General features: G+C 44.0%; 2 protein-coding genes across 8 annotated transcripts in view; both read left to right on the top strand.

Annotated features, from left to right (window-relative positions):
- The window catches only part of LOC119658295 (thioredoxin reductase 1, mitochondrial-like), a 19,743-nt gene extending 9,829 nt beyond the window's left edge, over window positions 1-9,914 (top strand). For both annotated transcript variants that reach the window (XM_038065593.1, XM_038065592.1), the window contains exons 2-6: window positions 8,017-8,234; window positions 8,297-8,424; window positions 8,486-8,715; window positions 8,776-9,538; window positions 9,604-9,914. In XM_038065593.1, coding sequence (XP_037921521.1) covers window positions 8,017-8,234; window positions 8,297-8,424; window positions 8,486-8,715; window positions 8,776-9,538; window positions 9,604-9,733 — 1,469 coding nt within the window. In that variant the 3' untranslated portion in view covers window positions 9,734-9,914. The remainder of the gene's footprint in view (window positions 1-8,016; window positions 8,235-8,296; window positions 8,425-8,485; window positions 8,716-8,775; window positions 9,539-9,603) is intronic.
- An 11,621-nt stretch (window positions 9,915-21,535) lies between these two features.
- On the top strand, window positions 21,536-60,503 carry LOC119656646 (amyloid-beta A4 precursor protein-binding family A member 1). Of its 6 annotated transcripts, none has more exons than XM_038063107.1 (11): window positions 21,536-21,726; window positions 31,823-32,725; window positions 32,787-32,897; window positions 32,998-33,460; window positions 33,514-33,857; window positions 43,532-43,856; window positions 44,251-44,372; window positions 49,519-49,524; window positions 49,615-50,382; window positions 59,576-59,716; window positions 59,788-60,503. In XM_038063107.1, exons 2-11 carry the CDS (start codon window positions 31,931-31,933, stop codon window positions 59,860-59,862), a joined length of 3,150 nt encoding a protein of 1,049 aa, XP_037919035.1. In that variant the 5' UTR covers window positions 21,536-21,726; window positions 31,823-31,930; the 3' UTR covers window positions 59,863-60,503. The 6 variants fall into 6 exon arrangements, with proteins under 6 accessions (XP_037919035.1, XP_037919032.1, XP_037919031.1 ...); XM_038063104.1 differs by having other exon boundaries at window positions 44,233-44,372; window positions 59,791-60,503; XM_038063103.1 differs by having other exon boundaries at window positions 44,233-44,372.
- The last annotated feature ends 921 nt before the right edge of the window (window positions 60,504-61,424 follow it).

Below are 61,424 nucleotides of genomic sequence, written 5' to 3'. Positions count from 1 at the left end.
GTTTTCCTTTCTTATTTCAATTCTATCATGTGTGGTACCTCCTTCCAAATTTTGTCCCCTTATCTTTAATAATAAGTCTAATTTAAAACTTTCTGCAGAATCCTGTAGGTCGCTTAGTATTTTGTGGAAATTATTTACACTTTTAGGATTTTTTTTTAGTAAAATGCAATTTAGGTTTCCACTTAAACGCTCCGTTGTATTGTTATTATATTTTCATGAAGCTATTTAAAGCGAGCAATCATATTAGGATTGTTGTTTGGCGAATTAAAATTCGCCTTCCAAATTTGTTTCTATTGTCTGAGTTGACCTTGGGGAGAATGCCGCATTGTAGTGTGTAGAGAGCACAATACGATGAACGCACCTTGCCTAAATTGAGTGAATCAAGAATGAAATAGGATTTTTATTCTCCTTCATCCGCAATTGGGAACAGACCAAATTGGCCCTTGGCATCCAGAAGGTAACGATTAACTTTTGATTATTTCGGAGGGTTCTTTCATTAGAGACTTCGTGTTAACTCCACCTCTCGAAAATAGCTTGTATGATCTGTATCTATATCGAATTCTTGCATTACATCATAGCGAGAAGTAAATTGATGCGAAACTGATGTGCACCCGAGCCGCTATTTGGTATTCATTACGTTTAGCTTGAAATTAATATATTCTCTCTCCATTCATTCACTGTGTAATAACTTGAAAATCTAGTTTTCTTCCAGAAACTGACGATCCCTATAGCTTGAATGTTGGTGTTGTTATGAGCTGAGGCTTTATCGGTTGAAAACTATTAATACTCAATAATTATCTATTTATTTTCAAGGGTTTGCATATGAATAAAAGACTTTATAACAGAATGTGATAAAGCAGATTAAAATAAAGTTGGCTTGAACCTTCTAAAACCCTTACTCGCTTGGTAGTCCCCTCAAATTACATTCTCTTTAGTGTAGAAATAGTTTATACCACAAATCCATGCTTTGAATTTCCGCATTACAGACCATACTTGTTGATTGATATCTATCTTCAAGCCCCTTACTTTAGTTGACCCTGGATTTAGGCATTCAATACTTAATGCACATAAGATTGGTATTGACATTTTTGAAATTGCCCCAACCTACTTCCAATTTGTTGCTAGGTTATAACAAGTACTTCATATTTTATTGCTAAGCTACGTACTTGTGATTAGCAGATAAGCGGTCCACATATAAAACCCGATTCTCTGTAATTATATGACGAGCGAATAAGCAATCAACACGATTGGAGAAAATGCTCCAATTAACCATAGTGGCCAAGTATGTTTCGGGTTAAACAAATGGAAGATGTATGTATGATGTACTAACGTGATAATGGCAACATTGCAACTTTTCAATTAGATGCAACCTGGTACAGTGATGCCTTTCATCGACGCGTATACTAAGCGTTTAGATAAGGCGGATAACGTACGCAATAATCAACATGACTGCAAAATATACACTTTCATTCCGTATTGTTGACGTCATGTATTATATTTGTGTAAGCCATGTTTCGATTCAATGCCTGGAACGTGATAAAAAACACTTAGCGTTATTGTAGGGCGTACATTTCGTCGTAATAATTTCCATTGTGGTTTATTACGGAATCTTGTCAATTATTTATTGCAACTAGTAATTATTTTATTCTATTATCCATCGGTTCACATTAGCGTCTAACTGTCTATGTATATATGTTGCAGTTAGCCAAGGCCTGAATAACATAGGGGGATATGAATTTGTAGAGCTGTAGGCGAGTCTTTGTATGGCTTTAAGCTGACTGAAGGTTAACCATATCCTGATTGAATTAATATCTTTTATGGGGAAACAGCTGACCGATTCAGAAGGGTTGATGCTTTTTGTAATTATCCTAATTTTCTCATGTCGATTCAGTAGGCAGTTGACCCATCGTTAGATGGTGTGAAATTTAACATAATCCTTTTTAAGCTTTTCTGTAAAACCAAACTTTTCCGGTTTACGGTCCGTCTGTCTGTTGCAAACAGTTTTCTCCAAAACGGCTGCATTGATTTAAACGAGATTTACTGTACATATGGGAACTATGGAGTACCACGAATTCAGTGCATTTTAAAGAGCGGCTCCCCATACATGCAAAGGGGGGACGTAAACATTTTTTTTCATCTAGGGATACATTATCTGTGTATGATAGGATGTTCAATGAAAGGTATCAATTAGTGTTTTCACAAGCTGATTCTAGTTTCGACATAAATTGCAAAATGGGCGAGTAAAGGGTCAAAATGGAGGTAAATTACATCGTTTTTCATTAAGTTTAAGGGGATAGTTTTGATAGTTCACATTCTTCTCCACGTATTTCCGTTCGGTGTTGCTGTTATGGGGGATAGCAACATCAATTATATATGCGGAGCGACCCGTCTTGACAACTAACAGTACGTCAGGCTTGTTATGTGGTGTATGGCGATCAGTCAGAACTTGCAAGCAGAAGTATCAAGGACTGCTTGCGGCTCATAGCGGTAAACCGGATATGTTCACGTGATCAGCCTGTATGCAAGGTTTTCATGGATAACCTTTCATACAGCATTATGCCTGGTGATGTATTGCACCGGTGCCACAACAGTACAGCCAGAAATGAGATGGTCCAACGTCTCTAACGCCGAACCACATATTCTGCACTGGTCGTTCTCCACCCGTTCTTTCATGATTTGTGTAAACACAAAACCTTATTAAAATCGGTTTACTGTCTGTCTGTCTGTCTGTCTGTCCGTCACACGCATTTTTCTCGGAGACGGTTATAGCGATTGACACCAAATTTGCTAGAAAGGTGGGAACTGTGAACGCTCACGCATACAGTGAATTACATCCTTTTATGTCGAATTTAAGGGGGGTCCCCATACATGCAAAAGGGGGGTGTAAAATTTTTTTTCATCAAATATAGTCATGTGGGGTATCAAATTAAAGGTCTCGATTAGTACTTTATCTTAGTTTTGACATTCGTTGGAAGGGTGGGGAGCACGGGGGGTTGAAAGTGATCACTTCTTTAAGGGGGCCATTCTCAGAAACTACCAAACCGAAAAATCTGAAAAAAATCAGGAGGCTGCCACTATATGGTGCCTGGGCTCCGAAATACCTTCCATGCCGATATCTGTTTAAATAAAGTTAATAATAGTATATTACTACAATTTTTTGTAACTGGTTGGAAACCCCCCTTAAGTTCATCCTAGTACCATGAAATTTTGCAGTGATATAGGCTATAATATAGAGCGTGATCCTACAAAGTTTGGTGGAAATCGCGCTATTACTAACAAAGTTATAATACCTCAAATTTGTTGCTTCTTTGAAAATTGAAGACTATGAATGTCAATATCACCCGAAAGTGGATACTCTCACATAATATATGGATATATTACGTGCTACGTACTAAGAAATACACAAAACCTTTCGTACCTGAAGCGTCCAGCTTCCGGTTTCCCGACTTGTTATAAGTTTGGGTGGCGACTATGCGGTCCTGAATGGCACACATGAACCCCTCCGTCTCACCAAAGAGCTCCCCAGCACACAGCCATCTGTTCGATAAATGCAAATCGACAAATGGCTGTCAAAGACAATTCACGTGTTTACAGTGCATTGACTTCGACTTCCATTCATTGATCCGCCCTTGAACCGACTTCATCCCACTCAGAGGATTGAAAGATCGATCCTTCAACTTAAGTGGAGTTCGCCCACAGTCTGCCTTAAGGAACTCGCATGCTCTTTGCTGTAAAAATAAGCGCGCAGCGAGTCGACTTGGCGATGATGTTGTGCCGTCACGTCAACCACGCCCCTAACCCCGAAGTCACGGGTTCATCCACTCCACGGCAGAGTTTGGATGATGCATTCGGAATTTGGACATAGGTGTCCGTATCCGCCGCATTTTCCAGATCGGTCTTCGTTCACGGCAATATTCCGAATGCATAAGCCTGTGAAGGGATAGCGAATATATTCACGGGACTTATTTTATTCTTCCCCGAGAGATGCGATTTCAGTACCAGCTTTACACGTCGCAAGAATTCGAACAGCAGAGTATCCTTCAGATCACCAACTCGAGAATGGGTTCCTTGCAGACTTCTTAGGTACTTGTAGAAGTATGTCTCGGTCATAGCTTCGATGTGGATGCCCTTTTCGGATGGCTTGGATTCGACACTTGTCTAATCCAAACTCCATCCGAATATCACGGCTGAACATGTGTATTATTCGTAACAGACTTCTAAGATGGTCGTCAGTTCCAGCATACAACTTGATGTCATCTAAGTACATCAAATGTGTCAATTCCCACTTAGCACGTAGGCCATATTTAATTGCAAAACCATGCCCTCTACCATCATTCAGTAGCCATGAAAGGGGTTCAGTATAATGCAAAACCAAAGGGGACTCAACGAATCCCCTTGGAAGATGCTCCTCTGTATACGGATGGGCTCTGAGGTATTAGCACCCTCAGATGTATGCACTGATAAGGTGGTATGCCACCCTTCCATGGCTGTCGCCAAAAACTTTATTAGTTTCGGATCTAAAATTTACCGCAATGTCGTCCGTCCAGTCGCTCTCTATGGTTCTGAGTGTTGGCCGACCATAAAAGACAATGAACGGCGTCTTGCGGTAATGGAGACGAAGATGTTACGTTGGACTAGTGGCGTGACACGTTTAGATCACATCCGAAATGAGGATATCCGCGATCGTTATGGTGGGTGGCTTGATACGCTGGATGGGGATTTGAAAGCCTCGAGATTGCACCCAGATCAGGCATTCGATAGAGCCAAATGGCGAAGCCGATCACGACGAGCCGACCCCGCTTGTGAACGGGACAAAGGCTGAAGAAAAAGAAGAATGCGATACAGATGTAGGATATCGATTAGCCAGGTATACGGGACGCTACCAAAAGCCTTGGCATAATCGATATAGCAACTAAAGAGGTTTCTTTGGCCTCTAGTTGCTTGTCCTACAACTACCGAGTCGATAATGAGTTGCTCTTTACAACCCCTTGACCCAACTCGGCAGCCCTTCTGCTCCTCGGAGAGAATGTTGTTGGTCTCGAGTTGCGCATTGATCCTTCCACTAATAATGGACGGTATAAATTTATAGAGGGTTGGTAAGCAAGTAATGGGTCTTGTTTCTGCGGGGTCCTACACCATGTCCATCTTAAGGTAGTTAATTCCCGCAGTGAGGAAAGGTGGAAATTCCTCCGGCCGACTCATGACCTCATTTATACTGTGTGCCAACCGACTGTGTACGCTGGTAAATGTCTTATACCTGGGACTGGGAATTTTGTTTTTGTTGGTGTTATCTTCAGTTTCAAATTCCGAGCCATATGGCCAAGGTCCATGACATGGTGAAAGAGCAAACACATGTCATTAACAGTTGAGTTGTACGAGGAAAGATGTCATAGTCCAATGAATTCTTTCACACCCTCCGCACAATAATAATAATAACGATAACGATGCCCTACGTCTGTACCGCATTGATCCGAAACTAATAAAATTTTTGGCGACAGTCCTGGAAGGGTGGCATACCACCTTATTATCAGTACGTTTATCTGACGGTGCCAATACTTCAGAGTCTATCCATATACGAAGAGGCATCTTCCAGGGGGATTCGTTGAGTCCCCTCTGATTTTACATGGCACTGAACCACCTTTCATAGCTACTGAATGATGCTAAAGGCATGGTTTTGCAATTAAATATGGCCTACGTGGTAAGTGCGAGCTGACATACTGGATGTACTTAAATGACCTCGAGCTGTGTGCTGGTGCTGATGACCACCATAGAAGTCTGTTGCGAATAATGAACATCTTCAGCACAAGAATAAACTAAGAGCACTGAATGTATTTGCGCTACCTTGACTGGCGTGTGCATTCGGAATATTTTGAACGAAACTCGATTTGGAAAACGTCCAGCGGGGGATACGGACTATTATGCCCAAACTACGAATGCATCATCCAAACTCTGCCGTGGAACGGATGAACTTGCTTCGTGACATCGGAGGTAGGGATGTGGTGGATGTGGCGGCACAAAATCACCGCCAAGTCGATTCGCTGTGCGCTTATTTTTACAGCAAAGTGTAGGCAAGTTCCTTGCATGCGGTTATTTGTAAGGCAGACTGTGTGCTGACTCTCCTTGACTTAGGATCTTTCAGTCCTCTGAGTAGGGTGAAGTCAGACCAAGGGCGGATTTATGAACGGAATGAATGCACGGTAAAAGCGTGAATTGTCTTTGGCAGCCATTTGTCGAACAGATGGCTGTGTGCTGGGGAGCTCTTTGGTGAAACAGAGGAATTTATATGTGCTATTTAGGATGTGTCCGGAGTGTCCGGATAGCTGAGTGGTTAGAGCACAAGGCTGTCGTACGGAAGGTCGCGGTTCAAATCTCACTGGTGGCAGTGGAATTTGTATCGTGATTTGACGTCGGATACCAGTCGACTCAGCTGTGAATGAGTACCTGAGTTAAATCAGGGTAATAATCTCGGGCGAGCGCAATGCTGACCACATTGCCTCCTAGTGTACCGTTACGGTCTTGAATGAAGTGCTCTAACACACTTCAAGGCCCTGATCCAACATGGATTGTTGCGCCAACGATTATTATTATTATTATTATTTTTGTCGATCAAGTATTCGAGATGTTTTTTTATGCGCTCCAGGATTATTTTAGATATTATTTCTGTAACGCCAGAGAGCACGCAGATACCCCTTCAATTGGCACACTCCAAAGGGGTGCCCTTCTTTGGAATCTTAACGATCGTCCTCTTATACCACTCTCTGGGCAAGGTCTCGGATTCCCAAAATTTTCGTATGACGGGATCTCCAGACCGTCGCCTAGCGACTTTACGTTTGAATGCATTGATGGCCGAATTGATTTCTCTTTGGAGGAAAATTCCGTATCCGTATTTTACGGTGACGAGCCATTTCATTCACAAGACGGGGAGCTTCACCGGATGTGATACAGTTAAGAATCGTGCTGAAGTTTTCCTTCCATTTCTTCAGTTGCTCGTGATATTGGATCATTCACAGGACCATTGAAAAGTTTGTGACCATATGTAAGTTCTTTTGTGATGCTATTTACTCTTCTGAAATCATTGCGTTCTGCGGCATCGTCCGCTTCCTTGATTGACGCAATAGCAGATTCCTTTTTGTTACGGTTTTGGAGTTCGAACGCGACACGCCCTCCATTGCTCGTAGCGGTCAATAGAACCTTAAATCTCTTCCACGATTCTGCAGTCAGCTGGGTCTTATGCCGCTCCTTCGGGATGTGGTTAACAAACCGCGTAGTACCCGAGAAAAGAGCATTTTTATGGCGGCACAAGACTCATCGATATTCTCAAGCGGGTTACTTCGTGTATCTGCCATTTGATCAGTAAGATAGTTCTCAGAGTATCAAGCGACAGCTTGAGGTTGCAGCTCTCCAACCGTCTGAAGTTTCGGACGCAACTTGCAAACGAAGGTAACCGACCATCAAATGATCCTTTTCGAGGCCGAAAAGGAGGAGGTGTCAACGTCTCTCTTGTTACGCACATTCAGAAGACAACTCCTAAATCTACTGCTCGTACAGTGTCGGTCAACTGACCTTATGATAAGCTCTGTGTTCGAACAATGTGCCACCAGTGTCAAGGCGGTGGAAGCAGCAGAAATCAGCAAACCTCTCACCATTATCGTTACGACCGCCAAGCTTAGATTCTCCCATCACATGCCGGAGCAAGGTGTTTTCAGAGCCCATCTTGGCATTCAGATCATCTATAACGATCACAATGTCACTTTTAGGAAGCCTCTCTTGAACTACGTGCAATTGCTCGTAGAAATCATCCTTCTCCAAAATACCAGGAGTCCTCATTAACCTGGATCGAAATCTTACAGCCAAAAACCTGTCAGAATCCGACGCCCCGGCCAAAAGAAACAAACAGTACAAAAGCACTTTGACGCAGGAGGGAGCGGTGTACTTTCCAAAGTCCCGCTATCTTACTTCGCTTAGAGGCACAATTTTCAGCTTATATCATTGGAATTTTTGCCATTGTCTTTTCAGAAGGATACGATTACGACTTAGTCGTTCTTGGTGGTGGATCGGGTGGCTTAGCTTGTGCCAAAGAAGCGGTACAACATGGTGCAAAAGTGGCTGTTTTAGATTTCGTGAAACCTACACCCATCGGAACATCATGGGGACTTGGTGGAACTTGCGTGAATGTAGGTTGTATACCAAAGAAACTCATGCACCAAGCCGCGTTGTTAGGTGAAGCCATTCATGTAAGTCAACAGAAAGCGTATTTTACCATAACTTGTTACTAATTAACCGTGAACCCTTGCAGGAATCTTCATCATATGGGTGGAAACTTAATGCGCAGGAAGTCAAACCCGATTGGAACGAACTGACCCAGGCCGTTCAAAATCACGTTAAGTCGGTGAATTGGGTGACCCGCGTTGATCTTAGGGATAAGTAATAAAATTCATGTTATTTTCAATGAATTAGTGTAAACTCATGTTACCACATTTTCTAGGAAAGTTGAATATATAAACGGTTTAGGTTCATTCAAGGATCCCCATACGATCATCGCAACAATGAAAAATAAATCGGAACGCGAGCTAAAAACGAAAAATGTTGTCATCGCTGTCGGCGGACGTCCACGCTACCCTAATATTCCTGGTGCTGTAGAATATGGTATAACTAGTGATGATATCTTCAGTTTAGACAAGGAGCCTGGCAAGACCCTTATCGTTGGTGCTGGATGTAAGTAGATGCTGAATTGTGGCTAAATTTATGTGCATATTGATGATCGCTCTTCATTAGACATTGGATTGGAGTGCGCTGGCTTCCTCAATGGATTAGGTTACGAAGCAACTGTGATGGTCCGCTCTGTTCCGTTACGAGGTTTCGATCAACAAATGGCCAACCTAGTGAAGATGGCGATGGAAGAGAAAGGAATTCGATTCCTTAATCAATGCATCCCGAAATCCGTTGAAAAATTGGAAAGTGGAAAATATCTTGTGAAATACATGCAAACTGAAGGTACCGATCAGTTGTGCGAAGAGTTTGATACCGTTTTGTGGGCGATCGGTCGTGATGGTTTGGTTGATGATTTAAAGCTTGAAAATGCTGGAGTTCAGAAACATGATGAAGAGAAAAAAATCATCGTGGACGATCACGAGCGAACCAATATTCCACATATCTACGCTGTTGGTGATATTATTCACGGAAGGCCCGAGTTGACACCGGTGGCAATTCTCGCTGGACGATTGCTCGCCCGTAGAATCTTTACAAACTCAACACAAATCATGGATTATATGGATGTGGCCACCACTGTATTCAGCCCTCTGGAATATGCGTGTGTTGGACTTAGCGAGGAGGCAGCCATTGCTAAATTCGGTGAAGAAAACGTCGAAGTCTACCACGCTTACTACAAGCCAACTGAGTTCTTCATCCCGCAGAAGAGTGTTAAACACTGTTACTTAAAAGCTGTAGCCGAGCGAGCAGGTGATCAAAGAATTGTAGGGTTGCATTATGTGGGTCCAGTAGCTGGTGAGGTAATACAGGGATTTGCCGTAGCTATGAAGTGAGTATAGGATCACTTAGCATTGGTGTTAATTGTGCTAAATTTACATTTTTACTTTGACTCAGGTCTGGCGTAACGATAAAGATTTTACTAAATACCGTCGGTATTCACCCAACAACGGCCGAGGAGTTTACACGACTGAATATCACTAAGCGATCGGGCTTGGATCCTACACCAGCCACTTGCTGCAGTTAAATCATTACCAGCTACATATTAGGTTTTAATTTGTTTATCGATAACACTATTAATTTTCAGGAGCAACTAAATTGTACTCACTTTAAATTGGTACCGTTTACTTATTATTAGCAATTCTTTTAGAAAAATATTCATGTTTTCCCATATTTTAGATACTTAATAAATGCTGTTGAAAGACAAATGTGTGTTTTCATCTAAAATCTAAATAGATTTTTAAATTTTGTTACATCCAAAGATAATGGCTCCCCATCCCATGAGTTTCTTCCTGATGTGTGACTTGCGGGCATTGTCAGAGATCGTAAAATAATTGGAAAGCTACTTTCCACCATCATCAACGGTGTGAATGCTGAGCCTGCACTCGGTATAAACCAGGACCGCTGTGCTTGCATGGCGGGGCTCTGATTGTGGTCCCAAAATCAATCCGTGTCCGAAGAGGACGGTGGGATTATGCCTACACGGCAGGTACTCACGTTAAACCCCCAGGACTTTCATCATCAACGGCGCAAAAACCAGTATCCGGTCTTCTTTAATAAGGAACTATAGATATCCTATTTTTGCACCGACGTCCACCACTTCGATATCCCCGACAACTATCTGGCCCCCTGGGCTACGCCGTCGTTTCATCTGAGTTATGGTCTATCACGTCTTCTGTTACTACCGTAGATATTGCGCTTTCCGGACTGAATCATCCACACCCATACGGATTAAGTGATCTGCTAATCGCAACCCATTGAGCTCGGCTTTTCTGGGATTGTGGATTCTATTTCTTGATATAGCCAGTAATGAAGTTGCGCCTTTTCGTACAGCGCGACCTATTCATTTTCACTTCCGCCTATTCTTTAATACGTATACTGACACCCAGCCCGTATACTAACGTAGTTAGTTCGATTGATGACACAATGGAGATTTTGAGTAACAGTTCCGTGCAGTTTCCATGTGCTGCTCCGATATAACAGCACAGAGAGATGTTGGTGTTATTGCATTTCCATATTTTAGACAAAACAGCCATGAGGAATCGAGCGCTCAGGACTTGGTTTTATTGGTGTTTTCGAGGGCCGGGTGGAAAGTTTCTGATCTGATTAAGATATAGTACATTATCAACAGCGCAACAACCGGTATCTGGTCTAGGCTTGCCTTTATAACGGACTCCAGACATCCCGGTTTTGCGCCGAAGTCCATCAATTCAATATCCCTAAAAACTGCCTTGTCTCCTGGCCTATGTCATCGTTCCATCTCATCCCTTACCGACTTTTTGGGCTGGATCATCCTCATCCATACGGATTAAGTGAGCCATCGGTCTACCCTTAACTGACTTTTTTATCATTCTAGATCTATTTTGTCTACTTTTGCTTCGTCAGGCAGTTTACAAGCGAAATCGTATCGAATTTTTAAGTAGATTTATAACTATGGATAAAACTTGTGGTTATTATTACACACCTGAAAGCAAACAACTGCCAAAACAATTGGATTGGATTGGTGAACCAACTTCAAAGAAGGTAAAACTAATATCGTCGTGGAATAAGGCTGTGGTGGATGTTTTTAAAGACCCGAAAGGAATTATCTTCATTAATTACCTTCTGAACTGGCGGTCAATGGGTAGTATAAATCAAAGCGCGAAACGTGGATTAGTACCCACGATGGAATAAAATCTGGAAAACGCCTCCTGAACCTACACCAACAGCTCTACTACCAAATCCTATCTCCACCTCCACGTGGTGATTGCTGGGAGTTCTTTCTTAATGAAAAACTGCAGATGGGACAAATTCTACCAATTGGTGCTCCAGGTTGGGGGTTGGGTTCGGTTGACAACCCTACACGGAAAACCAACGTTACGAAGCCACAGAAGGAGCCTCGAACAGCATCGACTTTACAACGACAACAGAATAGAAATTTGCGCATTTTCTCATGGAACGTGCTGTCCCTGTACAAACCGTATGTTGCTCACCAGCTAGCCAATATTAGGCTGATGTAACATCGGTGCAAGAGATGCGCTCGATAGGGACAGGTTTCCTGGAGAAGAGCCACTACATCATATATTATAGCGGGCATCTAGTAAACCATGTGCTCGAAGCAGGTTTCTTAGTCAGCCAGAAGATGAAACCTGCTGTTATCGGCTTTGAAAATATAAGCGAAAGGCACTGCGTTTGTGGGGCAAATTTAGAAATATAAGCCTCATTAACGTCCACGCCCCTACAGAGGAGACTGTAGAGTCGGAGAAGGATACCTTCAACGAGGCAGTTGAGCAGACTCTCGAAGCCTGTTCCAAGTATGATATCAAAACTTGGAGATTTCAACAGTCAAGTAGCGACGGAACCCGTATTTAGGCGATACGTCGGCTCTCATAGCTTACATAGGGATACCAATGATAATAGACTGCGGATTATTCAGTTAGCAGTATCGCACGAAATGGTTGTTGGAAGTACCTGGTTTGGGCGGAGCGCGGTCCGCAAACATACATGGGCATCTCCAGACAGGACCACATTCAACCAAATTGACCACATGCTGATCGAACGCCGCCACCTCTCAGCCTTGATGAAGGTAAGAGCAGGTTGGCATAGTGCTCCGAGCTCAAATTACGACAACACCTAAAATCCTCTCTGACAATCAGATGAGAGTGAATACTGAAGCCATTCACAACACAGCCCTCCGTAACACCTATAAGGGCGAAATGGATGCCACATACTGAGTAATGTTGCATTTCTAAAGAACGCGGGCATGCGCAGAGATTTATCATGAACTCCGTCAAGCGGAGAAGCGACTTCACAGACGGAAAAAGGAAGCCTGTGAAGTCTGTGAACTAGCGCAAGTTTTATCAACAAGTCAGCAGAATGAAGCCTTATACACCTCGATGCTCATCCTGCCGAGCCAAAGACGGAAATATGATTTCCAAAAGAATGGGCATATTGGAGTGATGGGTTGAGTATTTTGATGAACTTGTGGCGCGGCAGGATTCGCAGCATTCGAAATTTATTTCGAATGTTGCGAGTGCGAGCAATATAGATGGCGCGGATCTATCCACTTTGCGTAGCACGCCAAGGGAGTGGAAGATCGCAGTAATTATGTTTTTCAGACCTGTCACTGATTTTTAATATTAAGTTTGGAATTGAAAAAAAAAGAACACTGAAGTTTTTTTGATTTGGAAAATAGAATTGGAGTTGAGTTCGCTGACTAGAATTGATGTTGAGTTCGCTGATTAGAATTAGGACTAATAATATGTAAAACCATTAATATTAAATGTTCGCTTAAATATTTTAATAAAAATATAAGTAATGTTAATTACTTAATTGGTGACCCCGGAACTCGCACCAACAGCATCAACAACTAAGATCCCGAATTCCCAGAACCTGCAAAATTGAAAAACTCAAGCACATCATCATCCCCATCAACAAATCGCAGTCTGCGCAAGCACAATCGCTCAGCAGGCAGCCGCAACAACCGATTGGAGATAAGTAAGAGTTCCGCAGCCGCAGCCGCCATCGCTGCCGCAGCCACTTTCGCCGCCGCACTCAACTCCACCATCACCGCTGCAACCATCGCTATCGCAGCAGGAGCCGAAGGCTCCGCCACCATCGCCGCCTCCTCAGCAGGTGCCGCCGTTTTAGTTGTTATAAGTTAATTGTATTTCACTCTAAGTCAATATTAAAAGTGAATAATTGTCCACCATCGCCGACATTGGTGAAGTTCTATTAACGACAAAAATTCGTCCGAGCAACACGGCAGAAATAGAACTTCCAAAGACTGAGAAATCCTTCCAAAACATCAGTAGACCGTACGGCAAGCGATTTTCACGCGTTCGCATCTACAGTTGAGTGTGGAGTGATGTGGTAAACATCACGAAAACGTGTCGCATCTTCACATCCCGAGTCGGAGCAGAGGCAAGAAAAAACGTGAGAAAACCTTCTCTACACAGTGTACTGCGCGACACACGTCGGACCCTCTCCAGAAGTAGATTTTTACGCGACTTCCCGTACGCACGCCCTCCTGCACAACACCTTTCACGCACCGGACTAGTCATCATTGCCACAACGATCAACAACAGCAACAAACGGACGTCCCCAGCACCGCCAACGCCGCAGCTGCAGCCGACAAACTCGACCAGCGCCGCCGTCAAGGAGTTATACTTAAGTGAAATTATTATTCATTTATATATAATATTTATTTATTTATTCAGTTAAAAAAAAATAGTAATAAAAAAATTGAAATCGCTGCAAGAGACGGCGTGCAGGTATTTAGCATTGCGAGTCCTCCATTCTCATTGGTGGTGTTTTTGGTCTGCGCTGGATAGCGTCCGCTTCGTTTTTTTCTCGTTTCGTGCGTGCATTTGTGGGTGCGGCCTGCCGTGTCGGTGTAAAGTTCACCGTGATTCAGTATAAACTCACCGCGTCTACATCTCGTACTTAAGAAAAATGTCGTTTGACAATAAAGACGCGCCAGGCCCATCGGACCCACAAGTGACCGCCCTCGCCGTACGCGTTCCTCCGTTTTGGCGGCGGAACCCCGAGCTGTGGTTCGTGCATTTGGAAGCACAATTCCAAATGTCCGGCATCACATCGGACGCGACCCGCTTCAACTACGCGGTGGTCGGCCTGGACGAAGAGTCCATACTTCTGGTGTCCGACGTGGTGAAGTCGACATCGTACGTGCAGCTCAAGAGCGAGTTGATCAAGCGCCTGTCGGCAAGCGAGTCGGCAAAATTAGACCACTTGCTGGCGGGTTTAACGTTGGGTGATCGAACTCCCAGCCAATTGCTTCGTGAAATGAGGCAATTGGGTGGGAGCAAGATCGGCGACGACCTCATCAAGTCGCTCTGGCTGCGTCGGCTCCCGGAGGGCACCCAGGCGATCCTCGCTTGCGTCTCCGGTTCCTTGGAGGAACTGGCAGCGACGGCCGACCAGGTCCAGGAGGTGTACGTACGCCCAACCTTGGCGGCCGTTCAACCACCGTCGGATGAGGTGGGTGAATTGAGGCGCGAGATTGCTGCGTTAACAGCCAGCATGGCCGAGATGCGGGCGACGTTGGACGCTCAGCGTTCGGGCGCCAGATCGCGAGCACGCTCACGGACTGCCACCCGAAAAGGGCGATCAGGTAGCAGGTCGTCAAGACAGTCCACGGACCCAGGGATTTGCTGGTACCACCGCAGATTCGGGGATAAAGCGACAAGATGTACGCTACCGTGTAGATTCTCTCCTACCGCAAAAAACTAGGTCCGCGGGGGGTCTTAGCGGCGGCCACCCAGAACGCAGCGCCACGTCGCCTAACTATTTTCGACCCTCTCAGCGGGCGCAACTACCTCGTCGACACGGGTGCGGAGGTTTCGGTCCTTCCCGTACCCCAGCATCATCAACTTTTCCCTCAACCGCTCAAACTTGCGGCAGCAAATTCCTCCCGCATAAACACGTACGGGTATAGGCAAGTGGACGTAAGTCTTGGCTTGCGTAGGACGTTTTCGTGGCGTTTCATCCTGGCGGATGTCAGCTTCCCCATACTAGGCGCAGACTTCCTGTGTCACTATGGATTGCTGGTGGACTTGCAAAACAAGTCTCTTATAGATTCCACGACCAACCTTAATTCGTCGGGACATATGGTATCTCACCCAGGCAATAATCTTTCCGTTCTTTTAGAAGACATTACCGACTCTCGTGTTCGGGCACTTCTCCAAAAGTTCAGCCAGATTACTACCAACTGTGGTCTCTCCAAACCAGTGAAGCACAATGTGCAGCACCACATTATCACTACTGGTTCCCCGATCTTCTCGAAGGTGCGTCCTCTACCATCTCAGAAACTGGCAATTGCACGGAAAGAGTTTGAACAACTCGTTCAACAGGGTATCTGCAGGCCCTCAAACAGCTGTTGGTCTTCCCCACTGCATATGGTCCCTAAGCCAAACGGCGAATGGCGCCCATGTGGGGATTACAGAAGGCTAAATGCACAGACTGTTCCTGACCGATATCCAATTCCACTCATCCACGACTTTGCGCATCACCTCGCAAATTGCCGCATCTTTTCGACCTTGGACTTAACCAAGGCTTATCACCAAATTCCAGTAGCTCCTGAAGACATTCCAAAGACGGCAATATGCACACCCTTTGGACTCTTCGAGTTCACCCGAATGACTTTCGGATTGTGCAATGCGGCGCAAACCTTTCAAAGGTTCATTCACTCAGTCCTGCGAAACCTCGAGTTCTGTTTCGTATATTTGGATGATGTTTTGGTCGCTTCTTCCACTGAGTCTGAGCACTTAGCCCATCTCGAGTGCATTTTTCAACGTCTCCTTGAGGCCGGTTTAGTCCTAAACGTTGAGAAATGCAAATTCCTTCAACAACAGGTGAGATTCCTCGGCCATTTCATTTCCCCTGAAGGAATACAGCCCGACCCAGACAAGGTGCAAGCGATAACAAGCTTCCCGCGTCCAAAGACAGTGAGGGAGTTGAGGAGGTTCTTGGGCATGCTAAACTTCTACCGTCGTTTCCTGCCCAAGGCCGCCCATCTCCAGTCCATTTTGAACGCGTACTTGTCTGGCCCCAAAACTAAGGACACACGAGAGATCGTGTGGTCTGAAGAGGCTATCTGCGCGTTTGACAAATCTCGTCAACAACTGGCTGACGCTACGCTCTTGGCATTCCCTCTGCAAGATGCACCCCTAGCCGTTTTTGTTGATGCCTCTGACATCGCAGTAGGTGCTGCCCTTCACCAAAAGGTGGACCAAGTTTGGCAGCCGTTGAGCTTCTTCTCGAAGCAGTTGAATCCCGCTCAACGGAACTACAGCACCTACGATCGCGAACTGCTCGCCGCATACCTGTCCATCAAATACTTCCGTTTCTCCCTAGAGGGCCGGCCGTTCACAGTGTTCACGGACCATAAGCCTCTCACGTTCGCTTTGAAACAGAAGCCCGACAAAGCGTCCCCTCGTCAGCTTCGACACCTGAGCTTCATAAGCCAGTTTACGTCGGACATCCAGCACGTGTCCGGGAAGGACAACATTGTTGCTGACGCTTTGTCTCGTGTCTCCGAAGTTAACATCCCCGCCTCACTCGATTTCTCGGCTATTGCCAAGGCGCAAGTGGATGACGCAGCACTTCAGAGCCTCAAGCCCAACCCCAAATACAAATTTCGGGAGTTGCCCATCTTCGGCTCAAACCTCTCGCTCTGCTGCGAAGACTCGGAAAAGGGACCTCGGCCATACATTCCGGCCACATTTCGCAAGGAAGTGTTCCACGCAGTTCACGACTTGGCGCACCCCGGCATCAGGACAACAAACCGGTTAGTCACCGGAAAATACTTCTGGCCCTCCATGAACAAGGATATTAATTCCTGGGCCAGAGAGTGCATCGCATGCCAAAAGTGTAAAGTCTCCAGGCATGTTAGGAAAGAAGTGGGCTCATTCCCCCGCACTACCAAGCGTTTCCACACCATACACCTCGACATAATAGGGCCTTTGCGAGACTCGCACAGTTATAAGTATTGCCTCACAATCATCGACAGGTTCACGCGGTGGCCTGAGGCAATACCTCTGAAAGACATTACGGCGCAATCATGTGCTGAAGCCCTCTGTCGAGAGTGGATACCTCGCTTTGGCGTCCCTGCAGTGGTCATCACTGACCAGGGAATGCAATTTGAGTCCACCCTTTTCTCCGAGTTAGGCAAACTCCTTGGTTTTAAACGCCAGCGGACTACGGCATACCACCCACAATCCAATGGGATGTTGGAACGTTGGCACCGCACGCTGAAAGCCGCCATTATGGCACGCGACGACCCGTCCTGGACGCAAGTCTTGCCTCTCGTCCTACTCGGCCTTCGTACAACCCGCCGAGAGGAATTTGCTGCCAGCCCCGCGGAGCTGGTTTACGGGGAGAACCCAAGACTCCCAAGCGATCCGGTCTTCGACAAGAGATCGGGTCTCACGGAGTCGGGGTTGGTGCGTCTGCTGAGGGACAATCTCCGGCGCATCAAGGCGCCACCACCCACTCGACACTCGTCCATACCTGCTTGTTCGCACAAGGAACTGGACACATGCACGCATGTGCTGATCAGAACGGATGCCGTCCGGAAGCCGCTGCAGCCTCCATATGAGGGCCCGTACCGCGTTCTCGAGCGGGGAGAACATTTCTTCCAGCTCGAGATCGGTGGTCACAAAAAGGCGGTCTCTTTGTCCAGGCTGAAACCCGCGTGCGCCCCGAAGCAACGTCGTGTCCGCTTTGCGGATTAACGGCGAACGAAGTTCGGGGATCAGTCGCTGAAACCCCTAGGTTTCATCTGGGGGCGGAGTGATGTGGCGCGGCAGGATTCGCAGCATTCGAAATTTATTTCGAATGTTGCGAGTGCGAGCAATATAGATGGCGCGGATCTATCCACTTTGCGTAGCACGCCAAGGGAGTGGAAGATCGCAGTAATTATGTTTTTCAGACCTGTCACTGATTTTTAATATTAAGTTTGGAATTGAAAAAAAAAGAACACTGAAGTTTTTTTGATTTGGAAAATAGAATTGGAGTTGAGTTCGCTGACTAGAATTGATGTTGAGTTCGCTGATTAGAATTAGGACTAATAATATGTAAAACCATTAATATTAAATGTTTGCTTAAATATTTTAATAAAAATATAAGTAATGTCAATTACTTAAAACTGTTCAACAACCAAAATATTGGCGGGTTGAAGTTCCCGCCAACTGAAGACGATGGACAAATGCTGTCACCACCAAGCATAGAAGAAACAGTCCGTGCAATTGGCTTTAAAAACGATAAGCTGCCAGGAGCTGATGGAATTGCAACCGAAGTGGTTTAATATGGAGGTGACCAACAACACCAAGCGGTTCATCGACTGATGTTCAAGGTGTGGGACAGGGAATCAATGCTTGACGACTGGCAAAGAGACATTGTCTGTCCCATATATAAAAAGTGCAGTGCAGCAATTATAGAGGTGTCACATTGCTAAGTACCATCTATAAGATATTCTCCGTTATCTTGCTAGGCCGGTTAGCCTCATACGTCCAGAACATCATTGGCCCATACCAAAGAGGTGTGAGGCCAGATAAAAGCAGCAGGATCGCTCTCGAGACCGTTCAACATCAACAACGGTCTAAAATAAGGGGATGCCCTACCATGCGTTCTCTTTAACCTGACTCTGGAAAAAGTGGTTCGTAATGATGAGGTGAATGCGGAGGGAACGATCCTCTCGCCTAATTCGTAGGGATGAGAATGATCCAGCCCGGAAAGTCTATAAGGGCAATATTTACAGTAGAAAAAAAAGACGAGGCAGACCCTGCCTGAGATGGAACGATGACGTAGGTCAGGACGCCAGACAGCTTTTAGGGATATCGAATTGGTGGACCTCGGCGCAAAACCGGGATGTCTGGAGTTCCTTACTAAGGCAGGCCTAGACCGGATACCGGTCGTTGCGTCATTGATGATGATGATGAAAAAGAATTATCTTTATTGATTACCTTTAAAAGTAATAGTAATGACTATTATGCAACGTTTGAAGGACGAAGTGAAAAAAATACCACATATGGTGTTTTTGTTTGACCATGATTGTGTACCCGCCCATCGTTGCAATGGCTACAATCAACGAGCTCAAATTCGAATTGTTCTCCCATTCAGCATATTCACCAATGTCAGTCCCTAGCGATCTTTTTTCCCCTAACCTCAAAAAATGGTTCGGAGGTAGACAATTTGGGGACTATGTAGGAAGTTATCAATTCTTATTTCGAAGAACTTGGTTCACACCATAAAAATGGGCAAATGGCAAGTTTCATGCGGATTGCGTTGAAAAATAAAATGAAAAAAAAAAACCCACAATAAATGTTTTTCTCTAACAGGCAGGGAGCTTTTCAGCCCGACATATCTTGAGTCTTGCTTGTGTCCTTGAAATCCAAAGCCCATGACTCTGTGAGGTGTTTGAGGAAAAATGTCATAGTTCTTTGGCCGGTAAGGGCGACGGGCCGGACGACAGTGCAGTAAATTTTGGATTTGAGACGTTTATTGATGCGTGCACAGTTAGATACTAGACAGCTACCTCACTCCCCCTTGCCCCTCAAGGGGGGAAATCAGTGCGAGTACGTACGATTTCAAATTGTTTTGCTTTTGAGCATGAGCGAAATGTAACGAAAATCCGATCAGCTGTGTTTGACATACCGCTCGGACTTGCCAATGTATTGGTCAGATTGGCAAGTTTTTGCTTATGGGTAAGTGAATACGTGAAACAACTTTTTGCTATATGGGTGAGCACGCCGTAGTACCAGAATAGCAAAAGCTCACCGATCTCTCTCTTACCAATACGATTTGATGAAGATTATGCCTTTTCCTTGTTTAGCGTCTCTGATGTGTACAGATAGGCTTCTGCAAGCACATTCGCAAGTGGGGTCATTTTTGTAAGGGTACTGCCTATAGTAGATCTACTGTGGATGCGTGAATGCGGAGTGGCGGAAGGGCGTTTCTTTGATGAACACCGACAGAGCCACGAAGCGGGTTTGATATACCTGCCACTTTTCTAATTTTACTGTTTGGATGGAGGTACAGGAGTTCAAAACAGTGCACGGGTTGTTCACGAGTTAACTGTTGTTGCAAAGCATACCAGATGAGTTTGTGTGGCTGTTTTGCAATTCTTGATAAATCTGTCCTAGTTCACAGTTATTTGAACGATGTCGATGGTATTGAATCACGGATCGGATGGTAATTTGAACATTCTGCTGGACTGAATTTCCTTTTCCATATTGAAATAGTCGTGGTTCCTTGTCAATCAGCTGGGGTTCTGTCTTCTAAGTTGATTGAAGAATTCATTGAATCAAAATCTCGGCTTAAATATTATAATAATGATAAATATTATCAGCCTGGCCGAGGTTTACCACTCTTACACTCTAAGGCGGTTAGGTGTTGCACGGGCTTTCAGACATCAGTGGTTTTAACCTCTTCCCATATCAAACCGTCTGCGATCATTCGCTCCAATAATTTGGAGCTCTTCTCTAGTGGCAGGATATGATTATTTCCCTCTAACATGGCACTGTACGCTGTCTCTCTTGAACCTTAAGAGGTCTAGGTTGGGATCGTCCAGTCACTGCTCCTCAATAGGCAGCATTTTCATCTTCCCGCTCGCTCTAGCTCCCGGGCCTAAAAACTCTTCACGATTTCTTTTTCTCAGTTCATTTTTCTTCCGATTTGTCTTCTTCGAGGTATATTTCTTCTGATTTTCTATTTGAGATCTAACGACTGAAGCGATATTGGGGCAAATTTGTTCCAAACGCTGTAATGTTTCTGATTTACTGAGAAATATAACAGAAAATGAAATGGAGAGTGAGTTCTGAAACTTTACATGGAAAAAGCTTTGAGAGTGAATAGCAATCTAGTAAACGTTACATCGCGATTCAAATTTCCCTGGTTTCAGAAGGTTTGTTATAGTGACTGGATAGCGGATACCAGTTGACCCAGTTGTGAATGAGTACCTGAATCAAATCAGAGTAATTATAATATCTCGGGTGAGCGCAATGCTGACCAGTGTCGATAGTGTACCGTTACGGTCGTGAATGAAGTGCTCTTACACACTTCAAGGCCCTGATCCAATATGGATTGTTGCGCCAACGATTATTCTTATTATTATTATTAAACGTTACATCAATTATGATCTTCGGTACTCGTAACGAATTTCGAGTAGTTGACGTCAATGGATGGACGTACGTCGCTTCTAAACTCAGCCGGGAATCAATTTGACACACTACGAGGGTTGCCCGAGCGACTTTCGGCGAATTCGCCGGGTAGATTTCCGATACCATGCGCAACTCGGCTCCTTGTGTCAAATTGCATGGTTTTTGTTGTTGCCAGTGGAGTGTTTTGGAGTGTGAGGTGGTCGTTTGACAGAAAGCTCGTCACTTTGCGGAAAAAGTCGGAAAAGTGTTTTTCCTCCTGCGTGCAATCGTCGTTGAACTCGACTTTCATGGCGACTTTTGACCAGGCAGCGGTAGAAAAGTGTCCCCGTGGAATTCGACGATGAACGGATCTAATCGTTTGGTGAGTGCAACTTGTGGATTTCATTGGTCAAATTAAAAGTGATAATGTCGCAGTGCCGAGACAATTGCTGTGGAGTTGTGTGACGATTGTGCAAAAATCAGTCCCTCCTGCCTGGGGTATTGATTTTTCCGCACCAGCTAAGTTCCGTACAAAGGATTGTTTGAAAGTTGTGTCTTGAGTCGGAGTGTCCCGCGGGTGTTTGTTTTCGGTTGAGATTTCGGCTCCGCAGCAGCCAACGGGTTTGTTTGATTTTGTTTATCAGAATATATAAATCAGCAGGCGTGACACTGTCTTGCGGTGGGAAGCTTATCATTCCTTGGCTCGGTAAATATTTTCCTATGTGGAACTGCAACTATCAGTTGGACTGAGATGGACGGATCAGTTGGTTGCTGATTACGTTGCACTTTCGTGTGAGGTCATCGGCTGCGATTATGAGCCTTTGTTACATGGGTGCATGGCCCGCACTTCCATATGCCCATGCAGACCAACTTGATCACTTTACGCTTCATTACATTTTGAGTTTATTGAATGCTCACCGAAGAAGACCAGCCCGAGAAATAGCTGGAATTGGGGAAAGGCCAGATTAAGACTGTCTTTGCGCGGCTGCATTACGTGCTTACACGATTTCCAATAACTCGATCAATGGTTGTTACTCTCATTACATTACACAATTACGATGATAAAACTGAACTTTCAAAGTGAAAATTCTACCCTGCTTCCTCCTTTTGTTTCCAATCATCCTTGATTCGCTCTGATATGAGCACAATTACGTTGCAATGGGCCTAAAACTCGAATGGGTCGCGTATGTCTATTGAAAATGTTTTAAAATTTGTGACGAAAACCTTGCCCTTAGCCCAGTGGAAATTCCAATGATTTAAAATCGGATTTTGTCTGGGGGAGAGTCACAGTGTTGTAGCAGCTTGACAAGCAAGCAACTGTTGAATTGAAACCATTTCAATTGTCCTAATGAAAACATGCGCAAGAGATATACAAGATACAAACAAGAAATGCAGAGGAGAGTTGCCTTCAGAAGATGCTTCTGTCGAGCCATAACTAACAATTGCGAAAGGGTCTCAAATTGCCTCATGGCATAGGAAATTTTACAAACATTACAACGAGCTACGAAGGGATATGGTTCCATACTATTTTCACTAAAATAGTCCATTTCTTTGCAAACCACAATTTTTAGGTACACCGGAACATAGACTAGGTTTTTACAATCAATACTCGATAGATGTAATAATTAGGATTTATTAATTTTAATGAATCAGTAAGAGCAAACGACTATTTACACGTTAGAGGCAGAAGAGAATGATCTCGCTTCATGTGTTTCTTTCTGCTCCTAACTCATGGCACACTTTCCTCGCTAGTCTTCCACTCCCGTGGCGAGCTCTACAAAGTGGATAGTTCCGCGCCATCTATTTGTTCGCATTCGCAACATTCGAAATAAATTTCGAATGCTGCGAATCCTGCCGCGCCACACTAGCAACGAACTACGAAGGGATATATTTCCGTACTATAATCGCCTGATATTGTTACATATATTTCTATGCGCATGGCTTAGAGTCTCTTCTGAGGGTGGTAAGGGGGAGCATAGCACTGGGTTACATACCAAGGGCATGGAGACGAGCAAAAGTGGTCTTTATTCCGAAAGCGGGTAAAAAGGATCCTTTTCACCCTAAATCTTTCAGACCAATCTGCCTAACATCGTTCGTACTCAAAACGGTGGAGAAGGTCATAGACAACTATATTAGAACTAACGTTCTAAAGCGTAATCCCCTACATCACTGTCAACACGCTTACCGGGCAGGACGGTCAACTGAAACTGCTCTGTATCAGCTGACAGAGGTACTACGGGACGCCATAGAAACAAAAGAAATTGCACTGTGCGCGTTTTTGGATATCGAAGGAGCATTCGACAACACATCGCACACAGAGATACAGGATGCCCTGAGCCGCAAAGGAGTGGGAAACACCCTGGCACTCTGGATGGGCAAAATGCTAGAAAGCAGACAAATAAAGGTACCGACAGGCACAAATTCTATTATCATGAACACCACTCAAGGCTGTCCACAGGGTGGAGTACTATCGCCGCTGATGTGGAGTATGGTAGTGGATGAACTCCTGGACGTGTTAACTAATACTGGAATACAAGTCCAGGGCTACGCGGACGACATTGTTTTAATCTGTAGGGGCAAATATGAAGATACCCTATGTGATAGAATCCAAACTGGATTAAGGGTTACTAGTGCCTGGTGCAGGAAGGTGGGACTGCGGATCAACCCAAACAAAACCACCATAGTACCATTCACTAGGAGGCATAAGCTGGATCACCTGAAAGCCATAACATTACATGATATGGAGGTGAAACGAGAAACAGAGGTCAAATATTTGGGAATCACGCTAGACCAAAAATTAATTAAATGCCATAATTGACAATGCAGGAGATTGGACTTGCTACTGAGGTATTTGTATTGAGTATTGGACTTGCTACTGAGGTATTTGCATTGAGTATTGACGACCAAATTATCAATAAATTTGCGAATTTTCGAAAAATCAATTGTTGTTATTATTTAACAGTGACCACGCTTTTATGTAACAGATTGTACAGGGGGCAGAACATAACTATTCTCACCAGCCAAGCAGCGATCAAGGCACTTAGGTCCAACCAGGTGAACTATAAACTGGCATGGGAATGCCTTGAGAGACTCAATACACTCGGTTCATCCAACAAGGTCTGGATACTTTGGGTTCCAGGCCATGCTGGGTTGGAAGGCAACGAGGCAGCGGACGAACTAGGGAAGAAGGGAGCAGTAACGCCTTTACACGGGCCAGAACCCTTCTGTGGAATCGGAAACGGTTTCATGGCTATGAATCTAAGAAATGAAGAGAAATGGTTGAGGGAACTATATTGGGCAGGCCTACCAGGGATGGAGCAGTCCCGGGTGCTTATTGTGGGATACGAATCCATGCGCACAAAGGATTGCTTAAACCTCACCAAAAAGAACCTCCGAATCATAGTGGGAATTCTCACTGGTCATTGTCGGCTGAACTATCACCTAGGGAAGCTAGGGATATCTACGGACACTGCCTGCAGGTTTTGTGAGGAGGAGGACGAAACCTCTATACATGTCCTGGGACAGTGTCCGGCATTTGTGCAAAGTAGGTCGAGGCATCTGGGAGAACACTTAATACCAGATACAAAGCTGAAAGATCTGGAATTAGGGAACATACTAAAGTTCCTAACGGTTACAGGCCTGCTTGAGATACTATGATCAATAGGACACTATAACCAGTAAAAGGGGCACAATAGTTCTTCAAGGACGCAGTGTGACTTTCCCTTAACAGAATAATAATAATAATAAGGGTTTGCTTGAAACAGAATCTTATTAAAATCGATTCCTTGTCTCTCTGTCTGTCTTTTTATTTAAGGAGGTGGACATTTTCAAAGGATACTGGACCACTAAAACCCCCCTGACTCCACCTACTCCGTGGAACCATCCTAAGGCACTATATTACGTAGTGGAGTTAACTCACTGTAGCTTGGTCTTCCTTCTTCTAGATGAAGTTCTTGTAACCTCCTCTGCCTATCGAAGTTTGATCTGATCATGGAGTTGGTCGCATTCCAATCCTGTTACCATTCTCCGAACCGAAATTTCTTCTAGATTCCTCCTTTCTTCCATGAATCTGGACAATTGTGCGAGTCCCACTATTATCACTTTTTTTTTCAATGAAATTTTTTTAGTGGGCCCCAAAAATACCCTTTCGTTAGGGCTGTTTACAGGCATTGATATCTTCCTTGTTGTTTTTTGTTGGTAGGAAGGTGAAATGTATTTACGTACACAATGCTAGACTTCTGTCTCCGACAGACTACCAGGTAAAACGCGCCGCGAGAGCGTCCAAGATTCGCACCCGGAACCATTTGACACATTACCTCAGGCCAGGCCTATTCAGTATGGGAGCAAAACTCCGTGGATTCAGGAAGCCTTAGCTACTCTGGCATCATTCCTATTCATCTCCCTTTTTTCGTCTTAAGAATGCCTTGAGTGTAACGTGCCACTCGGCTCCATGTGTATTCACTCTGCAGCATGGATTCAATTACGATTTCCGGGGACCGAAGACAAGAAAAAGGTGCAGCAGGTATCATCCATGACGCCCTTGTAATAAATGCAGTCTGGCGACTGCGATTTCTCGATTTTGTGCAGGTAAATTGAAAATTCGTGTCCGCTGAGCAGCTGGGTCTACCTCACCGTGCTTTCAATGGAACCACATTTCCACCTCCCGATTCTCTTTCCCAAGATTGCTGCCATGCGAAAAGTATACGGGGCTCATCTTCACAAGCGACAGCTTCCTTACTTCCCTGGCCTTTCGTGAGGTATATAAGCCTTCGCTCGGTAGCACGGAGAGCGATCGGAATCACTCCCGCTGTCACCATTGCAGCTAGTTCCGACACGGTACGATAGGAGGACGCAACTCGCAGAGCCTCCCGCTTTTCTACTTGGGCTAACCGCTTACGGTGCATTTCCTTACTGAAGGAGTCAGCTCATATTTCGGAACCGTACAAGAGAATGGACTGAACCATGCTCATCAGCCAGCGACGCCTCCTGGATAAGGGATCTTCGATGCTGATCGTAGCCGCAGCCTTGTCTGCGATGTTGAGAATCTGCTCCAAGGAGCTCATCTTCGTGTCCATCATGATGACCAGATATTTTACCGCTGTCTTCAATAAAACCATGGTTTCACAAATCTGAATAGGGAGGACTGTGGGAACCCTGTCCTTGTTCGGCACAACGACTTCAGTTTTTTTGAAAGCTAGGGAGTGGGCTGAAAAAAGTGCCTGCACGATTTCTTCCATCTTCGCTGCTTCCATAGAACAGAGTGATCGATGGGCACCGAGCGATGGTTTGCTTCATATCTAGTTCTTTAAGGACGCGGTGCGACTTTCCCTTAACAGAATAATAATAATAATAAAATGCGCATGTCAGGGCCTCTGCACTCGAACTGATTATCGTGAAACCTTGAGACTTCCAAAGCCCCCTTTAAGCGGAACCTCGCCACTTGCGTAGTCGGATTTCTTACACGTAATGTTTCACTCACTCGCACGAGCAATTACACACACTATTCCTGTGGATATGCATAATTGGTTCGACTGCGTAGCGTTCACCAAAAAACCAAAATTTTTATAGAATCGTTTTATTCCAACCTTTAATTTTATTGGAATTGTGCTTATAACCGATGCGTATCCTTCTAACTCTAGAATTGGACTCCCTCTGTGGGCTAACATTCGAATTTAAACCATTCATTTATGCAGTGTCTTACAATGTAAACATATTATTTAATATGTGGCGGCAGCGCGGAGACGTGAACCACCGATTGCATCGCCGGCAGCGTGATCGCCTTCGCCGATGCACCGAATTATCTATTTTTGAATAAATTTGGATTCTAGCCCATGACAGAAGGGTCCATGGGTCATCAAGTCCAGGGCGGACTCAGGATTCATTCACACACTTAAATACGAATTTCGAAGATCTAAACTCAGCTTTTGCGACTATTAATTATAATTGGGTTCTCATCCTCATTTCCTTAACATGCAACCAAGCCCTCGACTCTATCAAACCTGCTTTATTGTTATGATCCTTCCTCTTCCAAGTCATGACTGAGGTTAATAAAAAACCTCATCTGAAATTCCCCCCTGTTTTCCGGGAAGCGCTCTGATTTATCTCATTTTAAAGTACCACGGACATAAGGAAAGTCCTTGACAACTAAGTGTAGATGGAAATATTGGGTTGGGGAAAAAGAAATGTGGTATTTGTGATCGAAATTTGGTGCTTTATTTAACATACTTGGAATTATTCGATTTAAGTCAAATATGCGCCGTTTTGTTCGCAAACTTGTTGCCATTTAGAAGGCAACTTCATTATCCTCCCTCCTTATTTGCAAAAAACTCAGACAGCCAGTTTTCGCAAGTCTCTTTTGAGGCCAACTTAGTAGCACCAAGAACGTTTTGCATGGACGGGAAGAGATGGTAATCACTTGGTGTCAGGTCCGGACTATACGGTGGGTGCGATAGGACATCCCATCTGAGCTCCCGTAGCTTCTGGCGGGTCATCAAAGATGTGTGAGGCCGAGCGTTCTTCGGGTGGAACACAACATCATTCCTATTGACCAATTCTGGTCAACCGCTTGCTTCAAACGGTCGGGTTGCTCACAGTAGACGACCGAATTGTGAGTCTGGCCGTAGTTAAGCAGCTCATAGTGGATGATTCCCTTCCAATCCCACCAAACACAGCAAAACCTTCTTGGCCGTCAATCCCGGCTTAGCGATGGTTTGGGTCGGCTCGCCGTGCTCCGGCCACGATCTTTTTCGCTTGAGGTTATCGCACGTGATCCGCTTTTCATCACCAGTCATCATCCGCTTCAAAAATGGGTCGAATTCGTTCCGTTTCAGTAGTGCATCGGAGGCGTTGATTCGGTCCAAGAGATTTTTTTCCGTCAACTCGGGTGACACCCAAACATCCACCTTTTTTTGGAATCCAATCTTTTGCAAATGGTACCAACCGGTTTTATGGTCTATACCCAGTTCCTGGCCAATCGAGCGAATGCTCACATGTCGGTCTACTTGGATGATTTCGACGATTTTATCGGTTTCTAAGACGATTGGCCTACCAGTACGGGGTGTATCCTCGACATCCACTACACCAGAACGAAATCGATCGAACCAACGCCGTACTGTGCGAATCGTTACAGTATCGGGTCCATAAACTTCACAAATTTTTTTGGCCGCCTTCGTTGCATTTTTACCTCTCAGGTAGTAAAAACGTAAAATATGACGAATTTCTTCCTTGGTGGACTCTATCTTTGACGCGCTATAACTTGAGACTGAAACGTACGATCACAACACTGTCAAAGAGGCACTTGTCGCACAGATTGTCGTCTTCAAATTGCCGTATAGAATGACCCGATGCGATAAGTACAACACAAGATATGTTTAAGTGTCGCCATCTATTGACAAAATACGACATTTCCTTTTCCCCAACCCAATATTTGGCCAGTATCGAGGCTGCATTGTATAGTTGCCACAAATCTTATCCAGGGAGTAGCCCATTAATCGCACCTACCCCCTTTTGTCTGTTCCTGGCAATGTGCTTCAATTCACACCACGATTTTTGAGAAGCTTGTACTTCGCTTCGACTGTTCTACACTACGTAGTTGTAAGCCAGCCCCTCGTTGCCTACGAACTTTTTCGTGATGCGTGATGTATGGTGATGAGATAGTTTCTATGTGCAGCAACTTATGTTTCCTTCAGGACAAACTATGTTGCACTTTTCGTACTTTTTGACGTTAATGGAGGCGTAGTGCGTCGCGCTTATCTTTGCTTGCAGTCACTATTAGCTCCATACGATCATTCATCCGGCTCTACACTGCTACAGTCAGCCAGCTTTTACATTCTCTCTTGAGATAGTTCTTACATTGATACCAGCAACCCTGTTCACCTCTCTCGCTCCTACGCGGACTATCAATAATTTTCCTTACCGTGTAACCTTCCTTCCCTCCTTCTCTTCCTCGACCGAGTGTAGCCTGTATCGCAACTTGTTCAACATTTTCCCTTGTCCTTCTTTCTAACTTTTATACACGATTCCTGTTAAGATATTTGAGTCTGCTCTTTTCTCAGAGTTAGGCAAGCGCCTGGGTTTCAAACGCCACAAGACCACTTCATATCATCCGCAGTCCAATGGGATGTGGACGCTAAAGGCAAAAGGCAGCCTTAATGGGTCGTCATCCACCGTGGTCGCAATTCTTGTCTTTCGTCCTCCTCGGCATTCGCATAGCCCATCGAGAGGAGTTTATGGCCAGCCCCGCGAAGATCGTATACGAGCAGAATCTGCGGTAAAGCTGTGCTGAATATCAGAGTAGGGTTAAACATGCTCGCAGGTCCCACCATATAAGGACTCCTTTAAAGTCCTGGAGCGACGGGAGCACTCCTTCAAGCTCGACGTCCAGGGCTGAAAGCTTTCGTCGAATCAGGCGATGCTCCAAAAATGTTAAGTTAAATAGAAGTAAAACAATGAATAGCAGGACACATCTCCGCCTTGTCTGACTCCGCTGTGACATCGAAAAACAATTTTCGTTGTTAAAAAATCTTTTTCGATGTCACGCTCCGCCACAATACTCCATCGCTAGCTGAAATCAAAGGAGTTTCACCGAGGAACCAGACCAGACGCACGGCTCCCTTAACTCGGCTGCCGCAAGTTAAAACGAATTCGTTGCGCGTCCCTTCTCCTGGTTGCGCTTCCTTTTTGGAAGAAGGGCTTCAGTGTAGCCAAGGAGACCCGTTTGACTGTGCCCCTGACGTTGAGGCTATAAGGTATCGGCCTCGCTCGAGGACTTTGAAGGGGCCCTCGTAATGCGGCTGCAGCGGGATAAGGACATACGTACATGATTCGAGATCCCTGGGCACGTCAGTCACGGTTTTCACGTGGTTGGTGGAGGCTTCAGCTTCTGCATTCCGTCCTTGAGCAGACACAATAGACCAGTAACGTAGACTTCCGACGTGATGTCGGAAACAGGGTCGTTGAGAAGTCTCAGGTTCTCCTCGTATAACAGCTCCGCGGAACTTGCTGAAAATTCCTCTCGGTGGCTGTTCGGAGGCCAAGTAGAACGAGTGGTAGGACCTGCGACCAAGAAGGGTCGTTTTGGGTCATTATAGCGGCCTTCAGCGTCCTTTGCCATCTTTCGAGCATTTCATTGTCGGTTGTCCGGTGGTGTTTAAAACCGAGGAGTTTGCCTAACTCTGAGAAATGGGAAGATTTAAACTGCATTCCTTGCTCGGTGATTATAATTACCGACGACGGGCGTGGAATCCATTCTCGACGGAGGCACTCAAAACAAGATTGTGCAGTAATGTCTTTCTGAGGTATTGCCTCACTGCGTGAATCTATCGATGATTGTGAGGCAATACCTAAAACCGTGCGAGTCTCGCAAAGGGCCAATGATGTCGAAGTGGATTGTGTGAAAACGCTTGGTGGACCGATGGAACACTCCTACCTTGTTCCTCACATGCAAGACTACAATCTGGCATGCGATGCACTGTTTGGTCCAACAATTAATGTCTTTGTTCATGGACGGCCAGAAATACTTTGCGGTGACTAACCGATTCGTTGTCCCAATGCCTGGGTGCGCAAGATCGTGAACGGCGTGAAATACTTTCTTTCGGAAATCGGTAGGAATATATGGCCTTGGTCCCTTGTCTGAGGCCTCACAGTATACACTGTATGTAGAGCCGGAAATAGAAAACTCCCTAAATGTGTATTTGGAGTTGGTCCTCAGAACTCCGTCGTCTTTCTACGCTTCGGCAATTGTCGGAAAACTAACGGTGGCTGGGATGTTGACCTCTGCAACACGTAGCAAAGCGTCGGCAGTCATATTATCTTTTCCGGACACGCGTTGAATGTCGGAAGTCAACTTTTGTTTTAAAGCAAAAGTGAGTGGCTTAAGGTCCGTGAACCATGTGGACGGCCTGCCTTCAAGGGAATAACGGAAGCATTTACCCAGCTAATAACTCACGATCATAGTTGTATGGTTCCATTGAGCAGGATTCAGCAGTTTGGGGAAGAAGCTCAACGGTTGCTAGATTTGTTTCACTTTATGGTGACGAATAGCATCTAGGGCATGTCTGAGGCATTGATGGATACGGCTAGGGGTGCAGCTTGCTGGAGGAATACCAGAAGTGTAGCATCTACCAGCTGTTGCTTAGGTCTCAAACGCCACGAGTTACATTTGAATGCTTTCGACACGCAAGTTGCTCGCTCCCCACCACTTTTCTTTCCAACTACTTCAACTCCTTTATATCGGCCTTTAGTGATTGGTTGAAAAACTTCCTTGGCATAACCCTAGGCTTTATCAATTCTGAGTTCTACTAGCCTGGGCTCTCCTCCTTTTGCACGGTGATAGGGCTTGGCGTGAAAACTTTTATTGTCTTGTAGGTAACCAACTCCATCAATTATTTTCGATTGACCTCCCAGGTATCGTGTCTAGGGGGCTCATTGCAATTTTGTACATGACCTTATTTTGACCATATTTGACCGATTCTTTTCAGCTCGAATCGTAAGATTTACATCGCATCGCAACTACAAATTTGACAATAAATTATAAAGATAACTCGCACGTATATACTCAATAGTTTAGCGAAAATTTGTTAAGAGAAATGAACCCAGAAAACGATCGGGGATATCCCCGCAATACCCCAAATACCTATCCGAAGTTGAGCAATGATTCAGCCCTGGACAAATCAGATGTCCCTAAGAATCCGGAACGCTTTGTTTTGGAAATGCGAAAACGCAGTCCAAACACTACCCCAGCCAGTACAGTATTAAATTCGCCGGATCTAACGGAAGTTCACTATTCTCAAAACCATCAGCATCAGATTCGGGTAGGAAGAAGTCCCGTCAGTCAGCATGCTAATCACACTTCGTCGACTAGTCCTGGCTCGCCTACCGATGTAGGGAAAGTGAGTATTGGATTGGTAAGAGAAGGTGAAATTGTTGTTTTCGATGATATCGATACGAATTGGATCAAGACGCCTGAAACTGAAATTAGCAATGAGGATGTGTTGAAAGTGACGAAAATGATCGGTCAGTTACCCATTGCTGAGTACGAGGGCTCACCCCGACGAATCGGGAACCATCAATACGATATGCAGCAGAAAAATTTCCAGACGGAAAGTGTTAATGCAAGCACTCCGTCGTCGTTGATACCACCGCGACCTGGTTTCCCGCAAAGAGTATCGACGAATGGTCATGAAACAGAGGCTTCAAATAACGACGAGCTTGATGATTCAAAGAATAACGGCGATAATGTTAGTAGTAAAACACCGGCCTTTGATTATCTATACGAATTTTCCGAGACTAGAAAAGTTTTAGAAGAGTTTTTCAAATGTCCAGCTGCCGACGATGAGAAGAAATTCAGCGATTGCGCTGAAAGCGATGATTTGGGAAGTTATGTAAGTTGCATTGATGGGTTTTCGTGAAGCTTTGGGGTATGTGAATGTTTTTCTTCCTTAGGACCAAGATTATGCTAGAGCAGTAGATGAGTCGGAGAAGGCGTACATTGGACAACGACTAGCTCGCATTCAAGATGAAGAGTTTGTGATTCATAAGTCATCTTCTAAGCGGGTAAGTGCGGAGCGTTTCTAGTAGAGAACGTTTATTTGTTTCAAATTGATTATTTAAGTATTTTATGGTTAGTTATACTGGGATATTTTGCATTTTTAAGGCGGTTGAAGATTACGATCAAAACGACTTTGAACTGTACATTGACTCGAATAGTAGAAGTAGCGGAGAAATAGTTGACACTGAGCTGGCAGTGAACGTACGTCGCCATTCGCGGAATTTCACCCTGTCACCGGAAACAACTGATTACGACTCAAACTGTGGCGATTTAGATAGTCTCTCGAATGATATGAATTGTCAGACGGACTTCGGCAGACTATACACTAGCATGCCTGTCTTAGAAGATGGTCTATCAAGTGGACATGCGTCGGATACTGAGAATAATTTGTCGGTTATATTAGATAGGACATTTATAGAGATGACTCCCATGGAGAATGTTAAGACGGAACCGAATTGTGAAAAGGAGAATTCAATAGCATATAATGATGCCGAACTGACTAGTAGTAACAATGTAAATCACTATAAGAACAATAAAGATAGCAAATATGAACAAGTTCATTCCATTAGTAAGTAACCACGTAAAAATTATGAATGTTAACTAATAAGTGATGTTTTCTAGTACAATCAACTCCTCCACCGTCCCCTGCACCTGTTCCCGTTAGAGCGGTAGTTGTAAATGAAACTGAGCGACAGGACATTCAGGAGGCTCTGAAAGATATTCGATCAATCCTGCAACGCACGAAAACACTTCCAGGGAAAACAAAGTACAGTGACGAATCGAACCTGGTGGAACGAGATTCTCCAGTGTGGGTGCCGCGTAATAGTTCGCCAGATGAAAGTGTGGTAGCAGAATGCACACAAAAGGACCAAGTCCAAGAAGAAGAGGAGGCTGACACTGATTTAGAAACTGATAGGCTACTAGGACAACAAAGGTTGGACGATAAGGGATTCTATGATGACAAGGTAAGTTTCATTAGGATACGCAAGCGATCGCTTTCGTTTAAGGGGAGAAATACCTTAAGAAACGGGAAGAATACGCATTTTCCGGTTTTTTTTTAGAGGGGATAACATAATCAGATCATTTTAAAATAAAGACATAAATTAATTCGAACTTGAAACTAATAAAAAAATTGGGTTTTCTTTGGATGTCCAACGCTTGTTTCTCGCGACATCAAAAAGTGCGGCAGCTGTAATTTTTTTCTTTTGATCTGAAAAAGAAAAAATAAGTTTTATTCGTTTACTGACATACTAAGGGGAAGGATATACCTATAAATATTAGGCCTACAAATAAGTTCTGTCGGTTTTCACAATAGATGGCGTAGCTTGTTTTTTATTTGTAGTAGCGCGATAATAAAACACAAATATTCGTTCGCTAACTACAGCGTAAACATAAATTTATTGAGACGTGATAAGGTGCACAGACAGAAACAACGTGAACAACTTCAATCGTGGGGACGGACGGAACGACTTTTTTCAAAATGCTAACGGCGGTTGTCCACTTGCGATGTGCAGTACTCCAAGCGGTGAAATTGAGAACGGGAAAAGTCAGTTTCGGTTGCCACATTATCCCCCTCCTAGCGAACACATGATGGATTGTCAACAAGACAGAATGTTGTTTGCGATTCGTTTGTCAATAATCGAGATGATCGAGGTCATTGAGCGATTGTGACTTTCTTGCTTTTCGGTCCAGAATATGTTCGCAATGGTCGATTTGTTAATTGTGATTCGCTTCGATGTTGGATGATAGCTGGTTCGATGAAGTCGTCGTCCTCTCGGATTGTGTACGCTGGTTTGAGTCGTTCGGTGGATACGACAACAGTTTTGTCGTTGCATCGTATCGTAAACACTCGATCGCTATTTCTCTTTACAACCTCGTAAGGTCCCATGTAAGGACACTGTAGCGGCCTCCGTGAGGTATCGTCTCGAAGGAAGACATGCGTACAGGAGTACAGATCTTTGAAAACGAATATGCTGTCTTTTCTATGATGTTCGACCGGCGAGGCGCGAAGTTGCTGCATATCTCGCCTGAATTTTTCGACGAATATCTGCGGATCGTTTTGCATTTCGATGTCGAGAAATAGTTCGCCAGGCAAGCGAAGTGTTGTGCCGTATACGAGTTCGGCTGGTGAGCACTTCAAGTCGGATTTTACTGATGTCCGTAAGCCGAGTAGTACTGTTGGTAGAGTCTCAACCCATCGGTGATTCTCATGGCACCTAAGCGCGGTTTTTAAAGTTCGATGCCAGCGTTCTACCATGCCGTTGGCCGCTGGGTGATACGGAGAACTACGTGTTCGCTTGCATCCAGTCAACTGAGTGAGAGCTCGAAAGAGGGAAGATTCGAACTGCGAACCCTGGTCTGTAGTGACGGTGCGTGGGGATCCGAATCTTGCTATCCAATGCGCATAGAATGCTGTTGCGACAGTGTCTGCAGTTATATCGGATATTGGGACAGCCTCTGGCCACCTGCTGAATCGGTCGACCATTGTCAGTAGGTAGCGATGTCCTTGGCATGGTGGCAACGGGCCAACTATGTCCAAGTGGACGTGCTCGAATCGGCTGCTCGATTGTGCGTACTGCAGTGGTATGTTTCGGACATGGCGATGTATTTTTGCCCTTTGGCATTGAATACAGTTTTTGGCCCAGGTGGTGGAATCTTTGGCGATTCCGGGCCAAACATATTTCTTCCGCATTGCTTTGCTGGTTGCTCGGCCACTGGGATGTGATGGACCATGAAAGACGTTGAATACTCTCCGCCTGAGAGAGCGCGGTACGTATGGTCGTATGACTTGCGCGGATGTGTCACAGTAGACTGGCTTGTCGCTGTTGCTGAAGGTGAATTGCTGCAGGACAAGCGAGGATGTGGATTTTAGCAATTCTCGAAGTTCTTGGTCGTCTGCCTGTGCGTCGGCGATTTCAGTGATCGTGACCGCGGCCGGCATTGCGATGGCTTCGATTTCGATTCTAGACAGTGCATCCGCGACACAATTCTCCTGACCGGAGACATGGACGATGTCGGTGGTGAACTGTGAGATGTACTGAAGCTGTCGGCACTGTCTCGGTGATGCTTTCTCCAATTTTTGTTGAAAAGCATATATCAGCGGTCGATGGTCGGTGCGTATCGTGAACTCACGTCCTTCTAGCATATGTCGAAAGAATTTCACGCCATTGTATATTGCGAGTAATTCCCGGTCGTATGTGCTATATCGGGCTTGGGTTTCGGATAGCTTCTTGGAATAAAACCCAAGTGGTTGGCGAAGTCCATTGTGGAATTGCTCGAGTACGGCACCAGTTGCGACGTCGGATGCATCGGTGGTAATTGAAAGTTTGGCGCCGGCAACTGGGTGTGCCAACATCGTCGCGTTAGCGATTAGTCGTTTTGATTCTTCGAAAGCATGCTCGGATGCGGGATTCCAAACGATCGTACGTTTGTCGTTCTTTCGGCTTTCTCGCAGATAGCTGTTGAGGCGTGCGAGAATTGTAGCTGCTCCCGGCAGAAACCTTCGGTAAAAGTTGATTACACCGAGATATCTTCGCAACTCGATGATGTTCGTAGGTTTCGGATACTGTCTGATCGCTTTGACCTTGACCGCAGATGGTTCGATTCCGTCGCACGAGATCTGGTGAGACAAGAATTCTATCTTGTTAACACCAAATACGCATTTGACTGGGTTGATCTTTAGTCCGTACATACGAAGTCGTTCGAAAACGATTTGGAGGTGTTCCTCGTGTTGTTCTTCCGAATCGGACGCGATAAAGATGTCGTCGAGGTATGCCCAAATGAAATCGAGACCACGAAGTGCATTATCGATATGTCGTTGAAACGTCTGTGCAGCATTACAGAGTCCGAATGTCGTTACCAGGAATTCGAATAACCCGAAAGGAGTTATCACAGCTGTCTTTGGAATGTCGTCGGGCGCGACTGGGATTTGGTGGAAAGCTCGTATAAGGTCAATCACCGAAAAAATCTTTTTGCCAGCGAGATGTTGTGTGATGTCGTGGATGTGCGGTACCGGATAGCTGTCGGGCACGGTGATTTTGTTGAGACCGCGATAATTACCGCACGCACGCCATTCGCCGGATTTTTTTGCTTTTAGCAACAATGGACTTGCCCACGGACTGTTCGATGGCCTGCAGATGCTTTTTTCCATCATATATTCGAATTCGGCATTAGCTGCTTTATATTTGTCGGGAGGCAGTCGTCGGGGTTTTTCCGAAACCGGTGGTTCGGTTGTAATGATATGATGACATACCTGCGGTCGTTGTTATTTCGGGAAACTGTGCTAGAAGTCGATGGTAAGAGTTGTTCGGTTCGATCGTTGATATTGTTGGATCGGCGCCTCTGAATCTGTATGCTGTTGAACTGAGGGATGTGTTAGAGTCTAACAGTCGTTTATTCTTGATGTCAACAAGTAATTTGAAATGTCGCAAGAAATCTGCCCCAAGGATCGGTCGGTTGACTCGGGCGATGCAAAATTTCCATTTAAAGGCACGTCGAAGTCCGAAATCGAGATTCAGAAGCTTTTCTCCGAATGTATCGATGGGAGATCCGTTTGCAGCGAACAGTTTCACATCTGACGGGCTAGTGTTTTTCGAAAACATCTTCATCGGAACCACTGAGACGTCGGCTCCACTATCGACAAGAAAACGCAATCCATGACGGTGATCTCTTACGAGTAGGCGGTTTGATGGAGTCTCGTCGTCCTAAACCGCAGAAAGTGACGACGAGGTGATTAGTTTTCCGGCTGGCGAAAGGTGCATGGCGCACGACAATTCCTTGCGCAGTTGCCGAAGCGGCGATGATAGTAGCAAATATCGTTGGCGCCGGGTGACGATGGCAACGATGTGCTGGTTGTTCGTCGCCGTCCCGTAGAGCGAGATCGAGATCGTTGTCTCTGTCGGTTGTTTCGTAGTTCAGCCGTTAGTTGCTCGAATTTCTTGTTGATGACCGCAAGCTCTTGTTCGAACCGGTTTTCATTAGACTCGGACGAGCTGATGGCGGCCACGTGTGAATCGTTCACGCGCATGATCTTGTCGGCCATTTCGGTCAGGGCGTCCACGTCGATGTTGGTCGCTACCATTTCACGCGCTCTGCTTGGCAGCATTTTTAGCCAGAACGTTTTTAGCGTATCGTCGCTAAGCTGACCGTCGACCATACTCCGCATCTGACGCCACAGGCTAGACGGCTTCAGATCGCCCAGTTCTAACTCCGATAGAGCCCTACTTAGCAGATTTTCTGGTGAATCACTGAACCTGATGATGAGTTTCCGCTTGATTTCGTCGTATTTTTTCACTTCAGGCGGCTTCTCCACTATGTCTGCTACCTCCTCCATGATGGTGGCATCGAGCGCCGCGACAACCGCGTGGAATTTGTTGTTGTCGCTTGTAATGCGGTTCACAACGAACTGCGATTCAATATGGGCGAACCATAATTGTGGTCGTTGTCTCCAAAAATTCGGAAGCTTTAAGTTATGTATGGCTTCGACGAACTGAGACACGGGTTGACGAGCTATAAATGGATTGGGGCTAGCGCGGTTTTCTGCCAGCGTCTCGTCCAGGTCTTCGGTATGCGCGTTGGTGTAGGTAGCCATCTTGACCAAACTTGCACGATTCGAGTCAGATATTACGACGCGGTTTTCACAATTCAGCACTTCCGAAACAAGGGTCGCACCGGCTTCCGAAAATCACGTCGGGGTCACCAATTGTAGTAGCACGATAATAAAACACAAATATTCGTTCGCTAACTACAGCGTAAACATAAATTTATTGAGACGTGATAAGGTGCACAGACAGAAACAACGTGAACAACTTCAATCGTGGGGACGGACGGAACGACTTTTTTCAAAATGCTAACGGCGGTTGTCCACTTGCGATGTGCAGCACTCCAAGCGGTGAAATTGAGAACGGGAAAAGTCAGTTTCGGTTGCCACATATTCAATTGATGCACATTTCCAAACATTCATCCGAAAGCTACTGTCAATAGGCACAAACGTCAGTATAAATTATTTAATTGAAGTGTAAACAGCAATATTTTTTTCATCAACGAAAATGGCCAATTTTGTACCAAATAATGTGTTTTTGCGGGGAGTTCTACTTCATTATTTCAATATGAAGAAAAAAGCAACCGAAAGTCATCGCATTTTGGTGGAAGTTTATGGTGACCATGCTCTATTTGAGCGAACCTGTCAGAGGTAGTTTGGACGGTTTAAAAGTGGCAATTTTGACTTGGAAGACGAAGAGCGCGCCGGACGGCCAACAATTTTTGAAGATGAAGAATTAGAGGCATTGCTCGACCAAGATCCATCGCAAACGCAAGAAGAACTTGGAAAAACACTTGGAGTCACTCAGCAAGCCATTTCCCACCGTTTAAAGCAATGGGAATGATCGGAAAGGTCGGAAATTGGGTTCCGTATGAACTGAAGCCAAAAGACGTCGAACGCCGTTTTTTCACGTGCGAGCAACTGCTTCAACGACAAGAAAGGAAGGGTTTTCTGCATCGAATAGTTACTGGTGATGAAAAGTGGATCCATGACGATAATCCCAAGCGTCGGGCAACGTGGGGATACCCCGGCCATGCCTCATCATCGACGGCCAAAGCGAATATTCATGGTGAGAAGATCATGCTGTGTATATGGTGGGACCAGCTGGGTGTGGTATACTATGAGCTGTTAAAACCGAACGAAACGGTCACGGGCAAACTCTACCGACGTCAAATGATGCGTTTGAGCCGCGAACTCAAGAAAAAACAGCCGCAATACCAGCAAAGGCATGATAAAGTTATTTTGCAACATGACAATGCTCGTCCACATGTTGCACAGCCTGTTAAAACATATCTAGAAACGTTGAAATGGGAACTCCTACCCCACTCGCCGTACTCTCCAGACATTGCTCCTTCTGATTACTATTTGTTCCGGTCGATGCAGCATGGCCTGGCTGACTAGCACTTCTCCAATTACGACGAACTCAAAAAATGGCTCGATGAGTGGATAGCGGCCAAGCCGACCAATTTTTGGCGCAATGGTATCTATCAATTGCCTGAAAGATGGAAGAAAGTTGTGGCTAGCGATGGGCAATACTTTGAACAATGAATGTATAACCAATTTTTCACAATAAAGCTTCAAATTTAAACAAAAAACCGACTTATTTGTAGGCCCTATAGTATAGCCATAAGTTCTGTCAGTCAATTGAAAAGTATGCCATCAGAAAAGGGAAACATAGAGCTTTCAAACGAAAAAAAAAATTATTCAAAATGACCGCCGCTAGCAGTTATACAGGCCCGAAGTCTGTGAGGCCATACATCGATCGCTTCACGCCCGCTCGAGCTGTACGCAAGATGCTGGTCTTCAAACTCTCCAAATCGGTGTAAGTTCGATCGCAGGCAGTCTCCTCTAACTTAGCCCAAAGGCTGTAGTCCAGAGGATTTAAATCTGGGCTGCCTGAAGCCCATTCACCTGCGGTTATGAAGTCAGGAACATGCGTTGCTTACCATTGCTGAATTATCTAGGTTTTGTGAGCGTGGGCCGAGTCCTGCTGAAAGCACCACGGTTTTCCAGCGAATAGGGAGTCATTCAATGGCTCGACTACATCTTCTAACATCTTTTCGTACACGGTCGCATTGGTTTTGGCGGCGACCTCGCAGAAATGAATATCAGTTACTGCGTGATTTGAGACGCCCGTATGGTGGGGCGACAGACGACATGACAGAAGTCGGATGGTGACAACGTTGGGCTCGCGGAGAATTTTTTTGGCTTCATAAAAATGATAAGCATACTCGATTATTTGTCGGTTGAACTTTTCCTCCATGGTAAAAATTTTTTCATCAGAAAATAGAATTTTGCGACATTTTTTACCGGGAAATCGTTGCAGAAGAGCAGTACACCGAGTTCGCCGTATTTCCTTCAGTTTTGACGTTAACATATGCCTAACGCACCGTCGGTACGCACCGAGATCGAGATCTTCTCGTAAAATACGGCTCATACTTCGAGTTGAAACGTCCATTTCCGCCGACATTCGTTTCTGCTTGCGGAGAGGATTGTGACGTAAACGCTCACGCACACCATGCACGACATTCGGGCGACGTTTGAGCGCAGGCACCCCTCCCGCGGCCTGTCAACCATATCAGCTGTTTCGCGGTATCGAGCTAATGTTCAAAAAACGAATCTTTCGTTTACCGGCAGCTTTTTTAACAAACTATGAATCTTTTTCGGCGTATTCCCACATTGGTGCAACGCAATAATCGCGCTTCTTTTTTCGTAGTTAGGGAACTTCATCGTGCTACTAACCTTCGGAAGTGGGCTATAGTCAGGTACTCTTCGTGCGCGGTGTTACCAGTTTCTGCGGCCTAACATTTCTCGCTATATGCATCGACTGACAGAACTTATGGCTATACTATGTAAAATGATGAAAAAGTGCAAAGTTGAAAATTTGGGAGCCATTTTACTTGGAAGGTCAAATTTTCGACTATTTTGCTCGACATAGTTTATTTACGGCGATTGCTGTCTGAGAGTGAGTATTGTACGGTCTCATATGTGTGTGTACAACATGAACATTACTGTATCTCCAACACTCTCCCTTAATGTGAACGTGTACACATGATATGCTTGCTTCATCTTGCTCATGCCCGCTGCCTGCATGGTTTCCATGTGTCTCTCTCGAGGTAGAGACTTCGTGAATATGTCGGCGACCATTTTGTCCGTCGGCATATGTTCAAGCTGTATGTCTTTACTTTTAACAGATTCCTTGACGAAATTGAAGTGTAGTGGATTCTGACATGTTTTGTTTGATCGTAAAATCCAGTCGCCGTCGATAATTTTATTGCGCCTTGATTATCGCAGTAAATCATCCCATCTGATAATCCTGGGAATTCCAATTCGTTGAGAAGACCTCTCAAGTACATCGATCCTTCGTCGCCTCAGTTAGCGCATTGTATTCTGCCTCTGTCATTGTTAATGCCACAGTTCTCTGCTTCTTGGACTTCCAGCTGATCGCGGCTCCTCCCAGTATGAATGCGTATCCTGTGTACGACTTCGAATCTGTAGGGTGATTTCCCTAGTCTGCGTCGGTATATCCGACCAACTTGTCCACTGGTCCTTCGTAAATAAATGCTAGATCCGGTGTTCCTTTTAGATATGTGAGCACTCTCTTTGCCGTTCCCCAATGTTCCTCTTTTGGATCCTCGTTGAACTGGCTCAGCACGCTTACACTGTGCGCAATATCTGGTCTCGTCGATACGGCTGAATCCATTAGTGATCCCACTAGCTCTCGGTAGTGTGGATTCTTCGACGGTTTCGTCGGGCCTGTGGCTGCTTTCAACCTTGATGTTGGACTTGTTGGTGTATTCTTCGGTGAGCATGTGGTCATGCCAAATCTTTTCAGAAGTCCTTCGACATATTTCCTTTGATGCAAGTTCACACGCCCGTTTTTTTGCTTGATTTTAATCCCAAGGCAAAATTTCGCCTTGCCCAAGTCCTTTATCTGGAACTTTCGTTTCAGTCCCTTCTTCAGATCTTCGATCAACTCTTCGTTGTTCGACGTTACTAATAAATCATCGACGTAGACTGCCAACAATAAAATTCCTCGTACATGTTGAAGTTGGAATAAACACGGGTCTGATATTGTTGGCTTTAATCCTAATTTTCTGAGTACTGCGCTTAGTCGCTCGTACCACTTTTTTCCGGATTGTTTTAATCCGTAAATCACCTTACGTAGTCTACACGCTTGATTTCCTTTTGCAAGGCTCTTCTGCATTTTCGCTGCGTTCGGTAGAATCGGCGAGTCTCTTCGCTCGCTGCGTATTATATCCTCCAGAGCTTCCTTCAGCATCGCTGGAACTTCCATGTGTAGCTCCTCGTCGACTTGTCCATGGAGATATGCTGTTTCCACTTCTATCTGCTGCAGTTTCGCTTCCATTCCCATGGACAATGCCGCCAGGAATCTAATGGTTTCCAGTCTTGCCACTGGTGCTGATGTCTCCTCGTAGTCGAATCCAGGTCTTTGCCTAAAGCCCCTGGCCACTATTCGCGCCTTTCTGCGCTCGATTTTTCTCTCGGCATCTGTCTTATTTTTGAGCATCAATTTGGAGCCTATCACACTCCCTTGCTCTGAACGCTTTATGAGCTCCCACGTCTTGTGTTTGAGATGAGAACGTATCTCTTCTGGTATAGCACCCTTCACCCTTCAGGTTCTTGAATCGCTTCTTCGATGTCAATATCCGCTAATAGAGCTGTTTGTTTGATGAAATTCACTTCCATCTGTTCGTGTTCATTCGTCTGGTCGTTACCAGGTGGCCCTTGGACGTTTTTCTATAATCGGTACAAATGACGTCCCGAGCGGTCGTTTTGCTCCTGGAGTTTCTTCTCCACATTCTAGGTCAAAAACATCATTGTCGACTTCGCCATCGTGCTCTGAACGATTATCCTCATACTGCAACAAACCTTCGCAACTTGAACACGGCTCGAAGCAACACTCGATGCAATGACGTATCTGTATAATGTTTTTGGTCGAATTATTCTTTCGTCAATATACTTTCCAAATAAGCAAAAAAAATCGATTTTTCTTATATTTCTAACGGTATTTCTCCCCTTAAAACGCGTCAGTATGTAGTTATCTCATAGGTTATAATAATCCTTTGACTTTTTCAGTCATGTGGAAAAGCGTCCCGCTTGAAATCGCCCATAAATTCAACCAATATGTTGTCCTCAGTGGGTGTATCTTCACCGACTGGCACAAATCATACAATAGGTGGAAAATCTCAAACATTCTCATCGGCGACCGTACGTCAAGGTATAGGAACATCTCTAACATCGCCGGCCGAGAGGGGAAAAGTGCTCAATATAGACGAAGTTGCTGCTTCGTCACCCGAAAACCTACAGTACACAAAAAGTCCGACTGGATCAATAAAGTCAAAGACGAATGCCGACATTGATCCCGGAAGTGATAAAAAGTCGAAATCTCGCAATAAAGAAGGTGCGTCTTGAATTTCTCATATTTTACATACATATATATATCGAATAACATTTGATTACAAAACTAAAACCAAAATTATAATCTACTTATATACGTTTTCGTGCTCCCCCCTTTCCTGCCAATTAATTAACGCTATCTAAAAATAATTTTCTAACTTCTACGCTTTCATGATTCTTTTTCAAAAATACTAAAAATTAAAAAAAAAACAAAACAAAAAATTTAAAAAAAAAATAATTGAAAATAAAATGTCATGTACAAAATGCACAACAAATCCTCAAAATATGCACAAAACAAACACATGTAAGTGATGCATTTCTATATTTCTTGGTGCTTAATTGAGATAAGAGTGAGTGTGTAACGTGATTGTCATTTTTAGCTTTACTGGATCCTGCAGTGTTAATTGAAGGTGTTTTATTTCGAGCACGATACTTGGGCTCAACACAGTTAGTTTGTGAAGGACAACCCACTAAATCGACACGAATGATGCAGGCAGAAGAAGCTGTTTCTAGAATTAAGGTAAGTTTTGCATTTATTTCATTGGATTAACGTTGTCAAGAAATCTGTTGAGTGTTTATTGATTAGGTGTTGTTAAGGGTACTAACTTTTGCTTCTCTAATCTTGAGCGAATAATTAATTAAATCGACTTTCCCAAAACTTAATTGAAGACGTTGTCCTGTCCTTTCTTTGTAAATTATTAATTGTGATCGTGAATGTTTTGGAGATTCTGTCTTTTATAACTGCTTCCTTTGTAAGTGGTCGCGCGTTTATTCTTGATAAATCTATTTGATCTATGGTGCCGCGTTCTGGGGTTGATCGCTAAGCTGATAAGAAACCTGGAGAACATCTATCTTGGACATCGAATGCGGTTTTGGTGATCGGGTGCTGTAGAGATTACCGTTGGGCTGAAAAGTTCGTAGGTTAACACACAGTTGGCGCTACTAGTATTAAATCTATATGACATGTGTACAAATTTGACAGTTGTAGAACCATTAGTTTCTGGGATAGTGTATTTTGAGTGAAGGAAGGAGAAGAAGAAGAAAATGGATAAAAAAGAATTTCGCCTGTTAATAAAACACCGCTTTTTGGCGAAAAAACATACTGTTGAAGCCAAGGCCTGGCTTGATAAACATTATTCTGACTTTGCACCAGAAAAATCCACCGTTAAGAAGTGGTTTGCTAAGTTTGAACGAGGCGAAATGAGCACCGTGTATGTTGCACACAGTGGACGTCCCAAAAAGGCTGCTACCGGCGAAAACATCAAAAAGTCCACAAAATAATTTTGGATGATTGCAAAGTGAAGCTAATGGAAATAGCTGAGATTCTAAAGATGCATGAATGTTTGGGTATGCGAAAGCTTTGTTCAAAGTGGGTGCTGCGCGAGCTCAAATCGACCAAACACTATAACGAGTTGACGATTCTAAGCAGTATTTGAAACTCTTCCTTCATAAAAAACCCGAATTTATGCATAGATATGTGATAATGGACGAAATATGGCTCCATTAATTTCACACCAGAATCAAAACGATCATCATCTGAGTGGATTGCACGCGGTGAACTGACTGCAAAGCGTGCAAAGACGCAACGGTCGGCTGGAAGGGCTGTGGTGTCAATATTTTTGGATGCGCATGGTATAATATTCATCGACTATCTTAAGGGAAAAACCATCAACAGCGAGTATTACCTAGCGTTATTGGAGCGTTTGAAGGATTAAATCGCTGAGAAACGGTCCCATTTGAAGAAAAGGAAAGTGCTGTTTCATCAAAACAATGCACCGTGTCACAAATCAATGAAAATGATGGAAAATCGCCTTCGCATTCACCGTATCTGGTCACAGCGACTTTTTCCTGTTCTGATGGTATAGAATAGTGGAGGAGTGTTATATGGTGTAGAACAGTGGGGGAGGAGTGCATACCTCTCCAAAAGTTATGAGGGTAGCTGAAGCAAATTGCCAAGTATCGACAGCGATGTCGCGTATGTGCCCGCTATGCCCCCCATATACTTAGAAGTTGCTGAGTAATTAAAGATACTCTCAACGTTCCCGTTATATGCCAGGCAGATATTTTGAATATTTTGAATATTGAATATATACCACCACGATCGAGCCTGATCAAGTGTAGGTCTTGGTTATAAAGAATAAGTTGTCCGGATTAGATTTAGGTTCTATAATTGAGGTTAACACCTTATCATGGTGTACCTTAACAGTTTAACGTATGGAGGCGTCGTGTGGTTTCTTATTAAATATTCATATAATCCTTTCTAGGTCCGGGTTGCAAAGGATGTTACGGGAACGAGATTTTAATAATAATTTCGCTAATTTCTTTTCAAAGATATCTTAGTTAGCAAGTTGGTGTGGTTCATTGTAGGTAGCGTTCTGATCTCCTGGTGCAAGCGATGGCAACATCAAGAGGCAGTCTCTGACTGCGAAGAGTAGTATTCTGAGAGGTCTAAATGTTTATTAATATTTATTTATTTAAATAAGAAGACCGGGCAGGAACTACATCGGTTTGCAGGTTATTTGAGTAGGCATTCCTGATTCTTCCTCAGGAACAATCAAATTAACGAAGATACTAGCGTTTAAAGTTTTGCAAAAGATTTTTCCACTTTGCGGCCATTTTTCCGGCACCCGGACCCCCAACCTATATACTAACGGAAAGGTCTAACTCTCCTCTATAAGTGATTACGAACTAAGCTCCTTTTCTCAAAATTCTCAATATTAACGGAGATACGAGCGTTTAAAGTTTTGCAAAAGATTCCTCTACTGTGGCCATTGTTCCAATACCGTTTTTAGTATAATACCTTTTTTCGCTTCTCATCTTGTTACATATCGTGTGCAGATGACGTAGCTTGAAATAGGATAGGTAGGTTGATTGCCTATTGATATATACATTTGCGTCTTTACTTCCTCAGTTCTTGTGGTTAGAAGGGTCGTTGTGGAGTTCGACAATCACAGCAAAATGGATCAGCCATCAGCCTGGTTTGCGTTTTTGGAGTCTTTTATTTGATCCAGGAGCCTCCGGTCGGTATAAGTTGAATAGGGTTAGAGATAACACTCCTTAGGAGTCCTCTGTTTTGATCCTATGAAGTTTGGATTATTCGTATCTAAACTCCATGAAGGATTGCCTGATAATTGTGTGCGACAGACCGCATCAAAGGTCTGCGATAGGTAAAGGGCCACTAAAGTTAGGTTAATGAAAACCATTGTGAATTTGGGATGTTATTTATTTAATGAACATACTCAGAAAAATAAATTCCTAATTACATATTGTCCTCATAAGGAAAAGCAAGTAAGTGGCTTAACTTACGCTTGCAATTAAGGAAGGTGACAGGCAAAAGGACCCAAGCTGTAGGGCGTTGTACGATCGGCATAATTTCGGGATCGGAGAGTGAAAGTAGCTTGTGAAGCTCCGCGAAGGCGAATTGAAAACCAATCATATTACGTGTACTAGGGAGGTAGTGCGAAATATAATATCCGAAGTGGTAGAGCAGTCAGGGAAGGGATATTGAGGGCGCGATGTCGAAAGGATAGTTCACACAGGAAAAGCTTTTTTCAAAAAGAGGAATCGGGTGAATTTGCTTTGTACGGCTTTACGAGCGCGGCAGTCACAGTTGCGGAATGGATGGGTAGTCTGGCCCAGCAATATTCAAGGATGTTTCTAATAAGGGAGTTGTAAATTGTTAAGAAAGGCTGGAATTGAGGTAAAATCGAAGGAGGAACCTAGGATAAAACCAGATATATTGAAAGTGCGATTGATGATGTGGACGAAGTGGGAATTCCAACAAAGTTTGTCACCAAAGATTACCCCTACGTGTTGAAATGAGGTCAGTAGTTATCCATCCACCAGGAACTAGGAAAAGGATGTTGGGGAGGATTTAAGTGAATAGCATTTGCTGGCATATAGTTTTCGCTTATTAACAAAGCACCAACGGATCGGAGTATCTAGATTGGACTGTAAGGGAGGACAGTTCAGCGGGATGAAACAATAATTTAAGGTCCTCTCACGTAAAGGAAACAAAGCAGGTAAGGATTGCGGGACACCACAGAAAGAAGAGAGTGAACGGAATGAGTAACCATGAAAAGAAAATCTGCAGGAATGGTTTGATAGGTAAGAGGAGATCCATGAGATGGTCAAGGAGGAAGGAGTAGAGAGATTTTTCAGAGGAGAATATTTTAATGAACGACATCAAAGACTTTGGGTAAATCGGTGTAGATATCGTGTACTTTCGGCGTGAATTAAGATATTTAGCAAAGAAGTTGATAAAGTCCAGAAAGTTTGATGTTTCACAAAAGCATGCTGCTCTTTCGCTAGGAGGAGACCAAAGGGCGCGTTCGACCAGCCATTGACGTATTTTTCGGAGATTTTGGATCAAGAGGACAGAAGGAAGATAGGGTGGTAGTTCACAGCTAGATTTCGAGTTTTTTTGTGAAGATTATACACAGAGGGAGCAAAATGTATTGTTAACAGTTAATAAAGAAGAGGTTAGGAAGCCTCTCGGGGCTAAGTCCGACATTGGTGTCAAAATTATGAATGAGGACCTCAACCAGGGAAGGTGTAAGAAGAGAACTGGTGAGAAATTCGGAGCAGTAGAGAACACACTAGTCGAGGAATTGAACACCTAGGAGAAGTAGGAACAGAGTATATCGCAGGATTATTCTGGAGATTTACAGCGAAATTGATGGAAGTAAGGAAAGAGTGGTTGGAGTTATGGGAAGAGCGAGTGTGGGGCTAAAACGGTTTCAAATTACCGCGAGCAAGGGCGGCCTTGATGCTCATCAAGTATCGCTATCGCTTATGTTCTTTTTAATCGTAGACGTCACAGTTGAGTGCAAAGTCCAGAAATGAGCAAGGTCGGCGTCATTCTTTGGAGGCAGAAGTTTCTTCAGTTAAGTAAGAGCGCTGACAGGTAAGTGAAGATGGGGCTAAACATAATCATGATTTAAATTGTTGAGTTAGATAATACGTAATCCTAGTTGATGGAATCTACGGCTGAGTTGAGACCATCAAAGTTGGCTTTGCGAAAATGGAACTTACCTGATTTACGCATGGTTTTGGAGTTTGAACGAAAGAGCATCATTTTTAACATACGGAGATGTGCAAGAAATGTGGAGAGGTAGCGCTCGGAGAGTGCAGTACAAAGAGTTTTTGGTAGTGCGCAATTGCAGGGCAGAACAAGTGTTTATAGAAGAGGAGAGTAGAAGGGAAAAGTGCTAGGGCTGTTGGAAGTATACGACTCCAAGAAATGCCTAACAAATTATTAAAAAAACAGCAATTGGATTACGAGAGTCTATTTCGTCTGCCATTTTCACCAGACGCCAGGGACAAAGTCTAAAGCAGAAGTGACATTTTTAAATGCAGCCATCAGAGACTGGGGATAGGTCTCCCCTTATTGTAACATGACACTCATCGCGGTTGAGGTACTTCTTTGACAAAAGATTGATATCGATTGAAATTTTCTCATCAAAGCACAAAAGGGGTTTAGGTTTGTATTACTTACCTGCTGCGAGTAATGCTGCATCATAGCTTACTTATCTTATTGTACATCGTTGAAAATCCATTCTTTAAGTGTGGTATCATTTCGAAATTGGCAACGTTATCCTATTAATTCAATTTGCTGTGAAAATATTTACTTGCAACATTAATTTTTGCATGTCTGTACGCCTTAGGCTCTGGTAAGTATAAGAACTTTATGCATAAGCCTTAAGCCTAGCAATCAGTTTTAATTTTAAATATATCGATTGTCCTATTTTTCTTTTCGACAGGCTCCCGAAGGCGAAAGTCAACCGAGTGCAGAAGTCGATTTGTTCATTTCAACGGAGAAAATTATGGTCCTGAACACAGATCTGAAAGAGATCATGATGGATCACGCGCTACGTACAATCTCCTACATTGCCGATATCGGTGATTTGGTTGTTTTGATGGCACGACGCCGCTTTGTTCCTTCTGAAAATGATGAGAATGTGAAACCGAATCGAACCCCTAAAATGATCTGTCACGTTTTTGAAAGTGACGAAGCACAATTTATAGCACAATCAATTGGTCAAGCCTTTCAGGTGGCCTACATGGAGTTTTTGAAGGCAAACGGAATTGAAGATCATAGTTTTGTGAAGGAAATGGATTATCAAGAAGTGCTCAATAGTCAAGAAATATTTGGTGATGAATTGGAAATTTTCGCGAAGAAAGAATTACAAAAAGAGGTAGTTGTACCGAAAGCAAAGGGTGAGATACTTGGCGTTGTGATAGTAGAAAGTGGATGGGGTTCTATGCTTCCGACTGTTGTGATCGCGAATCTAATGTCTTCTGGTGCAGCTGCACGTTGCGGTCAGTTGAATATTGGTGATCAACTGATTGCTATTAATGGCATGAGTTTGGTGGGTCTTCCATTGTCCACGTGTCAGAATTACATTCGTAATACAAAAAATCAGACTGCAGTAAAATTTACGGTTGTGCCTTGTCCGCCAGTTGTCGAAGTGAAAATCAAACGACCGAACACGAAGTACCAGCTTGGATTTAGCGTACAAAATGGAGTGGTAAGAAATTGATTTTTGAATATGGTGGAATTAAGATTGTCTTTAAGGGGTTACACCACAGAAGAGAGCGAGAATTTAACATTTTTTTTTCAATTGTTTTTAAGTGGAAAGAAAAGAAAACAAGTTATAATTTTTAAGGATGTTGCAAAGCATGTTTAGAATATTAATATTAAGTGGGGCCTTATTTCTACCGTCCGTGAGTGATTTATTGTCCCAAATGTACATAGTATAGTTATAAGTTCTGTCAGTCAAACAAATGTTTATTTCTCACCAATAAACCAAACCTATCGAAAAGTACACCATTAGAAAAGAGAAACATAGAGCTTTCAAACGGAAAAAAAATTATTCAAAATGGCCGCCGCTAGCAGCTATACATGCCCGAAGTCTGTCAGGCCATACATTGAACATTTCACGCACGGTATGAAACGCCATTTCTCGGGCTGCACGCACGATGCTGGCCTTCAAACTCTCCAAATCGGTGTGAGTTCGATCGCAGGCAGCCTCCTCTAATTTAGCCCAAAGGCTGTAGTCCAAAGGATTCAAATCTGGGCTGCTTGAGGCCCATTCATCCGCGGTTATGACGTCAGGAATATGCGCCCCTAACCACTGCTGAATTATCTTGACTTTTTGAGCGTGGGCCGAGTCTGCTGGAAGCACCACGGCTTTCCAGCGAATAGAGATTCACCCAATGCCTCGACTACATCCTCTAACATCTGTTCGTATACGCTCGCATTGGTTTTGACGCCGGCCTCGCAGAAACGAATATCAGGTACTCTGTGATATGAGACACTCCACCATACCATGACAAGTCGGATCGTGACGACGTTGCACTCGCGGACCATTTTCTTTGGCTTCATAATAATTGTGAGCATATACTCGATCTCTCGGTTTTGGTTTTGGCGCTGGCGTTGCCACCATGTACTTCGTCTTGCCTTCATTAATTTGCAGTCCAAGATCTCGCGCTGCCTGCTCGATGTGGATGTAGGTAGACTGTACATTTCGGGTTGTTCTTCCCACAATGTCAATATCGTGAGCGTAGGCCAGTAGTTGGTGGACTTGAAGAGGATGGTGTCCCTCGCATTTACATCGGTATCGCGACTCACTTTCTCCAGGGCCAGGTTAAGCAGGACGCCTGATAGGGCATCCCTTTGTCTTAAATCGTTGTTGATGTCGAATGGTCTTGAGAGTGATCCTGCTACTTTTATTAGGCCTCGCTTATTGGTCAGGGTCAGCCAAGTCAGTCTTATCAATCTCGTTGAGATAACGAATTCTACGCGGCTTTAAAGTCGATTAAAAAATGATGCAACAGATGGCCATATTCCAAAAGTTTTTCCATCGCTTGCAGAGAAACTCTGATCTGTTGCTGATTTGCCTGGAGTGAAGCCTCTTTGGTATGGCCAATGATGTTCTGGGCGTATGGGGCTATCTGGCGTGATACCTCTATAATTGCTGGATTGCGTGATATCCCCCTTTTTATGTATGGGACAGATGCCAGTCGTTAGGTATTTATACTTTGAGTATCAGTTGATGAACCGCTTGGTGTAATTGGTCGCCTCCATATTTAACCAATTCGGCTTTAATTCCATCGGCTCCTGGTGACTTATGGTTTTTAAGCCGGTGAATTGCGCGGACTGTTTCTTCTGTGCTTGGTGGTGGCAGCATTTGTCCGTCGTCTTCAGTTGGCGAGACCTCCAGCTTGCTCATATTTTGATTGTTGAGCAGTTCATCAAAATACTCAACCCATCGCTCCAATATGCCCATTCTGTCAGAAATCAGATTTCTATTTTTGTCTTGGCACGATGAACATCGAGGTGTATAAGGCTTCATCCTGCTGACTTATTGGTAAAACTTGCCTGGTGTGGTTGCTCCCTGTATTTTTCTAGTTCATAGACATGTTGGTTCTTCCAGGCTTTCTTTTTCCGCCTGTTAAGTCGCTTCTCCGTTCGACGCGTGTTCTTCGAGAATGCACCGTTACTCATCGTCGAACCAGCTGTTCCGTCTTTTCTTGCGGTTGGGGCCAAGTATATTTGTGACCGTATCAATGATGAATGAAGTTCTTCAGGAGGTTGTGAGGATCATTTGATGCTTCATCTACAGGACATCTGTTTGCTGCGATTATTGCGGCGATTCGTGCGATACTGCTAACTGAATAATCCGCAGTCCGTTATCATTGGTATCCCTATGTAAGCTATAGGAGCTAACGTATCGCTTGAATATGGGCTCCATCCCTACTTGACTGTTGAGACCTCTAAGTATGATTTGTTGATATCATATTTGGGACATGCTTCGAGGGTCCGCTCAACTGCCTCGTAGAAGGTATCCTTCTCCGACTCTGCAGTCTCCTCTGTAGGGGCGTGAATATTTATGAGGCTTATATTTCTAAATTTACCTCGCAAACGCAAAGTGCATAGCCTTTCGCTTATATTTTCAGTTTCATTTTTTGGCTGACTAAAAAACCTACTCCGACCACATGGTTTACTGGATGACCGTTATAATATATGGTGTAGCGGCTCTTCTCCAGGAAACCGGTCCCTGTCCATTACACGTTCCATGAGAAAATGCATAAATCGTTATTTCGTTGTCGTTGTATCAGCAAAGAGGACAATATTTCGTATATGCGTGCCAAATATCATGGAAATCTGGCCACTAACGACAAAGTTATAGCAGTTCAAACTTAAGAATTTCGCGTGAATTAACTGCTTCCAAAGCCATGCAAATAAGATGCTGACGTCATAAATAACTAATTAATTAACTAACGTCATAATTCGAATGAAATATTAAAATTCCATTCATGAAGAATCTACTTCTTCCCAGCCCCTTTTTATATCTGTTGTAGGTTAAGTTCTTCGCATTTGCTAATAATATTAAACTCAGAGTATGAAGCGTATGAGGTTGACTATTATCAATAGTTTAGTTAACTGGGGGAAGCCGCAGCTCCGAGCACTCAGGCCATTGTTAGGCCCATTGTTCTATCCCCGAAGTTGCCTATTCAATCGCTTCCCGACTATGCTTTAGCGAATCTTAGAACATTCTCCAGACGCAGTGTGCAGATTCTTCATTGAAGAAAGCCTTGCCAAGGTGTCTTCGTCTGAGATCTGAGGATGCTGTGCAGCTGCATAAAAAGTGCAGGGCCGTCTCCTCCTCCTCCTCCTCACATTGGCTGCACATAGCCGAAACCACTACCCCAATCTTTTCCATATAGTTTAAGGGGCAGTGTTCCGTCAAAAGCCCTACTAGGGTTTTCATGTCCTACTTCTTAAGAGACAACAAGAATGCCGCTCTAGTGGCCCTAGGCTCTTTCACAAGGATTTTCGCTTGCCGACAAGAGTCCAAATTTCTCCACTTGGTTGCGTGAATCCTTGCAATTTCACCCTTCAGAGTAGACTTGACAGTAGATGGTCGGATTCCAAGAGCTGGTTCTGGCCCCACCATTGTGGATCCAGACCCTCGGCGAGCCAGTCTGTCAGCCTCCTCATTACCGGCGATGTTAGAGTGCCCCGGCACCCACATCAGGTCGAAAGTCAGTCCTAAATATTTCGCTGTTGGTTTCCAATCGATGGGCTGATTTTCGATTTTGATTTTCCCCGGTTTCTGTTCTCTCTTTCTTGTGATGAAGATTGCCTGGGTCTTCTCCGGGTTTATTTTTATCTTCCACTTTTTGAAGTATTCCAACATTGTGTTGGTTGCCTTCTGAATGTTGCTTGTGAATTGTGTGTTGTGAATTGTCTTAGAATGTCCGCCGTGAATACTGTGTATAACAGCGGTGAAAGCGGTCATCCCTGGGGTACTTCTGCCTCTATTCTTTTTTCTGTTGATTGGTGCCCCTCCAGTGCCACCCTAAAACTTCAATCTGCAATAAAGGATTGGATTAGTCTTATCAGTGAATCAGATATTTTAAATTTCTTTAGTTTGGCTACGAGCCCTGCGTGCCAGACTTTATCGAAAGCTTTCGATATATCGAACATTATTAGTCCGGTCGATTTCCGCTTGTTTAATCCACTGCGAATGTGCTGAACTACTCTGGCCAGTTGAAGCTCGCATGAATGCTCTCGTTGGAATCCGTATTGTTCCTCTGGGATGATGTTGAGCTCGTTGAGTTGATCCTGCAGTCTGCTCCGTATTATCGTTTCTGCAATTTTTCCAATTGTTGGAAGTAGGCTGATGGGTCTGCAGTTCTGTGGGAAGGTTGGGTTCTTTCCCGGTTTCGGCAGAAGGATGATGATGGACTTTTCCATGCTTTTGGATATGTTCTGAGACGGAGTACTGCATTTATTACTGCGGTGATTGATTCGGCGATGTTATTCGGTGCGTTCTTGATGCACTCGTTTGTAAGCATATCCCATCCTGGGGCTTTTTTACTGCTTAGTCCATGGATGATGGTTTGGACTTCCACCTGGTCTGTTTGCAGTTCCCAGTCTTCTCTTTGTGTTGAGTCATCTTGTGTCTCTGTTTCTGACTCGTACTCTTCTTCAGATTCATCGTCCGATGCGGTGTTTTCCCTGAACTGGAGTTCGAGTGAGTCCGCGAACGCTTCGGCCTTTCCCTCTCTATAGAATTCAAGGCCATTGGGACCGTGAATTGTAGGCAATTGCCTTCTCGAGCCTCTTTTAAAATATTTGTTGAGCCGCCAGAAGTTGTTGTTTCCCGGCTCTAAGTTTTGGAGGAAGTATTCCGACTGTTCGTTCCTGAATCGGTCAATGTCATCTCTGATGACGTTAGTGAGTCGATTCGCTTCTCTTTTCAGATTGGGATCTCCTGTCATTCTTCCTCTTTTTCTGATGCGATTTCTCTCCCTTATTCTTTTTTTAATATTTCTTGGGAGCCGGTAGTATTGTTGGTCGTTTACTTCTGTCTCCGTTGAGCTCTTCTGCTTGGCTGAAGTTAGTTGGGCGGTTAGGTTTTGAATCTCTGTCTCTACCTGTTCCAATGTTTCTAGTTTTGAGGTTGTGGTGTATTGTCTTAGAATGTGGCGGTAGGTGTCCCAGTTGGTGCTTTTTATCATTTTCGGCGGATTTTCAATATATATGTTGTATATTGAAAATAGCACCGGTTTGTGGTCCGACGAGAGGTCGTCCAACACGTTGATTGTGATGTGGTTGTTGTAATTCTTTGTAAGAGCCACATCGATTATGGTGCCGGTCGTGCTGTGTCCATAATGTGTTGGTTCCTCTGGGGCGTGAATAGTTGCTTCGTTTCCGTTTAGGAAAGTGAGCAGTTCTCTCCCCGCTTTCGGGTTTCGGGTTGCTCCCCAGTCTCGATGTCGCGCGTTCAGATCCCCGGCGAGAAAAGTCGGTTTGTCCTCGTCGAGTAGCAGTTGAAGGTCCTCTGAAAAATTATCTGCTGATATAATTTTTACATCAGCTGGTCCTGTCCTTGCCTCGATGACTGTAGCTTCCATTCCAGTGATGAATGGTGTTTCCAGGCGGTGATGCTCGATGCTTCTCTTAATGAGGACTGCGGTTCCTCCTCCACGGCCAGTAAGTCGGTCGTTTCTATATATTTCGTAGTTGGGTACTTTAAGTGGGTCTGTTGGTTTGAGGAACGTTTCCTGGATGAGTAGTATATCTACTTCTGCCTCGTAAAGGAATTCTTTCAATTCTCCCATTTTTCCTTTTACGCAATTTGCGTTCCATGAGATAATGTTAAGCTTAATGCTTACCATGGTGGTTCTTAGTTGGGTTGCCTAGAGGGATCTGCGAGCTAAACAGGTTTTGAATCATTTTAGTCATCATTGACTCCATTACGTTTTGGATCTGTGCTTGCATGCTGCTCAGCACTTGATCCATTTGTACGGGCTTCGGGTTCGCTGAGGAAGAGGGAGTTTTCGGTGCTGTTGGAGTTTTTCCTGTCGGTTTGTTGATTGGTTGTGTTACCTATGATACCTGTGGAGAAGAGTTAGATTTCGCCATCTGGGCGAAGGTTTTCTTAATATTTTTAGGATTTTTTGGACATCCGCCGTAGCTGGCTGGATGATCCCCTTTGCAGTTGATGCAGGTTGCCTTCTGCTCCTGTTTCCTCTCGCATTTTGAAAAGTGATGCGATCCCTCGCATTTAACGCAACGTGCGTCGGCGAAACAGTTGTTCGCAGAGTGTCCAAACTGCTGACAGTTATGGTACTGCGATTGCGAAGTCCTCGGTTTTTGGGACTCGATTTTCACGATCAGGTGGCAGATCGATTTGACATTGTATATGCCGGTTTCGTTTTTCGGCATTAACACTTTTAATAGTCTGGAGGGCCCGTTCTTCATTTTTATGAAGAAACACTCTATAGGATGGAAGCCCTGATCCTCAAGGTCTTCCTTCACGTCTTCGGGCGCTATTCCCTCGAGCCTCCGGATTATAATGTTGATGTTCTTCTCTTCTGTGAGAAGATATGTGTGGAATTGAATTCCATTTTCTCTAAAAAATTTCGTGATCTTCCGGTGGTCGCTCGGCTGCTCTGGAGTTATTCTCACTCCCAGGTGTATCCTCCTCGCGTGAAGGATATTAATTTTCCTTTTTCTCAACTCTTTCTTAATGGCTGGCCATTTTGATGGCTGCCTTAAAATCACGGGTACCGTACCCTTTTCGGCTTCCTTAGCTTATGACTTTCCTGTCCTGAAGGCTTTGCCTTTTCCTTTGACTTCACTACTGCTTTTTTAAAAATGGGCGGAAGAGTTGGCCCTGGTTTCGGTGGCGGCAGAGGTGGAAAGTCCACATCTTCCTCCTCCTCGGTGGCGGTGTTGTCCGTGTTGTCGGTGGACATCTCCTCTTCCGATGAGGAGTTACTTTCAGAGTCCGACACTTGTGGCCTCTCGATACCTAAACGCTTCCCGTTTTCTTTCTTCTTCTCCCGGTTTTGCAGGTCTAGTGACTCCTGAAAGCTTTTGATGAGGGCTGTCAGACCCTCGTTCTGCTTCCGCTGCTCCTCTATCTCACATTTTGCAGCGGTTAGCTGCTTGTTAATTTCTTCCAGATTGCGTTGCAGACTGGCGATTAGACTCCTTTCTTGGGTTTGGTCCGATAGTAATCGGACCTCTGGGGCTTTCTGGGCCCTCGCCTCCATTACGATTTCTGCTGAAAAAATTCTTCAAAAAACAAAACTATTTTCTATTCACTAAAACTTAACATTATCCACGCTTATCACTAAAAGGTACCTAAAAGATATCCACTCCTGTAAAAAGAAAATAAATTTGTATTTAGAAATTCTCAAAAAACTTTTACCACTCTGCTGCTGTCCAAAGACGTCTGCTGCGTACGGCTGAACTCTCAAGAATCCATTACCGGAAGACGCCTTTCATTGTCTTTTATAGTTGGCCAACACTCAGAACTAAAGAGAGTGGCAGATGGACGATAGTGCGGTAAATTTTAGATTTGAGACGTTCGCTGATACGTCCATCACAAAGAACAACAGTTGTGAAATGCCACATTATCCAGGTTGCATTAATGCGTGAAGCAATTTCAAAACGCAGTTCTCCATTGGCTGATAACATTGACCCGAAATATTTAATTCGCTCAGTTCTAGGCAGGTTATTGAAGCTGACAGCACTGAGGAATTTAAATATCTCGAGTCAATGCTATCAGCCCAGCACTGAGCAGCAGTGCCCAGCACTGAAGCTGACAGCACTGAAGAATTTAAATATCTCGAGTCAATGCTATCAGCCCATGGAGAACTGCGTTATGTTCCTCTCATTGGGAAACACAAAACCTTTTATTTGTGCATTAGAGAAGTTATAAATCGAATGGTAAAGACAATGTTGTATCCGACAAGCAGGTGTCGTATTTACCGCAGGTAGTCGTTTCGGACCATTCGACAGGTGTCGAGAAAGTGCTTGAAATTTAAATGAAAACGATTTCTATTAGGCCTACAAATAAGTTCTGTCGGTTTTCACAATAGATGGCGTAGCTTGTTTTTTATTCAATTGATCCACATTTCAAAACATTCATCGGAAAGCTACTGTCAATAGGCACAAATGTCAGTATAATTTATTTAATTGAAGTGTAAAGAACAATACTTTTTTCATCAACGAAAATGGCCAATTTTGTACTAAATAATGTGTTTTTGCGGGGAGTTCTTCTTCTTGATTATTTCAATATGAAGAAAAAAGCAGCCGAAAGTCATCGCATTTTGGTGGAAGTTTATGGTGACCATGCTCTATCTGAGCGAACGTGTCAGATGTGGTTTGGACGGTTTAAAAGTGGCAATTTTGACTTGGAAGACGAAGAGCACGCCGGACAGCCAACAATTTTTGAAGATGAAGAATTAGAGGCATTGCTCGACCAAGATCCATCGCAAATGCAAGAAGAACTTGGAAAAACACTTGGAGTCACTCAGCAAGCCATTTCCCACCGTTTAAAAGCAATGGGAATGATCGGAAAGGTCGGAAATTGGGTTCCGTATGAACTGAAGCCAAGAGACGTCGAACGCCGTTTTTTCACGTGCCAACAACTGCTTCAACGACAAGAAAGGAAGGGTTTTCTGCATCGAATAGTTACTGGCGATGAAAAGTGGATCCATTACGATAATCCCAAGCGTCGAGCAACGTGGGGATACCCCGGCCATGCCTCAATATCAGCAAAGGCATGATAAAGTTATTTTGCAACATGACAATGCTCGTCCACATGTTGCACAGCCCGTTAAAACATATCTAGAAACGTTGAAGTGGGAAGTCCTACCCCACCCGCCGTACTCTCCAGACATTGCTCCTTCTGATTACTATTTGATCCGGTCGATGCAGTATGGCCTGGCTGACTAGCACTTCTCCAATTACGACGAACTTAAAAAATGGCTCGATGAGTGGATAGCGGCCAAGCATGCCAATTTTTGGCGTGATGGTATCTATGAATTGCCTGAAAGATGGAAGAAAGTTGTGGCTAGCGATGGGCAATACTTTGAACAATGAATGTATAACCAATTTTTCACAATAAAGCTTCAAATTTAAACAAAAAACCCGACAGAACTAATTTGTAGGCCTTATAGCAGATATAAAACCGTTTGTCTGTTAATCTAGAGGGTCTAAAAAAATGTCTAAGCCAATAAAAAACCGATGTTTTTTTTTTAAATTTCTACTGTGGTGTAATCCCTTAACTTGGTTGTACTAAAATCGAGGGCAGAGGTGAAGCAGCGTCTGATGAGTTGCCTCTGCCCTGGACGAAACCGCAAGTCATAAAATTGGTTGTACTGTTTGTGATTTTCAATTTCTTATTTTCACAGATATGCAGCCTTCTTCGAGGCGGCATTGCGGAAAGAGGCGGAGTTCGTGTCGGTCATCGGATAATTGAAATTAATAACCAAAGCGTTGTGGCTGTACCACATGAGAAGATAGTTAACTTGCTAGCGACATCAGTGGGAGAGGTAAGCGACGATGCATTCTGCAATTGTAACCATTATCGCAACTTTCATTTGTCTTCTTTGTATTTTGTAAGCAGATCTTGATGAAGACGATGCCAACTTCAATGTTTCGCCTGTTAACGGGACAAGAAAATCCGATTTACATCTAATAGCATAAAAGTGTATGTGGCATTATTTACTCCGATAACTTATTCTCAATATCCTAGGCACACAGTAAGAATTTAATGGGAAAATGAAATGAAAACTCATTGAAATAGGTTGAAATAAGTGAAACTGGAAAAGAAAGCAATCAAGTCAAATATTTTTCTCAAGTTGATAGTTTTATTTGAAACGGAAAAGATCGAATGGCATTATTTACACAGAAGCATAATTTTCAATAACTCTATGATACACAAACTACATATAAATACGTCTATATGCTGCAAACATACATATTACAAGCCTATGCTTCCCTATACGATTAAGATAAAGTATTTGTTGAAATTTTATTTATGTATTTATGCTTAGGTTCTTTAAGTTGTTTGGTTTAGTTAGATCTGTTTTCAATTAACATTTGTCAATCTGAAAGTTCAATGGAGGTGTGGTGATGTCACCCCAATCAGGTTTGTCTTATGATCCATCGCACGTTTATTGTTAACGAATGTTAGGCAAGTTTTTTTTAGTTTTATCACGTTGTTAACGAAATCGTGTATCTCAAACGTGCCATAGTTTCGTCGTATTTATCTTTTTTTTTGTAATTTGCTTTTGATGGAATTGCACAAATGATTAAATAAATATTTTTTTATTAAATGCTTTTGTTTTTAACTTTGGAAAGTTCCGAATTGAGAGTGTTCCTACAAGCTAATTCAATTCGAGTGGAATCCCGATACTTCGTACATCGATAATGCATATTTTTGGCTAATTCCTACAAGTTCCTCCGATCTCTAGAGTTAATTTCCTTTATTTTCCATTCCCGATAATTGGTAATCTTGACAATACGATTATCGGGATTCTACTGTATCTACTGTGTTCTATCGAACATCACCAAGAATCCCGCCATTACCACCCAGGCAAGTGGTAATGATATTATTCTTGTGATAAAGTCACGAGAGTTCACTCAACGTCACCGATCCATGCCGTAATATACTGTTCGATACATCACACAGATATTCCTAGTACAAGTAAGCATGACGGTTGTTGAGTGGCAATGTCGAGCCTTGCCTAGCTTTGGCCTGGAAAAACGATTTCGGGTTTTTGTGTGAATTTTGAATTGTGTACAACAGTAGAAAATTCATGCAATGCTTAGTAATGTCGGTAGCGATGCAATATCACTTCACAAAACATCATCGAATAATATTGTAATGCGTTCGATACATCACACCGTCTTTAGTGCAGAAGTACATTATAAAAATTCAAGTGGCTGCTCGCTTGCAAAAATTATGATTCTCTTTTGTTTACATGTGAAAATATTTCATCATATCCGAATCTTTTGCTCTTTTGCTTTCACCTAAGTAGCGCTGACATACATTTTACGCTGTGAATATGATAAACATATGACAAACATCGCTCTAGTGATAAATCCTATTGAGTTTCTACACGGACTTTTCATCAAATTTTAGAACAAAAGTTTTCTTCTGTGGTTTATCGGTGAAAACTTGGCTAGATTATTTTCAGCGTTTTGCAGAGACCGAAACAAATGGAAGTCAAACGGTGCAAGTTTCGGACTATACCG

This window comes from Hermetia illucens, chromosome 5, assembly GCF_905115235.1.
Source record: "Hermetia illucens chromosome 5, iHerIll2.2.curated.20191125, whole genome shotgun sequence".
In the NCBI taxonomy this organism is placed as follows: Eukaryota; Metazoa; Arthropoda; class Insecta; order Diptera; family Stratiomyidae; genus Hermetia; species Hermetia illucens.
This window is presented reverse-complemented; position numbering and strand designations above follow the sequence as displayed.

Excerpts from the sequence above, each read along its gene's own strand:
- LOC119656646 (XM_038063103.1), top strand. The coding sequence starts at position 31,931 with ATGAACCCAGAAAACGATCGGGGATATCCCCGCAATACCCCAAATACC. Across the intron at positions 32,726-32,786 it reads GCGATGATTTGGGAAGTTAT|GACCAAGATTATGCTAGAGC; the intron begins GTAAGTTGCATT and ends TTTCTTCCTTAG. Across the intron at positions 33,461-33,513 it reads TGAACAAGTTCATTCCATTA|TACAATCAACTCCTCCACCG; the intron begins GTAAGTAACCAC and ends GATGTTTTCTAG.